Source organism: Pristiophorus japonicus, chromosome 8 (genome assembly GCF_044704955.1).
Source record: "Pristiophorus japonicus isolate sPriJap1 chromosome 8, sPriJap1.hap1, whole genome shotgun sequence".
NCBI classification, from domain to species: domain Eukaryota; kingdom Metazoa; phylum Chordata; class Chondrichthyes; family Pristiophoridae; genus Pristiophorus; species Pristiophorus japonicus.
Window position 1 is genome coordinate 170,825,016 of NC_091984.1, and position 72,089 is coordinate 170,897,104.

Below are 72,089 nucleotides of genomic sequence, written 5' to 3' on the forward strand. Positions count from 1 at the left end.
GCAACCTTGGTATCATATTTGACCCTGAAATGAGCTGCTGGTCACATATCCGTGGTATAACTCAGACCACCTATTTCCACCTACGTAACATCACCCACCTCCGCCCTTCCTCAGCTTATCAACTTAAATTGCCGTAACCTGCAGGGTTACGGACCTAGAGCTGGCAATTGGGATTCGACTTGATGACCTCTTGTTGGATGGCGCAGATATAATGGTAAGTACTGCAGGGAATCAAATACAGCCAGGGTAATCTCCTGGACTAGTTTCAATCGCCTGGATGAGTCGGAGAGGAATTTTCCCAGATTTTTTTCTCCCTAAATTGGCCTGGGTTTTTATCTGTTTTTTGCCTCTCCCAGGAGATCACATGGCTCTGGTTGGGGTTGAGTGTCGAATGTTTCAGTGTAAGGGATGTCGCAGTTTTGTGAGGCGGACTGGTTGGGCTGGGTGCTCTTTTCCTTTCTGCCATTGTTCATAGGTTTATATGTAACCTTTAGGGCTGCTGACCAAGGGCCGTGCGGCTCTTTGTCGGCCGGCGCTGTAAGGGGAGCTTGGGGCGTGGGTTCAAATCCACACTCCCCTGAGGTTCTGTACGTGCGATTTATGAGGATGGGTGAGTAATGAGGCACCAGACATAGTGGGTAAGAGTGCAAAATGGCTAATGTTGTTTATTTAGAATAGTGAACACGAAGATAGAGGGCAGCGGAAGAGGTCGTAAATAGCAGTAATGGCACAATCTCACTCAACAACACAAAAAATTCTCGCAACAGGAAAGGGGAAGATAAGAGGTTGAAACATTCCACCCACACACAACCCCACCTCCCACTTCCACCCTTCTTACCAATTCCTATCCTAAATTGAGTCTGTGAGGGGGTTTGGGCTACACTCACAATCCTATCAACTCCGGGGTTCTGGGGGCACTTATTTCAGCTCGGGGTCCCTCTGGAGTGGGTTTTACGTTGTTGGTCGGTTCGGTTTTCCTCCTCGATGTTGCGTCGGTTTCTTCTATTTGCCTCTCGGTTGGCTCCTAAGCAAAAAGCTGCTGGAGTTAAGCACATCTTCCCCAGAGTGAGGGCCCTGTGAAGACCTGACTCAACTCCCCTTTAACTCAACTCAACCACAACGAAAACTGACTCCCACCTTCTTAACTCAACTCTGCAACTCAATGCAAAAGCTGACTCCAACCTCCAACCTCTAAACTCCAAAACCTCCAACCTCCAACTCCCCCTTGTGTGTTTTTGCAGCTTTTTCTTATAGTCCGTTCATCTTCGTGCCAAAACTGCATGCCATTGTCTTGGGTCCTCCTTGACTAAAATGGGGTGTGAATGGCAGTTCGATGTGTATCGATCTGTCTGGAATGGGAGATTAGCCACACCTCCTGTATCCTGTCGCTCGCTGATGGGGTGAATTGTTCACTATCTCGACAGAGGTGCCACTCTGTCTGGGCTGGCCAAAATGATTACATCCGACCTGTGGGCCTTTGTTTAATTATTCAAACTGACACCCCTTATGTTGCCTTGTATATTACTGAGGAGATTTGGCCTGGACATGTTGTCTCTTCTGTGAGGGTTTTACACGAAAAGCTAGAGAAAGGTCCTTTTAAAATATAAAGTTGCCTTGTATCCATTTTCCTGGAAGAACCGAATGTACATTCTTCCCCCTTACGGTAGCTGGCTCATCCCCCGTCCGGTTCTGTGTCCCTGCAACATTGTCTGTTACTGTACAGGGTGGCCAGAGTCCCATCATCCTTCGCGGTTTAGTCTGTTGGCTGCAGTTTTAAACATGGCATCTTCCCATTCTCCCTGCCACATGTCTCCGTGGTGTTGCAGAACCTTACAGCGCGGGCACGATGGGGCGAAATGGCCTCCTTCTGCGCTGTAAATTTCTATGTTTCTATCTGCTGCTGAAACCCTCATCCGTGCCTTCGTTACCTCCAGACTTAACTATTCCAACGCACTCCTGGCTGGTCTCCCATATTTTACCCTCCGTAAACTAGAGGTCATCCAAAACTCGGTTGCCCGTGTCCTAACTCGCACCAAGTCCCGCTCACCCATCACCCCTGTGCTCGCTGACCTACATTGGCTCCTGGTTATGCAACGCCTCGATTTCAAAATTCTCATCCTTGTTTACAAATCCCTCCATGGCCTCACCCCTCCCTATCTCTGTCATCTGTTTCTGCATCACAACCTCACGAGATGTCTGCGCTCCTCCAATTCTGCCCTCTTGAGCATCCCTGATTACAATCGCTCAACCATCGGTGGCCGTGCCTTCTGTTGCCTAGGCCCCAAGCTCCGGAACTCCCTGTCTAAACCTCTCTGCCCCTCAACCTCTCTTTCCTCCTTTAAGACGCTCCTTAAAACCTACCTCTTTGACCAAGTTTTTGGTCACCTGCCCTCATTTCTTCTTATGTGGCTTGGTGTCAAATTTATCTGTTTTGTTTTGTAATACTGCTGTGAAACGCCTTGGGTTTTACTACATTAAAGGTGCTATATAAATATAAGTTGTTGTTGTTGTTGAAGGAACAGTCTCCGGCAATCGGGTAATTCGGGGGAGGGGGTTTTGGTAGGGCTTTGCGATCGGGAAGAGAGGGGAGCCCAGGGCAGGGGAAGCCTAAACTTTCCTTCTGGGTCCCAGAGGGGCACTCCTGCTTCTCCTGGCTGCACAAGGAAACTAAATATAGTTTTTAAAAAAAACGTACCTCTTCTGGCTCCAGTTTTAGCTGGCGGGAAAGGCACACCAGCATCCCTGTTCAAACTGCCCGTTAAAATAGTCGTCAGGTCCCGATGATGTCATAGGAGCCTAATCTGCATATTTAAAGAGGACCCCACTGGTGTCCTTGCTGCCTGCTCAGAAAAAAAAAGACTTACATTTGTATAGCTCCTTTCATGACCAGCGGACGTCTCAAAGCGCTTTACAGCCAATGAAATACTTGTTGTAATGTGGGAAACAGGTTAGAAGAGCAGATTAAAATTGAAGACTACAGGAAGGGAGCAGGATTCTGGCAGGTAATTCTCCCAGGCGATTCTAACTGCCGCTTGCCTGGTTTCCACTGGGTGTACAGGGTTATAATCCCCCTTGTAGTGCGTATGGATTTTAATTCTGGCAGGCAGAATTTAATGTGGATGTGTGTGAGGTGTAATACATTCTAGGAGGCTAAACAAGAAATGGGAATATGCATGCAATGGAAAAGCACTGAAGGTGTGGATGAACAGAGAGACCGAGGGCTATAAATATATCGTTCAAAAATCTAGGTAAATAAATATGCAGGTAGTTAAAGCTCAGCTCCGGTGGGCAGGCCACATTGTTCACAGGCCACATTGTTCACATGCCAGAAACGACACTCCCAAAGCAAGCGCTCTACTCCGAACTCCTTCATGGCAAACGAGCCAAAGGTGGACAGAGGAAACGTTACAAGGACACCCTCAAAGCCTCCCTGATAAAGTGCAAATCCCCACTGACACCTGGGAGTCCCTGGCCAAAGAACGCCCTAAGTGGAGGAAGTGCATCCGGGAGGGCGCTGAGCACCTCGGGTCTCGTCGCCGAGAGCATGCAGAAATCAAGCACGGACAGCGGAAAGAGCATGCGGCAAACCTGTCCCACCCACCCTTTCCCTCAACCACTGTCAGTCCCACCTGTGACAGGGACTGTGGCTCTCGTATTGGATTGTTCAGCCACCTAAGAACATATTAAGAGTGGAAGCAAGTCTTCCTCGATTCCGAGGGACTGCCTATGATGATGAGGTAAAGCTATAAAAAGACCAATAGAATTTTAGGTTGATAAATATGGGCATAGAGTACAACAGTAATGATTAATGTGTAGCAAACATTGGTTTGAGCACGGTCTGAGTACTGTTACACCGAGGGTTTGTGGAGTATGGAATGTTTTGGCACAGGGAGTGGTGGAGACAGAACATTTCATCTTTTACAAAATACTGTTTAATTATTTGAAGCCGAAGAAGCTACGGGGAGAGAGCGGTGAAGGGGAGATGGCTTTCGATTCATGTAGCAAAGAGCTGACCTGAGACGCGACGGGCTGAATGACCTTCTCTTGTATTGTAAACTTCTCCGTGCAAGAACGTGCCATAACATCAGAGAAAGAGTTTTTATTTCAAATGCTCTGATACTCAAGTGAACTTTGAAAACATACCATTTCAAACTAGCATATCAAATTACTAAATTAAAGTATACTAAATTATCTTGCCAACCTACTACACTAAATGATTATACCAAATTGCCATAACGCAGAACCACACCAAACTACTATCCTAATCTACTATACTAAACTACCGCACTCAACTATTATATTAAACTACTATAATAACTTGTACTAAACTATAAAACAAAACTATAAGACTGAACTGCTTTACAAAACTAAACTACTACGTTAAGGTATTAGATTAAACCACTAATTGCTGTACTATATTACCATACTGAAGAGCAGTAAACACCCACACTCAAGTATCAAAATAATCGTCTGGACTAAAGTATGATAGTAAACTACTGAACTAAATGACCGTACTGTACAACAGTGCTATACCAATCTACTAACCTACCATTCAATATCTACTGCTAAATTATCATTCTAACCTATTATACTGAATTACAATTCTAAACTACCGTGCTAAATTACCATAATAAATATAATATACTACCATACTCCACTACTGTACTAGACTGCCAAATGAAACAATAATAATTAAAAAAAAACTGACTGCAAAAGCTTCTATAAATATGTGAAGAGAAAAAGATTAGTGAAGACAAACATAGGTCCCTTGCAGTCGGATTCAGGTGAATTTATAATGGGGAATAAAGAAATGGCAGACCAATTGAACCAATACTTCAGTTCTGTCTTCACAAAGGAAGACACAAATAACCTTCCAATTGTATGAGGGGACAGTAGGTATAGTAAGAAGGAGGGACTGAAGGATATCCTTATTAGGCAGGAAATTGTGTTCGGGAAATTGATGGGATTGAAGGCTGATAAATCCCCGGGGACTGATAGTTTGCATCCCAGAGTACTTAAGGAAGAGGCCCTAGAAATAGTGGATGCATTGGCTATCATTTTCCAACAGTCTATCAACTCTGGATCAGTTCCTATGGACTGAAGGGTAGCTAATGTAACACCACTTTTTAAAAAAGGAGGGAGAGAGAAAACGGGTAATTATAGACCGGTTAGCCTGACATTAGTAGTGGGGAAAATGTTGGAATCAATCATTAAGGATGAAATAGCAGCGCATTTGGAAAGCAGTGACAGGATCAGACCAAATCAGCATTGATTTATGAAAGGGAAATCATGCTTGACGAATCTTCTGGAATTTTTTGAGGATGTAACTAGCAGAGTGGACAAGGGAAAACCAGTGGATGTGGTGTATTTGGACTTTCAAAAGGCTTTTGACAAGGTCCCGCACAAGAGATTGGTGTGCAAAATCAAAGCGTATGGTATTGGGGGTAATGTACTGACGTGGCTAGAGAACTGGTTGGCAGACAGGAAGCAGAGAGTCGGGATGAATGGGTACTTTTCAGAATGGCAGGCAGCGACTAATGGAGTGCCGTAGGGCTCAGTGCTGGGACCCCAGCTCTTTACAATATACATTAACGATTTAGATGAAGGAATTGAGTGTAATATCTCCAAGTTTGCGGATGAAACTAAACTGGGTGGCGGTGTGAGCTGTGAGGAGGATGCTAAGAGGCTGCAGGGTGACTTGGACAGGTTCGGTGAGTGGGCAAATGCATGGCAGATGCAGTATAATGTGGATAAATGTGAGGTTATCCATTTTGGGTGCAAAAACACTAAGGCAGAATATTATCTGGATGGCGGCAGATTAGGAAAAGGGGAGGTACAACGAGACCTGGGTGTCATGGTTCATCAGTCACTGAAAGTGGGCATGCAGGTACAGTCGGCGGTGAAGAAGGCAAATGGTATGTTGGCCTTCATAGCTAGGTGGTTCGAGTATAGGAGCAGGGAGTTCTTACTGCAGTTGTACAGGGCCTTAGTGAGGCCTCACCTGGAATATTGTGTACAGTTTTGGTCTCCTAATCGGAGGAAGGACATTCTTGCTATTGAGGAAGTGCAGCGAAGATTCACCAGACTGATTCCAGGGATGGCTGGGCTGTCTTTTGAGGAGAGACTGGATCAACTGGGCCTTTATTCACTGGAGTTTAGAAGGATGAGAGGGGATCTCATAGAAAATTATAAGATTCTGACAGGACTGGACAGGTTAGATGCGGGAAGAATGTTCCCGATGTTGGGGAAGTCCAGAACCAGGGAACATAGTTTTAGGATAAGGGGCAGGCCATTTAGGACTGAGATGAGGAGAAACTTCTTCACTCAGAGAGTTGTTAACCTATGGAATTCCCTGCCACAGAGAGTTGTTGATGCCAGTTCATTGGATATATTCAAGAGGGAGTTAGATATGGCCCTTACGGCTAAGGGGATCAAGGGGTATGGAGAGAAAGCAGGAAATGGGTACTGAGGGAATGATCAGCCATGAACTTATTGAATGGCGGTGCAGGCTCGAAGAGCTGAATGGGCTACTCCTGCACCGACTTTCTATGTTTCTATGGGCCCAAGTTTCGGGCCACGCCTAGAACGGCGCAGCCCCGACCTGGACACCCGTTTTTCGCGCCACAAAGTGCGCCTAAAAAAAACTTCCAGATTCTCCGGCTCCCTGTTGGTCCTCTGGCCCTCGGCGCGGCGCAGCACGAGCTGCAGGGAGCGGAGCCAGGTCCCTGCGCTGAAAACAGTGCCGGGACCTCTGCACATGTGCGGTACAGTGGGCGCGCATGTGCAGTAGCTCCAGGCGCCCAAAGCTGTGTGGGAGGGGCCCGAAGCACGCAGCCCCTAACCCTGGCCCAATGGCCTCACTAGGGCTGCGTGAATAAGGCTCCTCCCACGCCCAGATCCTGCTTCCTCCCGACCCGACTTGACTCCCGCTCCCCGCCCCCGGACCCGACCCAACCCGACCCGACTTGACTCCCGCTCCCACCCCCCCACCGGACTGCCCCCCCCGACCCGACCTCCGCTTCCCCCGCTCCCGACCTTCCCCCCCCCCCTCCCTGACCGACCTCCGCTCCCGAGCGATCTCCTGCCCCCCCCCTGACCAATCTCCGCCCCCAATCCGCGCTCCCGACCCCCCCGGACCCGACGCCACCTACCTGTCAATCCGGTAAGTCTAAGCTCGAAGTCTTGGGCCTGGCCGGGCCCGGCCCGTTCAGCCTCCCTCTCCTTTCTTTCTTTCTTTCTCTCTCTCTCTCTCTCTCCCTCTCTCTCTCCCCCTTCTCTCTCTCTTCCCCCCTTCTCTCCCCCCTTCCCCTCCCTCCCTTCTCTTCCCCCCTCCCTTCCCCTCCCTCCCTTCTCTCCCCCCTCCCCTCCCTCCTCCTACCTCTTCTCCCCCCTCCCCTCTCTCCTTTCTCACCCCCCATCCCCTCCCTCCCTTCTCATGCCCCCTCCCTACTCACCCCTCTCCCCGACTACACCCCCTCTCCCCCACTACACCCCCTCTCCCCCACTACACCCCCTCTCCCCGACTACACCCCCTCTCCCCGACTACACCCCCTCTCCCCGACTACACCCCCTCTCCCCGACTACACCCCCTCTCCCCGACTACACCCCCTCTCCCCGACTACACCCCCTCTCCCCGACTACACCCCCTCTCCCCCACTACACCCCCTCTCCCCCACTACACCCCCTCTCCCCCACTACACCCCCTCTCCCCCACTACACCCCCTCTCCCCCACTACACCCCCTCTCCCCCACTACACCCCCTCTCCCCCACTACACCCCCTCTCCCCCACTACACCCCCTCTCCCCCACTACACCCCCTCTCCCCCACTACACCCCCTCTCCCCCACTACACCCCCTCTCCCCCACTACACCCCCTCTCCCCCACTACACCCCCTCTCCCCCACTACACCCCCTCTCCCCCACTACACCCCCTCTCCCCCACTACACCCCCTCTCCCCCACTACACCCCCTCTCCCCCACTACACCCCCTCTCCCCCACTACACCCCCTCTCCCCCACTACACCCCCTCTCCCCCACTACACCCCCTCTCCCCCACTACACCCCCTCTCCCCCACTACACCCCCTCTCCCCCACTACACCCCCTCTCCCCCACTACACCCCCTCTCCCCCACTACACCCCCTCTCCCCCACTACACCCCCTCTCCCCCACTACACCCCCTCTCCCCCACTACACCCCCTCCCCCCCTCCCCATCCTCCCCCTCCCCTCCACCCCTCGCTGTCAGAAACACGGACACTAACAGACAGAGAGTGAGAGACACACAGACAGACAGACAGAGAGATAGAGACACTGACAGAGACACACTGGGGGGCAGGGGGCATCCCAGCACACTGTTGGAGGGCTCCCGTTGCTGCAGTCGGTAAGTAGAAAATGTTTTATTTATTGATTTAAAAAAAAATTATTTCTTATTAATTTTTTTTGATTTTATTGGTTGATTTATTGATGTTTTTATCATTTATTATTGATGATGGCTCTTTATTTGTAAAACTGAAGTGTTTAATGTTTGTAAACTTCCCTTTAAACCCCCCCCCCCCATTCCCTACGCCTGATTTGTAACCTACGCCTGATTTTCTAAAGTGTAGACAAGGTTTTTTCGAGCGTACAAACATCTTCACTTACTCCATTCTAAGTTAGTTTGGAGTAAGTTTTCACTGCCGAAACTTTGAAAACAGGTGTAAGTGGCCGGACACGCCCCCTTTTGAAAAAAAATCTGTTTCAAAGTGAAACTGTTCGAACTGACTAGAACTGGAGCAAACTAAATGCCGAGAATTTGAATTTCTAAGATACTCCGTTCTACACCAGTTGCTCCAAAAAATCAGGAGCAAATGAGGCCGAAACTTGGGCCCAATATTTCTATCCTATTATAATAAACTGCTAAACTAACCTACTATATTCAATTACCAAACTAAAACAAACTGAAATATTACAACAAAGTACTGTAGTGAATTACTGTACTGAGCTACCATACTAATCTACTGAACTAAACGCTTCATTAAATTATCAAATTAAACTATAGTGTGATACTGTATTGAACTAAAATACTAAACTATTATATGATACTACTAAACTATACAACTTTATTGAATTGTTCTAAACTATTATACTAAACAAAATGAATATACTAAATGACTTTTTTTCAATTATAAGGATGTTCCTATTTTCTGCCATTTCCCTGTTCTTGATCATCCAGTGTCAGATTAAAGATGAAACAGAAAATGCTGTAAATACAGAGCAGGCCCATCAGTATCTGAAAAGACGGGTTAGCGTTCGAGATGAAGACCCTTCATCTGAACTTGGAACTACAAGATTAAGCAAGCCTCAGCAAAGCAGGTAAAGCTCAAGTTACAACCGCTGACTCCTTTGGCAGAGAGAGAGATGGTCGATTTGTTTAGCAGCCGATAAGCAGGTGTTTAGAAATAGGTGATAAATTGCCGATGGTGAGATTATTCAATGAGGGACCAGTATGTAGGGTCGAACAGCCTTTTCTCATTCCAAAAAAAACCTTAACAGACTATACGTCATGGAAACAAATTTATCAGCAACTTATTGGGACAGATAAATCCGGAAACTCTGCGCCAAATGAAGCTGGCCTTTGTACAAGATCTAGTTCTAAAGTGGTTTAGAAATTGTTACTTTCTTCTCTCTGCAGCAGATAACAGTCCCTGTGAAGCCGATATCTGTGAATGTGACCGGCAGGCAGCCATGCGCTTTGCAGAAACTCCATACAATGAAAAATATAAACAGCTGGACACAGAAGCACTGCGTTTAAAAACACTGCACAATCACATGGGGAACAAATTCAAGCTCGATTATATTTTGACTTTCTATTCCACTTGTTTTAATCCAGTAAACCCATTCTCACATATGCCAACCTACAACATTCAGAAAAGTTCATTAAACAGTTTCACAAGAACACAAGAAATAGGAGCAGGAGTAGGCTATTTGACCATTCGAGCCTGCTCCGCCATTTAATAAGATCATGGCTGATCTGATCACCGACTCAGTTCCACTTCCCTGCCCGCTCCCCATAACTCTTTACTTCCTTATCGCTCAAAAATCTGTCTATCTCCGCCTTAAATATATTCAATGACCCAGCCTCCATAGCTCTCTGGGGCAGAGAATTCCACAGAAGAAATTCCTCCTCATCTCAGTTTTAAATGGGCGGCCCCTTATTTGAGATTATGCCCCCTAGTTTTAGTTTCCCCTATGAGTGGAAATATCCTCTCTGCATCCAACTTGTCGCGCCCTCTCATTATCTTGTATATTTCGATGAGATCACCTCTCATTCTTCTGAACTCCAATGTGTATCGGCCCAAACTGCTCAACCTATCTTTCAAACAAGCCAAAAACTCGAAACAACTGAGAAGCAACCCTGAATAAACCTAAGGCTACTGCTTCAAGGTGAATTACTACGTTAAATTTCTTTATATTACATTGAATTTCAGGAACTTCATTATTGCTTTGACATTACATTCCACAATTCAGTTTGATTTTATGCGAAAACTGAAATCCATTAGACACTCAGATAATATGTGAAAGGAAATACAGGTATTTCCAACGGGAGTGCAGTAGGATATGAATTGGGACTTAAGCTACAGCAATACTCAATATTCCATCGTACTGGGGCAATAAACTGAAGAACACAAAATGGCAATTTTTTCAGTGCTGGATATAAAAGGGCTGAAATTGCCGGAAAGTCGCACCCAGGGCTCGTTGCGGAATGGCCGCCGATTTTTCGTGGAATGGTCATCGTTCACGCAATTGCTTTCAAGCATTTTTACGGCGGTAACCATATCCGCCCCATTCCCCCCACTTCCGCCCCGCTGCTGCCGAAGCCTCCTAAGTGCGTCATCAGAGCACACACCGCCCATGTCCCGCCCCACAAGCGAAATTCAACTGAGAAAGTCTTCCAGCCGCCGGCCAGTGCCCCCGACAACATTTTCTGTTGGCGCACGGTGTTTGAAATAGCAGTGCGGCTGCCATTAAAGGGGAGGGTGCACTATCGCGGTCGCCATCTTATTTTGTTGTGTCGGCGCACTGCCAGGTTGGGCCGACAATAATGCCCCCAGGTTCGGCCAGGCCACCAACAGGCAGTCTGGCACCCCCTCCTGGGTGCCAGGCCACTGGCCTGGTCAAAACCCTCCCTGGTGGCCCAGTGGATGTAACTAAAATAAAGGCAGAGCTTGCAGCGTCCCTCTCCTTTAACTGAAGGGGAGAAACGTGTTGACGCACCAGCACGAGAACATCACCAGCCCATGCTGATGACTGATAGCGGCGGAGAGTCTGTCCCGCCCCCATTATGACCAACTTCGTTTATAATCTCGTTTACAATGTTAACTCCCTGGTCCATCACCATGATGGAACCAGGGGCTGCGCGCATAAATTATCTTGGTCTCCTCTTCCCCTGCCATGAAAGTCTGAGCTATCAACGTTGCCCTTTCCAAAGTCAAGACCTTGGTCTCAATAAGCTTCCTGAAAATCCTGGCATGACCAATGCCCTCAATGAAGAAACCCCTTAACATCTCCCCCCTGCAGGCGTCTGTGAACTTAGAGACTGGCCAAACGCCGAAGGTCCGCAACGAAGTCCGATATACTTTGTCCTTCCCGACGTCGGTGTGTGTAGAACCGGTGCCGGGCCATGTGTATACTGTTCGCCGGTTTGAGGTGCTCACCTATCAGAGTGTTGAGTTCTTCAAAAGACTTGTCTGCCGGCTTCTCGGGTGCAAGCAGCTCTTTCATCAGCGCATACGTCTTGAATTCACAACTGGTCAGTAGATGCGCCCTCCGCTTGCCAGCCATTTGCTCTCCCAGCCAGTCCTTCGTGACAAAGCTCTGCTGGAGCCTCTCAATGAAATCGTCCCAGTCCTCATCAACACAGTACCGTTCCTCTGTGCTACCGGTGGCCATCCTTGTGGGTCGTTGATTCCCGTTTCTCGTTGCCAAATGTGGTGTCCTTACACCTTACTATAGAATCTCACGAGGCATGTACCGCAGACAAAGTCACTACGTGACCTGAACCTTTATTCCCAGGACCAAGAAGTGCTGACCCTGCGTGGGACCTCCCTTTATATACCTGGATGACCAGGTGAGGAGTGTCTCCCACAAGTTCACCCCCTGTGGTCAAGGTTTGCATTACTCAGGTGTATACAGTGTACAGTGTTGTTACATAAGGGTTACAGTTATGTGAAGATTACAAACATGACAGCTTCTAATCAGCACTTGAGTGCTAAACCTGCAGGTGCCTGTTATAGCGCCTCCAGACAAGTTCAAATTATAGTGATCAGCAATTAGGACCGAAATTGTGTGCTAAAACTAGACTTTCAAACAGGCGTGTCTTATCAGCGTGGCACCCATTTAGTATCTGCTTTCATCAAAACAACCCCAATTGTTGATTAAATGATAAATATTGGCCAGGACACTGGGAGAACACCCCGACTGTTCTTTGAATATTGCCATGGGACCTTTTACATCCATCCAAGAGGGAAGACTGGGCCTTGATGTAACATTGCACCCGAAAGATAGCACCTCTGACAGTGAAGCACCCCCTCAGTACTGCACTAGATTTTGTGTTCATGTTTCATGGAGTGGGGTTGGAAGCTTTGCTCTTCTAACTCACAGGCAAGAGTACGGGCACGAAACCACAGCTAACACAAGAGACTTGGAGACAATAGCAATATATGTTTATGAAATCAGTTCTCCTAAAGTATATGCTGTGGAAGTCTGTGCATCAACTGAGCATAAAAGGTTGAACATAAAATAAGATTGCTTTTAGGTGCGATTTTGAAAATAAAAATAAAAATGCCTAAAGTCAACCTGTTGGGACTTAACATTTTTCCCATTTCAATTCCCACATACACAGCATATTTGTAAAAAACTAGAAATGAAACTTTCTGTTTAGCACACAGCATTCATATCTATATCCTGCAGTTATCATTTCTAATGATTTCAGAAACATTGCTCGAAGCAAATCAAATATCTTAAGCCAGGTTTGCAAATCGGTACAGCAACGAGTATCAGGAAAAGTCATTTGACTGCATTAACTTTGGAAGTATTTATTATTTAAATTGCATGTCAGAAACCAAAGGAACGCTGCAGGCCATGCTGTTCCAAGCCACTACCCACCATCGTTCCCTTACCCTGTTGCTGCTCAGGGCATTCTCGGTCTTGGATTTCCAGGCAGAAGCGACACTCTGCACATGCTCAGAATACACGTCCAGGGAATACTTGGGCAAATTAGCCTCGAGTGCTGCTGCAGGCATCTCAGAAACCCTGACCATCTGCGGTTTGTACAGCTGGTTTGCATCTGCGCCTGTTATGAGGCCAGTCAGTTTTTCCCTGAAGGAATTGGCAGCTCCTCGCCCAAGTGAGCACAAAGCTGGATGTTAGTGGGAAATTCCTATCAGGAAAGATAGAACAGGTTGGGGCTGTTTTTTCTGGAAAGGAGAAGGCTGAAGGGGTGATGAAATAGAGGTCTTTAACATAACAACACAAGAAATAGAAGCAGGAGTAGGCCATATGGCCCCTTGAGCCTGCTCCGCCATTCAATAAGACCATGGCTGATGTGATCTTGGCCTCAACTTCACTCCCCCGCCCACTCCCCATAACTCTTCACTCCCTTATTGTTCAAATATCTGTCTATCTCCACCTTAAATATATTTAATGACCCAGCTTCCACAACTCTCTGGGGTCGAGAATTCCAAAGATTCACGATCCTCTGCGAAGAAATTCTTCCTTATTTCTGTTTTAAATGGGCAACCCCTTATTCTGAAACTATGTCCCCTAGTTCTAGATTCCTCCTCGAGGGAAATTTAAGATTATGAAAGAATTTGATTAGGTAAACGTAAAGAATATAGTTCCACTTGTGGGGGACTCTAAAAATGTGGGCCATAAATATAAGATCATCACCAAGTATCTGAAGGAAAAAGCTGTGCAGGGCTACTGGAAAAGGGCAGGGGAGTGGGACTAGCTGAGAGTCGGCACGGGCTCAATGGGCCGAAAGGCCTTCCGTGCTGTAACCATTCCATGATTCTATGAAATCCAATATGGAATTCAGGAGAAACTTCTTCACCCAGAGAGTGGTTAGAATGTGCAACTTGCTACCACATTTAAGGGAAAGCTGGATAAGTACATGAGGGAGAAACGAATAGAAGGATATGCCGATAGAGTTAGCTGAAGAAGGATGGGAGGATGCTCATGTGGAGCATATACATCAGCATAGACCAGTTAGGCTGAATGGTCTGTTTCTGTGCTGTAAATTTGATGTAAATCTTTTTCATTTCCAGCAGGATGGAGGGACCGAAATTTTACTCCCGCCCTCCCTCCTCTCCCATCGCCAGTGAAAACAGACACGAATCACTAAAACAACCAGAAAAGGTCATAGGAACATAGCAATTGCTAGACAAAAAAAGGTCCACCTTGTTCACCATCATTCCTCATTGATCAATCACCAACCACCTTCATATCCCTTAATTCCTTTTTCTAGAAATGCATCTGATTGTCCCCTGAACCTGTTTATACCATGTCCTTCTCACTGGTAACTTATTCCACAACTCTATTACCCTTTGGATGAAAGATAAACACAACCACGGAGCAAATACAGTTTAGTTTCTCCCCACTTTTCACTGTCACTTCAAGCGAGTAAAAGGCATGTTGTCTTTTTATAAAGGAACATGCCTTACAAATTAAAATCAAAACTGTTTTAAATTGAACTAAATTGGAATCCTCAAATCTACTCGGACCACTTTCAAGCTGGTTCCTCCCTGAAAAACAACTGGTGTTTCAGCTTTTGCTCTCTCTCTCGATTAATGGTGGAAAATCAATGGAAATCCCTGAATGTTAGCAGATGTTAATCTCTATGTGTAAACATTTTTAAGCCTTTAAACTTTGATAAGATTCATACTCACTCCCACAGCTGATTCAGTTCCCAGAAGAAAACGTATTAATAAAATTCAGCAAAGAGCTTTCCTTGCTACCCAGATTAGTTGGTTTGGGCATGGGGGAGCTGACCTATACAGATCAGCAAGGTCCCAGGTTTCACCCATAGCTAATACTGTGTTATCTAATCACTGCTGGGACAGTGCTTGGGTCATAAGAACATAAGAACATAAGAATTAGGAGCAGGAGTAGGCCATGCGGCCCCTCGAGTCTGCTCTGTCATTCAATAAGATCACGGTTGAACTTCGACCTTAACTCCACTTACCTGTCCAATCCCCATATCCCTTAATTCCCCTACAGTCCAAAAATCTACCGATCTCAGCCTTGAATATTCTCAACGACTCAGCATCCACAGGCCTTTGGGGTCGAGAATTCCAAAGATTCACAACCCCTGTGTGAAGAAATTCTTCCTTATCTCAGTCTTAAATGGCTGACCCCTTGCCCGAGACTATGCCTCCTAGTTCTAGACTCTCCAGCATCTACCCTGTCAATCCTCCTTAGAATCTTATATGTTTCAATTAGATAACCTCTCATTCTTCTACTGTCCAGTGAGTATAGACCCATTCTACACAATCTCTCCTCATAGGACAACCTTCTGATCCCAGGAGTCAACCTAGTGAATCTTCATGGCACTGGCTCTAAGGCATGCATGTCCTTTCTCAGATATAGAGACCAAAACTGTGCACAATACTCCAGGTGTGATCTCACCAAAACCCCTGTACAAGTGTACTAAGACTTCCTTACTCTTGTACTCCAACCCCCTTGCAATAAAAGTCAACATGCCATTTACTTTCCTAAGTGCTTGCTGTGCTGAATGCTAACCTTCTCTGTTTCTTGTACGAAGACATCTAAATCTCTTGAACACTGACATTTATTGGTTCCTCATCATTTACAAAATATTCTGTTTTCTCTGCTCCCTACTGAAGTGAATAACGTCACATTTCCCCACATTATACTCCATCTGCCACCTTATTGCCCACTCACTTAACCTGTCTATATCCCTTTGCAGGCTCTTTGTATCCTCCTCACATCATTACTTTTCCACCTAGCTTTGTATCATCAGCAAACTTGGATACATTGCACTCAGTCCCTTCATCTAAGTCATTAATATAAATTGTAAATAGCTGAGGCCCCAACATTGATCCCTATGACACCCGACTCATCACAGCCTGCCAATTGGATAATGACCCATTTATCCCTACTCTCTGTTTTCTATCTGTTAACCAATCCTCTATCCATGCTAATATATTACCCCAACCCCAGGAGCTCTTATTTTGTGTAGCAACCTTTTATATGACACCTTATCAAATGCTTTTGGAAATCAAAATATACTTCATCCACTGGTTCCCCTTTATCTACTCTGATAGTTACATCTTCAAAAAGTTCAATAAATTTGTTAAACATGATTTCCCTTTCATAAAACCATGTTGACACTGTCTAATCATAGTATGATTTTCCAAGTGCCCCATTACCACTTCCTTAGTAATGGATTCGAGCATTTTCCCGCTGACTGATGCCAGGTTAATTGTCCTCTCGTTCCCTGTTTTCTCTCTGCCTCCTTTCTTGAATAGCGGGGTTACATTTGTTACCTTCCAATCCACTGGGACATTCTAGAATCTCAGGAATTTTGGAAGATCACAGGCAATGCATCCACAGTCTCTGCAGCCACCTCTTTTAGAACCCTAGATTGTAGGCCATCAGGTCCAGAGGATTTGTCGGCTTTTAGTACCATTAGTTTCTCAAATACATTTTCTCTAATATTAATTACTTTACGTTCCTCGCTCTTATTAGCCCTTTGGTTCCCCACTATTTTTGATATGCGTTTTATGTCTTCTACTGTGAAGGCAGATACAAAATATTTGTTTAAAGTCATTGCCATTTCCTTATTCCTCATTATAATTTCACCTGTCCCTTGTAGAAGGTTTTACAATCTGATTTTATATATTTTGCTAGTTTACTCACTTATTCTATTTTCTCCCTTTTTATCAATTTTTTGGTCCTCCTTTGCTGGTTTCGAAAGCTCTCCCCATCCTCAGGCTTACTACAATTAAGAACATAAGAAATAGGAGCAGGAGTAGGCCACCTGGCCCCTCGAATCTGCTCTGCCATTTAATAAGATCATGGCTGATCTGATCATGGACTCAGGTCCACTTCCCTGCCCGCTCCCATAACCCTTTTTTCCTTTATCGTTCAAAAATCTGTTTATCCCCGCATTAAATATATTCAATGACCCAGTCTCCACAGCTCACTAGTGTCGAGAATTCCACAGATTTATGACCCTCAGGGAGAAGAAATTCCTCCTCATTTCTGTTTTAAATGGGCAGCCACTTATTCTGAGACTATATCCCTTAGTTTTAGTTTCCCCTATGTGGAAATATCCATTCTGCATCCACCTTGTCGAGCCCCCTCATTTTCTTATACGTTTCGATAAGATCACCTCTCATTCTTCTGAACTCCAATGAGTATAGGCCCAACCTACTCAACCTAGCTTCATAAGTCAACTCCGTCATCTCCAGAATCAACCTAGTGAACCTTCTCTGAACAGCCTCCAATGCAAGTATATTGTTCCTTAAATACGGAGACCAAAACTGTACACAGTACTCCAGGTGTGGTCTCACCAATACCCTGTACAGTTGCAGCAGGACTTCTCTGCTTTTATACTGTATCCCCCTTGCAATAAAGGCCAACATTCCATTTGCCTTTTTGATTACTTGCTGTACCCGCATACACACTTTTTGTATTTCATGCACAAGGACCCCCAGGTCTCTCTCTACTGCAGCACTTTGCAATTTTTCTCCATTTAAATTATAATTTGCTTTACTATTTTTTCTGCCAAAGTGGATAACCTCACATTTTCCCACATCATACTCCACCTGCCAAATGTTTGCCCACTCACTAAGCCTGTCTATATCCATTTGCAGATTTTTTGTGTCCTCCTCACAATTTGCTTTCCTACCCATCTTTGTATCATCAGCAAACTTGGCTACATTACACTCATCCAAGTCATTAACATAGATTGTAAATAGTTGAGACCCCAGCACCGACCCCTGCGGCACCCCACTAGTCACTGTATGTCAACCGGAAAATGACCTATTTATCCCGTCTCTCTGTTTTCTGTTAGTTAGCCAATCCTCTATCCATGCTAATATATTACCCCCAACCCCGTGAACTTTTATCTTGTGCACCTTATCGAATGCCTTCTGGAAATCCAAATACACCACATCCACTGGTTCTCCCTTATCCACCCTGCTCGTTACATCTTCAAAGAACTCCAGCAACTTTGTCGAACATGTGATCCCGGTCGGCTTCTTCTCACTGGCGATCGGCTAAAAAAGGGAAAAAAGATGCACACTTACCTATTCCTGCTGCGCATACGAAAGATCCCAGTCCTGAGGCCTCCACTGACTGCGTGTCGCAGCACGTGCACGTCAGGATGTCCACAGGGCTAGAGCTGTAGTCACATGGCTCTGGGCAGCCAATCCAAGTACAGTATTTTCTCATTCATAATAATGGGAACTCCCCCCCAAACACACAAAAAATAAAAATTTCTGGGACATGATTTCCCTTTCATAAAACCATGCTGACTGTGCTTGATTGAATTATGCTTTTCCAAATGTCCCCTATTGCTTCCTTAATAATGGACTCCAGCATTTTCCCAACAACAGATTTTAGGCTAACTGGTCTATAGTTTCCTGCGTTCTGTCTGCCTCCTTTTTTAAATAAGGACGTTAAATTTGCAGTTTTCCAATCCGCTGGGACCACCCCAGAATCCAGGGAATTTTGGTAGATTACAACCAATGCATCCACTATCTCTGCAGCTACATCTTTTAAGACCCTAGGATATAAGTCTTCAAGTCCAGGGGACTTGTCCCTCTTTAGTCCCATTATTTTGCCGAGTACTTCTTTACTTCTTTAGTGATAGTGATTGTATTAAGTTACTTCTTTAGTGATAGTGATTGTATTAAGTTTCTCTCTCCCTATAGCCCCTTGATTATCCACTATTGGGATGTTTTTAGTGTCTTCTACCGTGAAGACAGATACAAAATATTTGTTCAATGTCGCTGCCATTTCCCTGTTCTCCATTTTTAATTCCCCAATCTCATCCTCTAGGGGACCAACATTTACTTTAGCCACTCTTTTCCTTTTTATGTACCTGTAGAAACTCTTACTATCTGTTTTTATATTCCGTGCTAGTTTACTTTCATAATCTATCTTCCCTCTCTTTATAATTTTTTTTGTCATTCTTTGCTGGTTTTTAAAAGTTTCCCAATCCTCTGGCCTCCCACTAGTTTGTCCATTTTGTATGCCCTTGTTTTCACTTTGATACCATCCCTTATTTCCTTAGCTAGCCACGGATGGTTATCCCTTCTCTTTCAGTCTTTCCTTCTCATTGGGATATATTTTTGTTGTGAGTTATGAAATATCTCCTTAAATATCTGCCACTGCTCATCAACCGTCCCATTCTGCAATCTATTTTCCCAGTCCACTTTAGCCAACTCTGTCTTCATACCTTTGTAGTATCCTTTATTTAAGCTTAGGACACTGGTTTGAGATCCAACTTACTCATCCTTCAACTAAATTTGAAATTCAACCATATTATGGTCACTCATTCCTAACATTACAGGTCTCTTGCTTTAATCTAACACTATCCTTAACCTCTTTAGTTAGCCACAGTTGGATCACTTTTCCCGTGGAGTTTTCATTTCTCAATGGAATGTATATTCATTGAGAATTTTGGAATATTTCTTTAATTGTTTGCTACTGTTTATCTACTGTAATACCTTTTAATCTAATTTCCCAATCTACCTTAGCTAACTCACCACTCATTCCAATTATTTAAGACTCTTGTTTCCGACTGAAGTATTTCAAGGAATACGTCATTGAACCAGCCAGGGAAGATGTGATTTTAGATCTTGGCTTGTGTAAGATGCAGTATAACGTGGATAAATGTGAAGTTATCTACTTTGGTATGAAAAACATAAGGACAAAGGACAAATGGTGATGGCTTGGGAAGTGTCGATGTACAGAGGGACCTGGGTGTCCTTGTACACCAGTCATTGAAAGCAAACATGCAGGTGCAGCAAGCAATTAGGAAGGCAAATGGTATGTTGGCCTTCATTGCAAGAGGATTTGAGTACAGGAACAAGGATGTCTTACTACAGTTATACAGGGCCTTGGTGAGACCGCACCTGGAGTATTGTGTGCGGTTTTGGTCTCCTTACCTAAGAAAAGATATACTTGCCATAGAGGGAGTGCAGCGAAGGTTCACCAGGCTGATTCCTGGGAATGCAGGACTGTCATATCAGGAGAGATTGGGTCGACTAGGCCTATATTTACTAGAGTTTAGAAGAATGAGAGTGAATCTCATTGAAACGTATAAAATTCTGACTGGGTTGGATGGAGAGGATGTTTCCCCTGGTTGGGAAGTCTAGAACAAGGGGTCACAGTCTCAGGATACGGGGTAGGAAATTTAGGACCGAGATGAGGAGAAATGTTTTCACTCAGAGGGTGGTGAACCTGTGGAATTCTCTACCACAGAAGGCTGTGGAGGCCAAGTCACTGAATATATTTAAGAGGGAGATAGATAGATTTCTAGAAACAAAAGGCATCAAGGAGTATGGGGAAAAAGCGGGAATATGGTGTTGAGATAGAGGGTAAGCCATGATCATATTGAATGGCGGTGCAGACTCGAAAGGCCGAATGGCCTACTACTGCTCCTATTTTCTATATTTCTATGTTTCTATGAGGCAGTGTTAATTAGTAATCTCATAGTAATGGATTCTGTGGGGAAGAGTGATCATAATATAATAAAATGTTCATGTTGAGTTTGAGAGTGACCTACTTAAATATGAAACTAGAGTATCTAAAGTAAATAAAGCCAAGTATGAAGGGCAAGTTGGCTAAGGTAGATTGGAAATTATATTGAAAGATATGATGGTAGATAAGCAATGGCAAACATTTATAGAAATATTTCAAAATTCTCAACAAATATACATTCCATTGAGAAATAAAAATTCCACGGGAAAAGTAATCCACTCGTGGCTAACTAAGGAGGTTAAGTATAGTGTTAGATTAAAAGAAGTTGCCAAGAAGCATAGTAATCCTGAGGATTGAGAGTGTTTTGGAAACCAGGAAAGGATGACCAGAAAATTGATAGAGGGAGAAAATAGTATATGGGAATAAACTAGCAAGCCATATAATAAGAGCTTCTACATGTTTGTAAAAAGAAGAGATTAGCAAAAGTAAACATGGGTCCCTTTGAGGCTGAGACAGGAATAATTATAATGGGGAATAAGGAAATGGCAAAGATGTCAATCTGTTTTCACAGTGGAAAACGCAAAAAGCATACCAAAAATAGTGGGGAACCATGGGGCTAATGAGAGTAAAGAACTTAAAGTAATTAATACCAGTAAAGAAAAGGAACTTGTGAAATTAATGGAACTAAATTAATGGACTGTGCATGTGTGTGAATGCACAAAGCGTGGTAAGTAAGGTTGGTGAGCTACCAGCGCAATTAGCCACATGGGAATATGATGTTGTGGCGATAACGGAGACCTGGCTTAAAAAAGGGCAGGATTGGGTACTAAATATTTCTGGATATAAGGACACATAGGAAAGGAAAGAAAGGAGGTGGGATGGCAGTATTCATTAAGGAGAATATTAGAGTGCTGGAGGGGTCAAAGGCAGAATCTATATGCTTACAGTTAAGAAACAATAGAAGTGCCATTACACTACTAGGTGTATTCTATAGGCCACCAACTAGTGGGATGGATATAGAGGAGCAAATTTGCAAAGAAATTACAGAGAGGTGCAAGAACTATATCATAGTGATAATGGGGGGACTTCAGCTATCCTAATATAGACTGGGATAGGAATAGTGTAAAGGGCAGAGAGGGGGAAGAAGTTCAGGAGAACTTTCTTGATGAGTACATTTCCGGCCCAATGAGGAAGGAGGCATTGCTGGATCTGGTTATGGGAATGAGGTGGGTCAAGTAGAGAAAGTATCAGTAGAGGAATATTTAGGGAACAGTGATCACAGTATTGTAAGGCTTAGCCTAGCAATGGAAAAGGACAGGGAGCAATCTCGAGTAAAAATACTTAATTGGAGGAAGGCCAATTTCAGTGGGTTGAGAATGGATCTGGCCTGGGTAAATTGGATTCAAAGATTGTCACGCAAAACTGTAATTGAACAATGGGCTGCTTTTAAAGAGAAGATGGTTCAGGTACAGTTGAGGTACATTTCTACGAGGGGGAAAGAAAGGGCAACTAAAGCCAGAGCTCCCTGGATGATGAAAGAGACAGAGAATAAGATGAATCAGAAAAAGGGGGCGAATGACCAATGTCAGGTTGAGAATACAAGTGAGAACCAGGTTGAATATAGAAAGTTCAGAGGGGAAGTGAAAAAGGAAATAAGAGAGGCAAAGAGAGAGTTTGAGAATAGATTGCCAGCTAACATAGAAGGGAATTCAAAAGTCTTCTATAGACATATAAATAGTAAACGGGTGGTAAGAGATTGGATGGGGCTGATTAGGGACTAAAATGGAGACCTACGCTGAGGTACTAAATGAGTACTGTGCATCTGTCTTTACCAAAGTCATAGTGAAAGAGGAGGTAGTTGAGATACTGGATGGGATGAAGTTGATGGAGGAGGTACTAGAAAGGCTGACTGTACTTGAAGTAGATAAGTCACCAGGACCGGATGGGCTACATCCTAGGATGCTGAGGGAAGTAAAGGTGGAAATTGCGGAGGTACAGGCCATAATCTTCTAATCCTCCTTGGATACGGGACTGGAGCCAGATGACTGGAGAATTGCAAATGTTCAAAAAAGGGTGTAAGGATAAACCCAGCAATTACTGGCAAGTCAGTTTAATCTTAGTAGTGGGGAAGCTTTTAGAAATGATAATCAGGGGCAAAATTAACAGTCACTTGGACAAGTGTGGATAAATTAAGAAAAACCAGCATGGATATTTTAAAAGCAAATTGTGTTTAACTAACTTGATTTATTTTTTTTGATGAGGTAACAGAGAGGGTTGATGAGGGCAATGCAGTTGACGTGCTGTACATGGATTTCCAAAAGGCGTCTGACAAAGTGCCATATGATAGACTTACCAGCAAGGGTGAAGCCCATGGAATAAGAGCGACAGTGGCAGCATGGATATGAAATTGGCTCAGTGACAGGAAACAGAGTAGTGATGAATGGTTGTTTTTCGTACTGGAGTAAGGTACACAGTGATGTTCCCCAGGGGTCGGTACTAGGACCACTGCTTTTCTTGATATATATTAATGACTTGGACTTGGGTGTACAGGGCACAATTTCAAAATTTGCAGATGACACAAAACTTGGAAGTATAGTCAACAGTGAGGAGGATAGTGATAGACTTCAAGAGGCCATAGACAGGCTAGTGGAATGGGCGGACATATGGCAGATGGAATTTAACGCAGAAGAGTGTGACATTTTGGTAGAAAGAATGAAGAGAGACAATATAAACTTAAGGGTACAATTCTAAATGGGTTGCAGGAACAGAGAGACCAGGGGGTATATGTGCACAAATCGTTGAAGGTGGCAGGGCAGGTTGAGAAAGCGGTTAAAAACAGCTTCATAAATACTGGGCTTCATAAATAGAGGCATATACAAAAGCAAGGGAGTTATGATGAATATTTATAAAACACTGGTTCGGCCTCAACTGGAGTATTGTGTCCAATTCTGGGCACTGCACTTTAGGAAGGATGTGAAGGCCTAAGAGAGGGTGCAGAAAAGATTTACGAGAATGATCCCAGGGATGAGGGACTTCAGTTATGTGGAGATACCGGAGAAGCTGGGGTTGTTTTCCTTAGTGCAGAGAAGGTTGAGAGGAGATTTGATAGAGGTGTTCAAAATCATGAGGGGTCTAGACAGAGTAGACAGAGAGAAACTGTTTCCATTGGCAGAAGGGTCGAGAATCAGAGGACACAGATTTAAGGTGATTGGCAGAAGAACCAAAGGCGACATGAGGAGGAGCTTTTTTACACAGCGAATGGTTAGGATCTGGAATTCACTGCCTGAGAGGGTGATGGAGGCTGATTCGATCACGGCTTTCAAAAGGGAATTGGATAAGTACCTGAAGGAAAAAAAATTGCAGGGCTACGGGGAAAGTGGAGTGGGACGAGTGAAAGTGCCCTTGCAGAGAGCCGGCACGGGCTCGACGGGCCGAATGGCCTCCTCCTGTGCTGTAACCATTGTATGATTATATGATTCTAAATGCTGAGAAATTCCTTGGTACTGATGGCCTACATTCTAGGTTTCTAAGAGAGCTGGCTGCAGAGATAGCTGAAGCGTTGGTTGTGATCTTCCAAAATTCCCGAGACGCTGGAACGGTCAAGTGGATTGGAAGATAGGAAATGTAATATTGTTATTCAAGAAAGGAAGGCGAGAGTAAACAGGGAACTACAAGCCAATTAGTCTTGCATCAGGCATTGGGAAAATGCTGGAATCCATTATTAAGGAAGTGGTCACAGGGCACTTAGAAAATCACAATATGATCAGGCAAAGTTAACATGATTTTATGAAAGGGAAATCGTGTTTGACAAATCTAATAGTTTTTTTGAGGTTTTTCGAACAGGGTAATTATAGGGGAACCAGTAGATGTAGCATATTTTGATTTTCAAAAGGCATTCGATAAGGCACCACACAAAAGGTTGTTACACAAGATGAGGGCTCATTGGGTTGGTGATAATAGATAGTAAGCATGGATAGAGGATTGGTTAAAGGACAAAAAACACAAAGTAGGTTTCTTGGATCAACAATCACCAGAATGATATCGGACCTAAAAGGGTGAATTATGAACATAAGAACATAAGAATTAGGAGCAGGAGTATGCCATATAGTCCTTTGAGCCTGTTCTGCCATTCAATAAGATCATGGCTGATCTTCGATCTCAACTCCACTTTCCCGCCTGATTTCCATATACCTTGATTCCCCTCGAGTCCAATAATTTATCTATCTCAGCTTTGAATATACTCAACAATTGAACATCCACAGAACTTTGGGGCAGAGAATTACAAAGATTCATAACATTCAGAGTAAAGAAATTCCTCCTCATCTCAGTCTTAACTGGATAGAGGATTGGCTAACTAACGGAGAACAATCAGGATGAATGGTTGGCAACCAGTAACTAGTGGAGTGCCGCAGGGATCAGTGCTAGGACCCGAACTATTTACAATCTATATTAACGACTTAGAAGAAGGGACTGAGTGTAACGTAGACACGTTTGCTGACAATACAAAGATGGGAGGAAAAGCAATGTATGAGGAGGACACAAAAAATCTGCAAAAGGTAATAGGCAGGCTAAGTGAGTGGGCAAAAATTTGGCAGATGGAGTATAATGTCGGAAAGTGTGAGGTCATGCACTTCGGCAGAAAAAAATCAAAAAGCAAGTTATTATTTAAATGGAGAAAAGTTGCAAAGTGCTGCAGTACAACAGGACCTGGGGGTACTTGTGCATGAAACACAAAAGGATAGTATGCAGATACAGTAAGTGATCAAGAAGGCCAATGGTATCTTGGCCTTTATTGCAAAGAGGATGGAGTATAAAAGCAGGGAAGTCTTGCTACAGCTATATAAGGTATTGGTGAGGCCACACCTTGAATGCTGCATGCAGTTTTGGTTTTCATATTTACGAAAGGATATGCTTGCTTTGGAGGCAGTTCAGAGAAGGTTCACTAGGTTGATTCCGGGGATGAGGGGGTTGACTTATGAGGAAAGGTTGAGTAGGTTGGGCCTCTACTCATTGGAATTCAGAAGAATGAAAGGTGATCTGAGGGGGCTTGACAAGGTGGATGCAGAGAGGATGTTTCCACTGATGGGGGAGACTAGAAATAGAGGGCATGATCTTAGAATAAGGGGCCGCCCATTTAAAACAGAGATGAGGAGAAATTTCTTCTCTGAGGGTTGTAAATCTGTGGAATTCACGGCCTCAGAGAGCTGTGGAAGCTGGGACATTGAATACATTTAAGACAGAAATAGACAGTTTCTTAAATGATAAGGGGATAAGGGGTTATGGGGAGCAGGCGGGGAAGTGGAACTGAGTCCATGATCAGATCAGCCATAGGTGGTCCCTCGAACGAGGATGACTTGCTTCCACGAGAGTTCACAGATGTTTCAATGAACGACCCGATGTTCCAGTCCTGAACTCCAATTTGAGGGGGGGGGGGGGGGGGAAGATGCCTGTGCATGAATTTTTTTAACATGTGGTGACCGTTGCACATCAGCCACCACATGGGCTTGACAGAGCTAGGCCTTTATCCAGTGGCAAGGATTAACCAGGATGACTGGAGACCTGCTCTGCTGCACGGACCTAGTGCGCACACATGTCGCAGTGTGGGCAGGTCCTTGCTCCAGCTCTATTTATTGCCCCAACCTGCGGTGGTGTTCTCACACAGGTCGGGGTGGCCTTTGATCTCATAATACTCCGGTGAATGGGATGTTTTAATATGATAAAGGCACTATATAAATACAAGTTGTTGTTGCTATTTACTCCAAGAAGACAATACTGCCATTAATTAACAACAGCAAAGTAAAAGCTGGCAACAGTATCTTCAAACTGTGCCACACCAGATAAGATTAGGAATGGGCAGGAAGGGAATTTTGCACAAGGAGGTTGAATTACCTCCTTTAGGTTTTGGCTTTATCATTCTTTGAATGAAATTCAGCCTGGCATAGCATGCTTCACAACCTTAGACAAGGAGCTGCTGTTCCCTATAATCGGGGGCCATTAGTTTATGATTAATGAAAGTCTTATTCTATTTTATTACAAGATTTCAGAATTATTGTCAATAGTTTGGGGATCATATTTGTGATTGTTTTTCCTTAATGTTAAAGAACAATTGGTGCCTGTTTGTGGACAAACACAGGCCTGCACTCCTGTCCCACCACGCTGACATGCTGTATTGCTCCACCAATCTCTTGGCCTACCAAGGCCCTGTGTCATCACACCAAAACACCCAGTAAATTATTCCTGCCCTGACGAAATGGATAGGTTACTTTTCACGTACACAGGTAATCATCGTCATAAAGTTCCCTTTCTTCAGTGTAAACTTTTCTCACTCTGTTTCTCAAACTGTATCTTCTGCTTTCAGTTCCTTTGGTTGTTTCTTCGTTTGCTGACCCCAAAATCTTTCCAGTGCAGGCAACTTTCTGGTATTCTCTTTCATGATTTTATTGAATGGCGGAGCAGGTTTGAAGGGCCGTATGGCCTACTCCTGTTCCTATTTCTTATGTTCTTATGTTCTTATGTTCTTATGTTAAATGGCCGACCCTTTATCCTTTAGACTATGCCCCCTATTTCTAGACCCTCTAGCTAAAGAGCAAACAAGCTCTCAGCATCTACCCTGTCAATCCCCTTCAGAATCTGATATGTTCAATGAGATCATCTCTCATTCTTCTAAACACCAGAGAGTATAAGTCCAATCTATTCAATCGCTTCTCACAGGACAACTCTTTCATCCCAAGAATAAATCTAGTGAATCTTTGTTGCACCGCCTCTAAAGCAAGTGTATCCTTCCTCAGATAGTGAGACGAAAACTGTGCCCAGTACTCCAGGTGTGGTCTCACCAAAGCCCTGTACAATTGTAGTAAGACTTACCTACTCTTGTACTTCAACCCCCTAGCAATAAAGGCCAACATGCTATTTGCCTTCCTAATTGCTTGCTGTACCTGCATGCTAACCCTCTGTGTTTCTTGTACAGAGTACACCTAAATCTCTTTCAACACCAACATTTAATAGTTTCTCACTATTCTTCCTACCAAAGTGAATAACCTCACATTTCCTCACATTATACTCCAACTGTCACCTTTTTGCCCACTCACGTAACCTGTCTATATCACTTTGCTGGCTCTTTGCATCCTCCTCACAGCTTTGTTTCTCACCTAACTTTATATCGTCAGCAAACTTGGATACATTACAATCGGTCCCTTTATCTCAGTCATTAATATAGATTGTAAATAGCTGATGACCCAGCACTGTTCCTTGGGGAACCCCACTAGTTACAGCCTGCCAACCTGAAAATGATCTGTTTATCCCTACTCTCTGTTTGCTGTCCTTTAACCAATCCTCTATCCATGCTAATACATTGCCCCAATCCCAGGAGCCCTAATCCTGTTTACCAACTTTTTATGACACCTTTTTGAATGCCTTTTGGAACATCAAATATACTACATCCACTAGTTCCCCTTTATTTACCCTGTTAGGTACATCTGCAAAAAGTTTGAATAAATTTGTCAAACATGATTTCCCTTTCATAAAACCACGTTGACTCTGCCTAATCTTAGTATGATTTTCTAAGTACACCATTACCACTTCCTTAATAATGGATTCCAGCATTTTCCCGACAACTGATGTCAAGCTAACTGACCTGTAGTTCTATATTTTCTCTCTCCTTCCTTTCTGGAATAGCGGGGTTGCATGTTCTACCTTCCAAAATACTGGGACAGTTCGAGGGCCCACGTTTCGAACCGCGCCTAGAACGGCGCAGTCCCGACCTGGACGCCCGTTTTTCGCGCCACAAAGTGCGCCGAAAAAAACCCTCCGTATTCTCCACCTCCCTGCAGGTCCTCTGGCCCTCGGCGCAGCGCAGCAGGAGCTGTAGGGGGCGGAGCCAGGTCCCTGCGCTGAAAATAGTGCCGGGACCTCTGCACATGCGCGCTACAGTGGGCACGCAAGTGCAGTAGCTCCAGGCGGCCAAAACTGTGTGGGAGGGGCCCGAAGCATGCAGCCCCTTGCCCTGGCCGAATGGCCTCACTGGGGCTGCATGAATAAGGCTCCTCCCACGGCCAGCTCCTGTTTCCTCCCAACCCGACTCAACTCCCGATTCCCGCCCCCGGACCGGACCCGACACCCGCTCCCCCCCCCCCCACTCCGCCCCCGGACCGGACACGACACCCGCTCCCCCCCCCCAACCCCCCGCCCCCGGACTGTATCCTACCTGACCTCCCTCCCCCCGACCTGACCTCCCTTTCCCTCCCTCCCTCCCCCTGAACCGACCTCCCTCCCACCACCGCCCCCGACCCGACCCAAAGCCACCTACCTGTAAATCTGGTGCTGGGGACGGGCCCTGCCCGAAGTCTCGGGCCTGGCCTGTTCAGCCTCCCTCCCCCTTTTCCTTCCCCCACCCCCCCCAATTTCCTTTCCCCCCAATCTCCTCCCCCCCAATCTCCTTTCCCCCATCTCCTTTCTCCTCCTTCTCCCCTTTATCCCCTTCTCCCCCCCTTCTCCCCCTCCCCCTTCTGCTCCCCTCCCCTTTCTCCCCATCCCTCTCCCTTCTCCCCCATCCCTCCCCCTTCTCCCCCATCCCTCCCCCTTCTCCCCATCCCTCCTCCTTCTCCCCATCCCTCCTCCTTCTCCCCCATCCGTCCTCCTTCTCCCCCATCCCTCCTCCTTCTCCCCATCCCTCCTCCTTCTCCCCATCCCTCCCCCTTCTCCCCATCCCTCCCCCTTCTCCCCCATCCCTCCCCCTTCTCCCCCATCCCTCCCCCTTCTCCCCCATCCCTCCCCCTTCTCCCCCATCCCTCCCCCTTCTCCCCATCCCTCCCCCTTCTCCCCATCCCTCCTCCTTCTCCCTCATCCCTCCTCCTTCTCCCCCATCCGTCCTCCTTCTCCCCCATCCCTCCTCCTTCTCCCCATCCGTCCTCCTTCTCCCCCATCCGTCCTCCTTCTCCCCCATCCGTCCTCCTTCTCCCCCATCCGTCCCCCTTCCTTCCCTCTGCTCCCCCCCCTCTCCCTCTACCCCCCTCCTCCCCCTCCCTTCGCTGTCAGAAACACAGACACTGACAGACAGAGAATGAGAGACACAGACAGACAGAGAGATAGAGACACTGACAGAGACACACTGAGGCGGGTATCCCAGCACGCTATTGGAGGGCTCCCGGTGCTGCTGTCGGTAAGTAGAAAATGTTTTATTTATTGATTTAAAAAAAAAATTATTTCTTATAAATTTTTTTTGATTGATTTATTGGTTGATTTATTGATGTATTTATCATTTATTATTGATGATGGCTCTTTATTTGTAAAACTGAAGTGTTTAACGTTTGTAAACTTCCCTTTATACACCCCCCCCCCACCATTCCCTACGCCTGATTTGTAACCTACGCCTGAATTTCTAAAGTGTAGACAAGGTTTTTTCGAGCGTACAAAAATCTTCACTTACTCCATTCTCAGTTAGTTTGGAATAAGTTTTCACTCACGAAACTTTGAAATCAGGCGTAAGTGGCCAGTAACACCCCCTTTTGAAAAAGAAATTCTGTTCCAAAGTGAAACTGTTCTAACTGACTAGAACTGGAGCAAACTAAATGACGAGAATTCCGATTTCTAAGATACTCCGTTCTACACCAGTTGCTCCTAAAAATCAGGAGCAAATCATGTGAAAACTTGGGGCCCTAGAATCTAGGGATTTTAAAATCTAGAATCTAGGGAATCAGGTCTAGGGGATTTGTCGGATTTTATTTTCTGCTTTCTGTTACCTGTTATCTGTTATAATATTTTTGAGGCCAACATTCCCAGCATCGAAGCACTGACCACACTTAATCAGCTCGGCTGGGCAACCCACATTGTTCGCATGCCAGATACGAGGCTACCAAAGCAAGCGCTCTACTCGGAATTCCTTCACAGCAAGCAAGCCAAAGGTGGGCAGAAGAAACATTACAAGGACACCCTCAAAGCCTCCCTGATAAAGTGCAACATCCCCACTGACACCTGGGAGTCCCAGGCCAAAGACCGCCCTAAGTGGAGGAAGTGCATCTGGGAGGGCGCTGAGCTCCTCGAGTCTCATCGCTGAGAGCATGCAGAAATCAAGCGCAGGCAGCGGAAAGAGCATGCGGCAAACCAGTCCCACCCACCCCTTCTCTCAACGACTATCTGTCCCACCTGTGACAGGGACTGTGATTCTCGTATTGGTCTGTACAGCCACCTAAGGACTCATTTTGAGTAAAGCAAGTCTTCCTCGATTCCGAGGGACTGCCTATGATGATGATGATTATAATATTTTTGATATTTTAGTTTAAATTTTCCACTGTTAATTTGAGAAAGGTCCATCTGTAACTTACAGCCATTCTCTTTTCAAAGTGCACACTCTCAAGGACAAATCACGGGTATAAATCTGATGGAACTGCGCAGCATGGCCTCAGTAACTGAAAGGGAATTGAAAATGAGAGCCCTGGTCCTCACCGTGCTGCTCGCAGGTATGTGCAAAAGGTGTCCATTGCAGTGAGGGGAAAGGGGAATACTGCTACTTGTTATTGCTCTTGAGAGTATAGGAAGGCATGGCGGAGGCGGGACTGTGTTTCAGACAGTCTAACACTAGAAGTAGTGGTGCTGTGCTCACCATTTCCATCTGTTGGAGCCAGAGGTTACCAGTTGCTAACACAGCTTTACCATGTCGAAAGCAGAGTTATAAAGACCAACTGAGCTCACAATTCAATTAAAGCAGGACATGTTGCCTACACTTATGTATTTTGGTGTATCCGATTATAGACACATAATGTACATTAACTGTGCGATGTACAGGCATGTATGCAACTAGATTGTATCACCATTATCATCAGCATAGGCAGTCCTCCCTCGGAATCGAGGAAGACTTGCTTCCACTCTTAGAATGAGTCCTTAGGTAGCTGACCAGTCCAATATGTGAACCACAGTCCTTGTCACAGGTGGGACAGATAGTCGTTGAGGGAAGGGGTGGGTGGGACTGGTTTGCCGTTCGTTCCGCTGCCTGCACTTGATTTCTGCATGCTCTCGGCGATGAGACTCGAGGTGCACTTTCTCCACTTTGGGCGGCCTTTGGCCAGGGACTCCCAGGTGTCAGTGGGGATAGAAACATAGAAACATAGAAAATAGGTGCAGGAGTAGGCCATTCGGCCCTTCTAGCCTGCACCGCCATTCAATGAGTTCATGGCTGAACATTCAACTTCAGTACCCCATTCCTGTTTTCTCGCCATACCCCTTGATCCCCCTAGTAGTAAGGACCTCATCTAACTCCTTTTTGAATATATTTAGTGAATTGGCCTCAACAACTTTCTGTGGTAGAGAATTCCACAGGTTCACCACTCTCTGGGTGAAGAAGTTCCTCCGCATCTCGGTCCTAAATGGCTTACCCCTTATCCTTAGACTGTGACCTCTGGTTCTGGACTTCCCCAACATTGGGAACATTCTTCCTGCATCTAACCTGTCTAACCCCGTCAGAATTTTAAATGTTTCTATGAGGTCCCCTCTCATTCTTCTGAACTCCAGTGAATACAAGCCCAGTTGATCCAGTCTTTCTTGATAGGTCAGTCCCGCCATCCCGGGAATCAGTCTGGTGAACCTTCGCTGCACTCCCTCAATAGCAAGAATGTCCTTCCTCAGGTTAGGAGACCAAAACTGTACACAATACTCCAGGTGTGGCCTCACCAATGCCCTGTACAACTGTAGCAACACCTCCCTGCCCCTGTACTCAAATCCCCTCGCTATGAAGGCCAACATGCCATTTGCTTTCTTAACCGCCTGCTGCACCTGCATGCCAACCTTCAATGACTGATGTACCATGACACCCAGGTCTCTTTGCACCTCCCCTTTTCCTAATCTGTCACCATTCAGATAATAGTCTGTCTCTCTGTTTTTACCACCAAAGTGGATAACCTCACATTTATCCACATTATACTTCATCTGCCATGCATTTGCCCACTCACCTAACCTATCCAAGTCGCTCTGCAGCCTCACAGCATCCTCCTCGCAGCTCACACTGCCACCCAACTTAGTGTCATCCGCAAATTTGGAGATACTACATTTAATCCCCTCCTCTAAATCATTAATGTACAGTGTAAACAGCTGGGGCCCCAGCACAGAACCTTGCGGTACCCCACTAGTCACTGCCTGCCATTTTGAAAAGTACCCATTTACTCCTACTCTTTGCTTCCTGTCTGACAACCAGTTCTCAATCCACGTCAGCACACTATCCCCAATCCCATGTGCTTTAACTTTGCACATCAATCTCTTGTGTGGGACCTTGTCGAACGCCTTCTGAAAGTCCAAATATACCACATCAACTGGTTCTCCTTTGTCCACTCTACTGGAAACATCCTCAAAAAATTCCAGAAGATTTGTCAAGCATGATTTCCCTTTCACAAATCCATGCTGACTTGGACCTATCATGTCACCTCTTTCCAAATGCACTGCTATGACATCCTTAATAATTGATTCCATCATTTTACCCACTACCGATGTCAGGCTGACCGGTCTGTAATTCCCTGTTTTCTCTCTCCCTCCTTTTTTAAAAAGTGGGGTTACATTGGCTACTCTCCACTCTATAGGAACTGATCCAGAGTCAATGGAATGTTGGAAAATGACTGTCAATGCATCCACTATTTCCATAGCCACCTCCTTAAGTACTCTGGGATGCAGTCCATCAGGCCCAGGGGATTTATCGGCCTTCAATCCCATCAATTTCCCCAACACAATTTCCCGGCTAATAAGGATTTCCTTCAGTTCCTCCTTCTTACTAGACCCCCCGACCCCTTTTATAACCGGAAGGTTGTTTGTGTCCTCCTTATCAGGGAGGCTTTGAGGGTGTCCCTGTAACATTTCCTCTGTCCACCTTTGGCTCGTTTGCCATGAAGGAGTGCCAAGTAGAGCGCTTGCTTTGGGAATATCGTGTCTGGCATGTGGACAATGTGGCCTGTCCAGCAGAGCTGATCACGTGTGTTCAGTGCTTCAATGCTGGGGATGTTGGCCTGGATGAGGACACTGATGTTGGTGTGTCTGTCCTCCCAGGGGATTTGTAGGATCCTGCACCTTTCAGTCACTGGACTTGGCAGACAGTCCATTCATGCTTGCTCACTACTCCTTCCCTCTTGCCAGCTACTGTCTCTGGCTGAAGCAGACTGCCTGTAACCTCAGCATTCTTTTTGACTCCAGGTTGAGCTCCAAACCCCATATCCATTCATAAGAACATAAGAAGTAGGAACAGGAGTAGACCATACGGCCCGTCTCCATCACAAAGACCACCTCCTTCCATGTCCATAATATCTCCCATTCCCATCCCTGCCCTCAAACCATCTGCTGCTGAAAGTCTCATCCATATCTTGTCCCCTCCAAATTCGATTATTCCCATGGTCTCCCGGACAACCTCCCATCTTCCACCCTCTGCAAAGTTCAGCTCTCCCCAAACTCTGCTGCATGTATTGTATCCCACGCCAAATCCTACTCACCCATCATCCTTTTCCTCACTGGCCAATATTGGCTCCTGGGCCCCCAACGCCTCCAATTCAAAATGCATATCCTCCTGTTTAAATTCCTTCATGGTTTTCCCATCCTATCTCTGTAACCTCCTCCGGCCCTACAACTCCCCGCCCGAATTTTCCGTTCCTCTGACTTTCCCTTTGGTGCATCACCTTTTCCCTTTGCCCCATTATTGAGATCCATGCCTTCAGCTGCCCAGGTCCCACACTCTGGAAATCCGTCCCTAAACTTCACCACCTCTCAAACTCCCAGTCCACCTTTAAGGCCGTCCTTAAAACCCACCACCACCCTTTTTGGTCAAGTTTTTGGTTAACCTTCCTAATATCTCCTTGATCAAACTGTTCATTTTTGTCTGATGACACCTCTGTGTTAAAGGCACTTTACAAATGCGGTTTGTTCTTACTGTTGTAAGTCCTCATTTAGCATTGTTGGTGTTACACTTGCTGTACATCTGTTGTCCATCTGCCAATTAATTTTTACTTAAAGATTTAAGCCTAGAAATTACTGCTTGCTCAGCATATTTGTAAGGCATTCTTCCGTGCGCTACGTTAAGAGAGATGTTACCCCATGCAACGTGAAGCGATTAATATCGCCATTAAAATAATGGACAAAGAAATGTCATAAACATGCATTTAGTGTTCTCTGATAATATTGCAATGGTTTCTAGGCTCTACGGGTGAAAAATAAATAAATAACTGCAGATTATGATTTGAGGAGACATGCACTTGTTTTTAAATAGCTTGGCAATAAGTTAGACATCCCACAGGCTTCCCTCCCCAGCCCAGCTTTCTGAAAGTGGGCAGGCTGCATGTTCTCACTTGAGGCCTAGCCTGCAGTTCAGTACAGCTTTTGTGGATGTTCTCACTCTTTCTGATGAGAAAATGTACTTTCTACAATTCATCTTCATTCATCCTGCAACCTCCCAGGAAAAACACTGAAATGAATTTTCAAACACTGAATTAACACCCCAGACGTGACTCTAAATTTGAAGGATTCATACTGTGCCGGGTTGCCAAAACAAACTTGAAGAGCTGCCAATGTTTCTTGAAATTAATATTTACTGTGTGTGTCTCTCCACAGCTGTTGCAAGTGCCAACATTTCACCGTACGCCATCTGGCAATTCAGGAAGATGATTCTGTGTGTGCTTCCGCACAGTGACCCCATCCTGGATTTCAATGACTATGGATGTAACTGTGGATTTGGTGGTTCCGGGGTAACAGTTGACAAATTGGACGAGTACGTCAGTTAATGCCGATGCTTGACAGTCTGTAACCCACGGGTTGCTAGCTGGTGTGATAGTCAGATCAGAAATAGAAAGTCAGATTGATGAGAAACTCTTGCATCCCAAAGCTGAGATGCAAAGCTGGGAAGTGGGGCAGTTGGATTAATTTTGGATTGCTCTACTAAATTTCCCCCGACCCTCAGAAGTTACATTTAGCTGCCTGCAAAGCTCTCTATACAGGTGACAGCTGTCGAGGCTGGGTCATTGAATATATTTAAGGTGGAGAGAGACAGATTTTTGAGCGATAAGGGAGTAAAGGGTTATGGGGAGCGGGCAGGGAAGTGGAGCTGAGTCCATGATCAGATCAGCCATGATCTTATTGAATGGCGGAGTAGGCTCGAGGGGCCGTATGGCCTACTCCTGCTCCTATTTCTTATGTTCTTAAAACTTAAAAAGATTCTTGTGACTTGTCTCAGGTTCCCAGGAAGGTCCAGCAGCTTTCTTTTAGTCAGCCAACATGCTTGGCTTTACGCTGCATCCCGAAATTGGCCCGAGGGGCAAAAACTTTGACATTTGGAGTCCCTTCCTCTAGCCATGCCTCCCTTACATCAAAAGCCCCTCAGGATCAGCCAGGAAGTTTGGGCACAAGGCCGGGGCCCAGCATGCCTGGGTCCCAGAGTTCTGCTGGACTCCTGGCCACAGCCAGGATTTTGGGGGCCTTAAAACCTGCTTCTTTGTCCAAGTTTTTGGTCATCTTCCCCAGTATCTCCTGCCTCCAAAATCCGTGCCAATCTTTCCTGGAACTCAATGGTGAATCCCTTCAATCTGGTTTCCGACCGTGCCACAGTTCTAAAACGGCTCTCATCAAAGTCACAAATGACATCCTTTGTGACTGTGACAAAGGCAAACTATCGCTCCTCGTCCTTCTGGACCTGTCTGCAGCCTTTGACACGGTTGACCACTCCATCCTCCTCCAACACCTCTCCACCATCGTCCAGCTGGGTGGGACTGCACTCTCCTGGTTCCATTCTTATCTAGCTAATCGTAGCCAGAGAATCACCTGCAACGGCTTCCCTTCCCACTCCCGCATCGTTACCTCTGGTGTCCCCCAAGGATCAATTCTTGGTCCCCTCCTATTTCTCATCTACATGTTGCCCCTTGGCAACATCATCCAAAACACGGAGTTAGTTTCCACATGTACGCTGACAACACCCAGTTCTAACTCATGACTACTTCTTTCGACCCCTCCACGGTCTCTAAATTGTCAGACTGCTTGTCCGACATCCAATACTGGATAAGCGGAAATTTTCTCCAATTAAATATTGGAAAGACCGAAGCCATTGTCTTTGGTCCCCATCACGAACTGCGTTCCCTAGCCACTGACTCCATCCCTTGCATTAGCATCTATCTGAGGCTGAACCAGACTGTTCGCTACCAAGGTGTTATATTTGACCCTGAAATGAGCTTCCGGCCACATATCTGCGGCATAACTAAAACCGTCTATTTCCACCTCCGTAACATTGCCCGTCTCCGCCCCTGCCTCAGTTCAACTGCTACTGAAACGCTTATCCATGTCTTTGTTACCTCGAGACTTGACTATTCCAACGCACTCCTGGCTGGCCTCCCACATCTTACCCTACGTAAAGTTGAGGTCATTCAAAACTCGGCTGCCCATGTCCTAACTCGCACCAAGTCCCGCTCACCCATCAGCCCTGTGCTCATGACCTACATTAGTTCCCGATTAAGCAACGCTTCGATTTCAAAATTCTCATCCTTGTTTACAAATCTCTCCATGACCTCACCCCTTCCCTATCTCTGTAATCTCCTTCAGCCTCACAATCCTCCCCGAGATGTCTACGTTTCTCTAATTCTGCCCCCTTGAGCATCCCTGATTATAACTGCTCGACCATTGGTGGCCGTGCCTTCAGCTGCCTGGGCCCCAAGCTCTGGAACTCCCTCCCTAAACTTCTCCATCTCTCTATCTCTTTCCTCCTTTAAGTTGCTTCTTAAAACCTACCTCTTTGACCAAGCTTTTGGTCATCTGCTGTAATTTCTTCTTATGTGGCTCGCTGTTAAAATTATTCGTTTTAGTACGTTAAAGGTGCTATATAAATACAAGTTGTTGTTGTTTTGTGGTTTTCTGTCAAATGTTGTTTGATAATGCTCCTGTGAAGCACCTTGGAATGTTTTACTGTGGTAAAGTCGCTATAGAAATGCAAGCTGCTGTTGTTGCCACTAATTCCGTAAACTTTAATCAACTTTAAAATTCTCAAATGGAGAATGTTATCACCTCTCCTCTGAAATCTATTCTCTCTGATTCAGTAATCTGGTTACTTCTTCAAAGGATTCTAGTCAATTTATAAGACACCACTTAATGGTTCTCAGGTCATGCTGGTTGCACTGTATGAGCTCTGTGGGAGCTCTACGAAGTCATTGGGTGCTGTTCATTAAGACCCTTAATGGAGGAACAGTTATGCAAACTGCTCAATGTAAGAGGCAGGAGAGTAGTGACAGCAGCACAAGACCTAGCACTCTGAACATAAGAGTTCATCCATGATAATCAGAGCTTCCTACCTTAACAAGAAGGAAACAGGCCTTTCATCGTATGAGGTTTAGGGAGGAAGTTCCAGAGCTTGGGGCCTAGGCAGCTCAAGGCACGGCCACCGATGATTGAGCAGTTATAAAGGCTGAAACATGCATTTCAATAGCAATTGACGCTAGTGGCCATCTCCTGTCTCCTTACTCCCTCCAACATTTCATTTCACTCCTCTACAGCCACAGCCTTTGTGACTCCCTGCACAATTTGAAAACACTCAACTCTGCATTATTATCGCATTGCCATTTCTCACTTTCAGTAACAGATTTTCAATTCAATTCACTTGACTTCTCAGCTTCTTCTTTCAACCACGTGCCTTGTTACAGTTCCAGCTGACTCCCAATACTCTCCTCTTTGTGCTCATGACCACGAGCCAATTTTAATAAGCAGACAGGGTCTCCTATGAGCTGAAATGTGTCCACTTATACCAGTGAGTGTGACAGTGTGCCAGAGATTACTAATTATTCTCTATTTGAGGTATTAACCACATCTTTCTGATTTGTTCAAAAGGTGGAAACTACCACACTGCATAAGGGCTAAACTTCATTAAATTTACCTACAGGTTAAATAATGCGCAGAAACTGTGGATCATGTACAAGAAACTGAGAATGCAATACGTAAAGCCAAAAAATAGAATCAATTCACAAAGGGTTAAAATATCCTTTTAATAAAGTTTATTAAGTGACAAGACTTTTGGATGAAGCCACCTTTCATAAGAACATAAGAAAAAGGTGCAGGAGTGTGCCATACAGCCCCTCGAGCTTGCTCCGCCATCCAATAAGATCATGGCTGATCTGATCTTGGCCTCAACTCCACTTTTCTGCCCGTTCCCCCATAGGCCTTTAAAATATGTTTGTCATGTATTTAACTATCATTGTAACCCATGTATAAGCTGACCTAAGTTGTACACCTTGAGAACATTGACCACAAGGGGCGAATTTGTGAGAGACACTCCTAACCTGGACTCTCAGGTATAAAAGGGGAAGCTCCACCCACCTTCATCACTTGAGGTCTTGGTAATAAAGGTAACTGGTCACAGAGTGACCTTCTCTCAAGTATGAGCCTCGTGTGCTTAGTAAGGACATATCAATGTTGTCATTGACGGATGGCATAAATTTCCAGTACACCCATGGGGTTTGGATCTCCAACCAGAACTGAAAAAATTGGTGGATTGCCAAAGCTTAACTAGTCCGAAGACCTCTGAACTCCGAGTTCTTTGCCCATTCATAAGCAGGTGTTTCCATGTCACTGGATTTCCGACTAACTGCCTTCAACATGGATAATTCAATGAGTGCCTACAACAAAGCCCCTGTGTATCCGGATTAATTTCCAGATCAATCAACATGGCCCGGTCCCAGAGAACTGGATATGTTATACAACAGGTGGTTATGTTACTCGACTCGTAATCTAATGACATGAGTTCAAATCCCAGCACGACAGCTGGGAAATTTAAACTCAGCTAATGAAATAATTATCAGTAATGTCCATGAAACTACTGGATTGTTGTCAAACCCATCCGGTTCCTGCTATTCCGACCTATATGTGGCTCCAAAACTGTTGCTTCTTAGCTGCCCTCTGAAATGGCCTAGCAAGCCACTCAGTTGCACCAAACCGTTAAAAAAAAAATACCTTCACCACAAGGACTGTAGTGGTTCACCACCACCTTCTCAAGGGCAATTAGGGATAGACAATAAATGCTGGCCTTGCCAGTGACAGCCACATCTTGTGAACAAAGTGTTTTTAATTCATCATTTGGGTGAGGAAAGATAGACTTCATTTCAACTCTGGGCCCTAAAACTCCGTGGGGATTTTCTTCCAATCTCCTGCAGCAGCTTGTGCAGGGGATCAGCAGAAACGCTAGAGAAACTGCATAGACAACAATTATATAGTGCTTTTAATGTAGTAAAGCATCTCAAGATACTTCACATGAGCATATTCAGACTAACACCAAGCCACATACAGACAGGTTTATTAGGACAGGTGACCAAAAGCTGGTGTGCAACGGCCACAACACATTAAAAAAATCCACGCACAGGCATCTTCCACCCCCTCAACTTGAGTTCAGCACTGGAACATCGGGTCCTTCATTGAAACACCTGTGAACTCTCATGGAAGCAAGTCATCCTCATTCAAGGGACCACCTATGATATGATGACAGAGCTAAGCCATCGACAATTACCGGACACACTGAGCCAATCAGCTTGCTGTTGTTCACTCCTCGGCCATGAACACCTCGTTCATTCACTTTTTTTTCCTTTATAGGTGCTGCTTGAATCACGATACATGCTACAAAAAAGTGAAAGCTGATCACTGCCGGTTTCTCATTGACAGCCCATACATTGAACTTTATTCCTACTCTTGCTCTGGGAAAAAGATCTCCTGCAGCAGTAAGTATCCGACCCTGTCACAGCTGTAGAACTTAGCATTACAAATCTTTATAGTGATGTACACATGTGGAAGAACGATAAAAGAAGATACAGGTATTATCAGGGTCAGAGCGTGTTAACCCACTGTTTACACAGTTTGTTCTCGGGATATGGGCAATGTCGGCAAGGTCACATTCATTATCCATCTCTGGTTGCCTTGAGAAGGTAGTGGTGGGCTTACTCCTGGAGCTGCTGCAGTCCATGTGGTGATACCGCTCCCGCAAAAATATTCTGGATACTTATACATTTTCAGGTTCTATTTTCATCAAATACAGACTCTGACATGTCATCAAACCAGAGTAAAACTATGAATAGATTAGTGTTTGGCCTATCTCATCATCATCATCATCATAGGCAGTCCCTCGGAATCGAGGAAGACTTGCTTCCACTCTAACATGAGTTCTTAGGTGACTGAACAGTCCAATACGAGAACCACGGTCTCTGTCACAGGTGGGACAGATAGTCGTTGAGGGAAGAGGTGGGTGGGACAGATTTGTCGCATGCTCCTTCCGCAGCCTGCGCTTGATTTCTGCATTGTCTCGGCGATGAGACTCGAAGTGTTAAGCGCCTTCCCGGATGCACTTCCTCCACTTAGGGCGGTCTTTGGTGGGGATGTCGCACTTTATCAGAGAGGCTTTGAGGGTGCCCCTGTAACGTTTCCTCTGCCCACCTTTGGCTCGTTAGCTGTGAAGGACTTCCGAGTAGAGCGCTTGCTTTGGGAGTCTTGTGTCTGGCATGCGAACGATGTGGCCCGCCCAGCGGAGCTGATCAAGTGTGGTCTATCTACTACTAGTATGGTGAACATTATCACTACTGTGAAGGTGCAGCCCTCGCATGTGGAGCCCAATTATACTCTTGCCCACAACATTCGGTGTCAATATTTCTGTTTTGTTCTGTCCTGATGACTAAGTTGAGGTGCCTGTCTACCATAAATTGACCATTAAAGAATTGGATAGAAAATAAATATCCCATCAAATTATTTTTATAATTTTAACATAAAAAGGAAAAACAAATCATTTGCCTTTTCCCAAACCCTCTCTCACTTGCAGGATATACGTATTTTTCAAATGTTAGTTTTTCTCTCCATTATTCTGGGGATTTTATTGGTTAAGTCTAGAAAGAGAATTAACCCTTTAAAGAATTAAAGGGGAAGTTAGGAAAACATCTTCACACAGATGATGGTTAAAATGCGGAATTCTCGGCCACAAATCATGTGGAATCAAAGTCCATACATTCTTCTAAAAGGGAATTATACAGTTGTTTGAAAATCAGGAATATTACAAGGTATGAAGTGTGAGCAGGAACATAAGTTTAGATTGGTGAATCAGATGGAGAAGGCTAGCAATTTAGACTCGATGGGCCGAATGTCCTGTTCCTGTGCCGTCACATGCTATGATTTGATGATTCAAGAAAGAGGTGATCGTATCCTTTCCAAGCAATCTCCAGGTATTTCATGCTGAGTTTTTCTACCTGCAGTCTGCAATTTACTAGCATACTTAATTAACGCTAAACAGATTGAAGTGTAGGATGGCTGATGAACAGTGGTGTGCACTTAAAGAGATATTTCACAACTCTCAAGAAAAATATATTCCAGTAAGGAGGAAAGGGTGCAAGAGAAAAGAAAGCCATCCGTGGAAAACTAAAGAAATAAAGGACGGTATCCGAATAAAAACAAGGGTATACAAAGTGGCCAAAACTAGTGGGAGGACAGAAGATTGGGAAGCTTTTAAAAGCCAGCAAAGAATGACTAAAAAAATGATTAAGAAAGGGAAGATAGACTATGAAAGTAAACTAGCACAAAATATAAAAACAGATAGCAAGAGTTTCCATAAGTATATAAAAGGAAAGAGTGGCTAAAGTAAATGTTGGTCCCTTAGAGGACGAGACCGGGGAATTAGTAATGGGGAACATGGAGATGGCAGAAACTCTAAACAAGTATTTTGTATCAGTTTTTACGGTAGAGGACACTGATAATATTCCAACAGTGGATAGTCAAGGGGCTATAGGGGGGAAGGAATTTAAGTCAATCACAATCACTAAGGAGGCGGTGCTTAGTAAGATAATGGGACTAAAGGCAGATAAATCCTTTGGACCTGATGGTTTGCATCCTAGGGTCTTAAAAGAAGTAGCGGCAGGGATTGTGGATGCATTGGTAGTAATTTACCAAAATTCCCTGGATTCTGGGGAGGTCCCAGCAGATTGGAAAACTGCAAATGTAACGCAGCTATTCAAAAAAGGAAGCAGACAAAAAGCAGGAAACTATAGACCAGTTAGCCTAACATCTGTGGTTGGGAAAATGTTGGAGTCCATTATTAATGAAGCAGTAACAGGACATTTGGAAAAGCAAAATTTGGTCAGGCAAAGTCAGCACGAATTTATGAAGGGGAAGTCACGTTTGACAAATTTGCTGGAATTCTTTGAGGATGTAACGAACAGGGTGGATAAAGGGGAACCAGTTAATGTGGTGTATTTGGACTTTCAGAAGGCATTTGACAAGGTGCCACACAAAAAGCACAAGATAAAAGTTCACGGGGTTGGGGGTAATATATTAGCATGGATAGAAGATTAGCTGACAAACAGAAAACAGAGAGTCGGGATAAATGGTTCATTCTCTGGTTGTCAATCAGTAACGAGTGGGGTGCAGAAAGGATCAGTGCTGGGACCCCAACTATTCACAATCTATATTAACGACTTGGAAGAGGGGTCTAAGTGTAACGTAGCCAAGTTTGCTGACGATACAAAAATGGGAGGAAGGGTAATCTGTGAGGAGGACATAAAGAGGCTGCAGGAGGACATAGACAGGATAAGTGAGTGGGCAAGAATTTGGCAGATGGAGTATAATGTTGGAAAATGTGAGGTCATGCACTTTGGCAGAAAAAAATCAAAGAGCAAGCTATTATTTAAATGGCGAAAGATTGCAAAGTGCTGCAGTACAGCAGGACCTGGGGGTACTTGTGGATGAAACACAAAAGGATTGTATGCAGATACAGCAAGTGATCAGGAAGGCCAATGGAATCTTGGCCTTTACTGCAAATGCGATGGAGTATAAAAGCAGGGAAATCTTGTTACAGCTGTACAGGGTATTGGTGAGGCCACACCTGGAATACTGCGTACAGTTTTGGTTTCCATATTTACGAAAGGAGACAGTTCAGAAAAGGTTCATTAGGTTGATCCTGGGGATGAGTGGGTTGACTTATGAGGAAAGATTGAGTAGGTTGGGCCTCTACTCATTGGAATTCAGAAGAATGAGAGGTGATCTCATTGAAATGTATATGATTGAGAGGGCTTGACAAGGTGGATGCAGAGAGAATGTTGCCACTGGTGGGGGAGACTAGAACTAGAGGGCATGATCTTAGGATAAGGGCCGCCCACTTAGAACTGAGATGCGGAGACATTTCTTCTCTCAGAGGGTTGTGAATCTATGGAATTCGCTGCCTCAGAGAGCTGTGGAAGCTGGGTCATTAAATAAATTTAAGACAGAAATAGACAGTTTCTTAAAAGATAAGGGAATAAGGAGTTATGGGGAGCGGGCAGGGAAGTGGAGCTGAGTCCATGATCAGATCAGCCATGATCTTATTGAATGGTGGAGCAGGCTCAAGGGGCCAAATGGCCTACTCCTGGTCCTATTTCTTATGTTCTTAATTAATTAAATTAAATAATGGGCAAGCAGGAGATGTGTTGCTGCTGCAATATATGGGAGCTTCTGGACATTTTGGTCCAGGGCGACTACATCTGCAGTAAGTGTCCTGGCTCGACGAACTTCGGCTCCGAGTTGAGGAGCTGGAGGCCAAACTACAGACATTGCTTGACATCAGGGAGGGAGAAAGTTACCTGGATCTTTTGCTCCAGGAGGTAGCCACACCCTCTAGATTAAATACTTTAGAATTGACACGTGGTCAGGAACAGGAGGATGAGACTGCGAGTGAAGCAGGTAAGGGGATCCAGGAGGTAGTATTGCAGGAGCCTCAGTCCCTGCACTTGTCCAATAGATTTGAGGTTCTTGAAACCCTTGAGGACAAGTGTACAGACTGCAGGGTGGATGAGTAGACTGATCAAGGCACCGTGGTGCAGAAAGCCACTCAAGTGGGAGGAGTAAAGAGGCAGGTAGTTGTAGTAGGGGACAGTATAGTTAGGGGGATAGATAGGGTTCTCTGCAGCCAAGAGCATGCGTCCCGAAGGCTGTGTTGCCTACCCGGTGCCAGGGCAAAGGACATCTCCTCTGGGCTGGAGAAGAACTTGGAGGGGGAGGATCCAGATGTCGTGGTACATGTAGATACCAATGACATAGATAGGACTAAAAAAGAGGTTCTGCTGAGAGAGTTTGAACAGCTAGGGACTAACTTGAAAAGCAGAACCACAAAGGTAATAATCTCTGCATTATTACCTGAGCCATGAGCAAATTGGCATTGGGTCAACAGAATCAGGACGCTGAATGCATAGCTCAGAGGTTGGTGTGGGAGAAGTGGGTTTCGATTTGTGGGGCACTGGCACCAATACTCGGGAAAGAGAGAGCTGTTCCGTGGGGACGGACTACACCTGACATATGCTGGGACCAGAGTTCTAGCGAATCGAATAACTAGGGAGGTAGACTGGGCTTTAAACTAAATAAGGGGGGGTGGGGGTTGGGTCGGGTGAGGGAGGACGGTCGCAGTGGAGAGCAATCTAGAATGCTAAAGAGAAAAGAAAAGGAAGCAATGCAGGAAAATGATTGTGGTAAGGATAACCAGATTATGTCTGGAAGGGACAGAGCATACAAACAAAAGAGTGCACTAACAAATAGAGTCCAGGTAAGAAAAAATAGCGATAAGACAAATAGGGCTATAGTATAAAATAATGTTAAGATGTCTAATAATGTTAAAAAGACAAATTTAATAGCATTGTATCTGAATGCACGATACATCTGTAATAAGGTAGACGAATTAACAGTGCAAATAGATATAAACGGATACGATATAGTTGCAAATATGGAGACATGGTTGCAGGGTGACCAGGGTTGGGAACTGAATATCCAAGGATATTCGATATTTAGGAAGGATAGGCAAAAATGAAAAGGGGGTGGTGTGGCATTGTTAGTAAAGGATGAAATCAGAGCAATAGTGAGAAAGGATATTGGCTCAGAAAATCAAGATGTAGAATCAGTCTGGATGGAGCTAAGGAGCATCAAAGGACAGAAAACATTGGTGGGAGTTGTCTATAGGCTTCCAAACAGTAGTGGTAGTGTAGGGGATGGCATCAAACAGGAAATTAGAGATGCATGTAGCAAGGGTACTACAGTAATCGTAGGTGACTTTAATCTACATATAGACTGGCCAAACCAAATTAGTAATAATACCGTGGCAGATGAATTCCTGGAGTGTGTACGAGATAGTTTTTTAGACCAGTATGTTGAGGAACCTACTAGAGAACAGGCTAGATTGGGTATTGTGTAATGAGAAGGGGTTAATTAACAGTCCTGTTTGGCGGGGTCCTTTAGGGAAGAGTGAGCATAACATGAATGAATTCTTTATGAAGATGGAAAGTGAAGTTCCGAAACTCGGGTCCTAAATCTAGACAATGGAAACTATGAAGGTATGAGGAATGAATTGGCTATGATAGATTGGAAAGATTCATTAAACGGTATGACGGTGGATAGGCAATGGCTAACATTTAAGGAACAAATGCATGAATTGCAACAGTTAGACATTCCTTTCTGGCGTCAAAACACAGAAAGAAAAGTGGTCCAATCATAGCTAACAAAAGAAATTAAGGATAGTTTTAGATCCAAAGAGGAGTTATACAAAGTTGCCAGAAAAAGTAGCAAGCCTGAGGATTGGGAGCAGTTTAGAATTCTGCAAAAAAGGACCACGTGATTGATTAAGAGGGGAAAAATAGAATATGAGAGTAAACTTGCAAGGAACATAAAAAAAATTACTGCAAAAGTTTCTACAAGTACATAAAAAGAAAAAGATTAATGAAGACAAATGTAAGTCCTTTACAGAAAGAAATGGGAGAATTTGTAACAGGGAACAAGGAAATGGCAGAACAATTAAATAAATACTTTGGTTCTGACTTCACGGAAGAGGACACAAATAATGTTACAGAAATGCTAGGGAACCAAGGGTCGAGTGAGCAAAAGGAATTAAAGGAAATGATTATTAGTAAGAAAATAGTGCTGGAGAAACTTATGAGGCTGAAGGCCAATAAATCCCCAGGGCCTGATGATCTGCATCCCAGAGTACTAAAGGAGGTAGCCATGGAAATAGTAGATAAATTGGTTATCATCTTCCAAAATTCTATAGATTATAGAACAGTTCCTGCAGATTGGAGGGTGGCAAATGTAACCCCGCTATTTAAAAAAGGAGGGAGAGAGAAAACGGGGAACTACAGACCGGTTAGCCTGACATCAGCAGTAGGGAAAATGCTGCAGTCTATTATAAAGGATGTGATAACGGCACACTTAGATAATATCAACGGGATTAAACAAAGTCAACATCTCCAAGTTTGCGGATGACACTAAGTTGGGTAGCAGTGTGAGATGCGAGGAGGATGCTATGAATCTGCAGAGTGACTTGGGTAGGTTAGGTGAATGGGCAAATGCATGGCAGATGAAGTATAATGTGAATAAATGTGAGATTATCCACTTTGGTGGTAAAAACAGAGAGACAGACTATTATCTGAATGGTGACAGATTAGGAAAAGGGGAGGTGCAACAAGACCTGGGTGTCATGGTACATCAGTCATTGAAGGTTGGCATGCAGTTACAGCAGGCGGTTAAGAAATCAAATGGCATGTTGGCCTTCATAGCGAGGGGATTTGAGTACAGGGGCAGGGAGGTGTTGCTACAGTTGTACAGGGCCTTGGTGAGGCCACACCTGGAGTATTGTGCACAGTTTTGGTCTCCTAACTTGAGGAAGGACATTCTTGCTATTGAGGGAGTGCAGCGAAGGTTCACCAGACTGATTCCCGGGATGGCGGGACTGACATATCAAGAAAGACTGGATCAACTGGGCTTGTATTCACTGGAGTTCAGAAGAATGAGAGGGGATCTCATAGAAACGTTTAAAATTCTGATGGGTTTAGACAGGTTAGATGCAGGAAGAATGTTCCCAATGTTGGGGAAGTCCAGAACCAGGGGTCACAGTCTTAGGATAAGGGGTATGCCATTTAGGACCGAGATGAGGAGAAACTTCTTCACCCAGAGAGTGGTGAACCTGTGGAATTCTCTACCACAGAAAATTGTTGAGACCAATTCACTAAATATATTCAAAAAGGAGTTAGATATAGTCCTTACTACTAGGGGGATCAAGGGTATGGCGAGAAAGCAAGAATGGGGTACTGAAGTTGCATGTTCAGCCATGAACTCATTGAATGGCGATGCAGGCTCGAAGGGCCGAATGGCCTACTCCTGCACCTATTTTCTATGTTTCTATGTTTCTATGTTTTCTATGTTTCTAACATGGATTTATGAAAGGAAAATCATGTTTGACAAACCTACTGGAGTTTTTTGAGGATGTGACTGATGGAATAGATAAGGGAGAACCAGTGGATGTAATGTATTTGGATTTTCAGAAGGCCCTTGATAAAGTCCCACATAAGAGGTTAGTGTGCAAAATTAAAGCACATAGGATTGGGGTAATGTATTAGCATGGATTGAAAATTGGTTAACTGACAGGAAACAGAGAGTGGGAATAAACGGGTCTTTTTTGGGGTGGCAGGCAGTGACTAGTGGGGTACTACAGGGATCAGTGCTTGGGCCCCAGCTATTCACAATATATTTTAATGATTTGGCTGAGGGAACCAAATGTAATATTTCCAAGTTTGCTGATGACACAAAACTAGGTGGGTTTGAGAGTTCTCAGGATGATGCAAGGACACTGCAAGGTGATTTAGATAAGTTGAGTGAGTGTGCAAACACATGGCAGATGAAGTATAACGTGGATAAATGTGAAGTTATCTACTTTTGTAGGAAAAACATAAGGACAAAGTATTATTTAAATGGTGATGGCTTGGGAAGTGTTGATGTACAGAGAGACCTGGGTGTCCTTGTACACCAGTCATTGAAAGCAAACATGCAGGTGCAGCAAGCAGTGAGGAAGACAAATGGTATGTTGGCCTTCATTGAAAGCAGATTTGAGTACAGGAGCAAGGCTGTCTTACGACAGTTGTGCAGGGCCTTGGTGAGACCGCACTGGAATACTGTGTGCAGTTTTGGTCTCCTTACCTAAGAAAGGATATACTTTTCATAGAGGGTGTGCAGCGAAGGTTCACTAGACTGATTCCTGGGATGGCAGGACTGTCGTAGGAGGAGAGATTGGGTCGACTAGGCCTATATTCACTAGAGTTTAGAAGAATGAGAGGGGATCTCATTGAAACGTATAAAATTCTGACAGGGTTGGTTGGACTGGATGCAGGGAGGATGTATTCCCTGACTGGGAAGTCTAGAAGGGGTCACAGTCTCAGGATATGGGGTAGGAAATTTAGGACCGAGATGAGAAGAAATTTTTTTAGCCAGAGGGTGGTGAACCTGTGGAATTCTCTACCACAGAAGGCTGTGGAGGCCAAGTCACTGAATATATTTAAGAGGGAGATAGATAGATAGAAACAAAAAGCATCAAGGGGTATGGGGAAAAAGCGGGAATATGGTGTTGAGATAGAGGATCAGCCATGATCATATTGAATGGTAATACAGGCTCGAATGACTGAATGGCCTACTACTGCTCCTATTTTCTATATTTCTATGTTTCTACAATTGTCCTCTCATTGGCCTTCACAGATTCGAAGCAACTACAATTACTGGGATTTTCCCATTTAGACATTTCCCAAAAACGCATCAGTAGTGTTCAGGGAGCGAATTGGTGGAATGCCTCAGTCCATAACTAAATGTGTTGGATTGTTCTTCAGCAATTATTGGATGGAAAGTTAGAGACCAGATTTTGAAAAATTTATTCAAGTAAAGTTATATAGAGCACTTTTAAATCAGATTAACTTGGTGTAAAAGACAGATAAGACAATATTACAAACTGTACTGATTACACACCTCTAGCAGCTTTTGTTGGTTTAGAATTATAAGAACTTTCTCAACAGTGGAAAGTGTATTTAGCTGAGAGACAAAGGGGCCGAAATTCAGGTGCACCAGAAAGGTGGTGCAGCTGTGAGTTTTTAGCTGTTACTCACCGCTGGAATTCCTGGTGCGCTGAGTAGACCCGTTTTCAGGACTTTTGGATCATAATGGGGGCAGGCCTTGGACTCAAAGCCAGGCTGACTGGCCGCCCGCCGCTGTCAATCAACGTGGTGATGTCACAGCACGGGTGCATCACCACGTTCTCTCCCCTCTGTTACAGGGGAGAGATTGGAGCATTTTTTAAACTTGGCCACTGGGTCAGCAGCCTGGCACCCAAGAGGGGATGCCGAACCCGGGGGGGCAGTATTTTGCCGGCCGATCAGCAAATTGGCCGGCAAAAATGTTTGCATTGCAGCCGCGGCAGTGGGTCCTCCCCTTTAATGGCGGCTGCACTCATTGCGGAGATGGTGTACCCGCAGAAACACCTCCCGGGGGTACCGCGCAGTGGGGGATCGACAGATGGAGCTGAAAATGGATAGGTATTTATTTTATTCATTTAATTTGGCGGTGCATCTACTTGGGCGGGATGGGGTCCAGGCTGAAAAATCCCCGACCTGAATTTTGATCGGGTCAGCCTGTTAACCCCAAAGTGGCGGCCATTTGATTTTTGGAAATGGCCGCCGCAAACAGACATCAACGGGTCTCTTTGCGAATTTCAGCCCATCAGTGAACCAAATCATGCATTCCATTTCCCCCATTCAGCCTCAGTTTCCCCTCCACAGTGATGTGAGACTAATTAACACCCTCTCCCCCCGCCCCCCCCCCTTTGCTGCCAACCCCCAGCATCCTCACTACCAAAGCCCAGGCCACCTCCATTGCTAACAAGTGCAGGACTGACTGCCCTTCCCCCAGTACAGCTACACTCTACCTCATACCCCAATACTGCTAAATGCCAGCTACCAACCTCCAAATGCTATGCATTCTCAGCACAAAATGGTAAAAGACAGCTGAGGAGCTCCTCCAGAGCAGCAAAGCAGCATTACAGATGGCTCAAGGCTGAGGTCCAACAAAAAACCTGGGATCTAAAGAACAGGTGGTGGATGGAGAAAGCACAGGAGAAACAGCAGCTGGCCGACAGCCATGATGTGTGAGGATTCCTCATCATCGTCAAGGCCACCAACAGTCCAAACACCCAAGGCCCCACCCTACTGTTGGCCAAGAACGGGGAAACACTCATCAAAGACATCGAGGCAGTCATGGCCCACTGGAAGGAGCACTTTGAAGATCTCCTCAACCGAGACGCTGCCTTTGACTCGAGTGTTCTCGACTCCATCATGCAGCATGCTACTCACCACCACCTCAGTAAAACCCCAACACTGCACGAGGTAGAAAAGCCATAAGACAGCTTAAAAACAACAAGGCTTTGGGTGCAGATAGAATCCCTGCTGAGGCACTGAAGTATGGCGGAGAGCATGTCGGTAGATCTCAGAGATTCAGTGATTGTGACCATCTTTAAAAAAGGGGACAAGTCCAAGTGCAGCAACTACAGAGGAATCTCCGTTATCATCCACGAGGAAAGTCGTCGCTAGAGTCCTCCTCAACCGTCTTCTCCCTGTGGCTGAGGAGCTCCTCCTGGAGTCACAGTGTGGATTTCGTCCCTATGGGGTACAACGGACATGATTTTTGCAGCGCGATAGCTGCAGGAAAAATGTAGGGAACAGCACCAGCCCTTATACTTGGCCTTCTTCGACCTTACAAAGGCCTTTTGACACTGTCAACCGTGAGGTCGATGGAGTGTCCTCCTCCGTTTCGGATGCCCCTAAAAGTTCGTCACCATCCTCTGCCTGCTCCATGGTGACATGCAGGTCGTGATCCTTACCAATGGATCCATTACAGACCCAATCCACGTCATGACCGGGGTCAAACAGGGCTGCGTCATCACCCCAACCCTCTTTTCAATCTTCCTCGCTGCCATGCTCCACCTCACAGCCAACAAGCTCCCCGCTGGAGTGGAACTAAACTACAGAACCAGTGGGAACCTGTTCAACCTTCGCCGTCTCCAGGCCAGGTCCAAGACTACCCCAACCTCTGTCGTCGAGCTCAGTACGCAGATGACACCTGCGTCTGCACACATAGAGGCTGAACTCCAGGACATAGTCAACCTATTTACTGGGCCTTACGCTAAACATTAGTAAGACAAAGCTCCTCCACCAGCCTGTCCTCACCGCACAGCACTATGCCCCAGTCATCAATGTGGACCACTTCCCATATCTTGGGAGCCTCCCATCAACAAGAGCAGACATTGACGACGAGATCCAACACCGCCAACAGAGCTGAAGTAATATCCGCCCTCCTGTATGGCTCAGAAACATGGACCAAGTACAGTAGACACCTCAAGTCGCTGAAGAAATACCACCAATGATGTCTCCGCAAGATCCTACAAATCCCCTGGGAGGACAGACGCACCAACATTAGCGTCCTCGACCAGGCTAACATCCCGAGTATCGAAGCACTGACCACACTTGATCAGCTCCGCTGGGCAGGCCACATAGTTCGCATGCCAAACACGAGACTCCCAAAGCAAGCGCTCTACTCTGAACTCCTTCACAGCAAACGAGCCAAAGGTGGGCAGCGGAAACGTTACAAGGATACCCTCAAAGCCTCCCTGATAAAGTGCAACATCCCCACTGACACTTGGGAGTCCCTGGCCAAAGACCACCCTAAGTGGAGGAAGTGCATCCGGGAGGGCGCTGAGCACCTCGAGTCTCGTCACCGAGAGCATGCAGATATCAAGCGCAGGCAGCAGAAGGAGCATGCAGCAAACCTGTCCCACCCACCCCTTCCCTCAATGACTATCTGTCCCACCTGTGACAGAGATTGTGGTTCTCGGATTGGACTGTTCAGCCACCTAAGATTTCATGTTAAGAGTGGAAGCAAGTCTTCCTCAATTCCAAGGGACTGCCTATGATGATGATGATGATGATGAATACTGCTAAATGCCAGATACCAACCTCCAAATGCTGTGCATTCTCAGCATTAAATGGTAAAAGATCAAATTTCAGCATGGATAAGAAAAACAATATCTGTAATATATTCAAACTCATTGACCCATGTACACTTCTTGCCCACAAAACCCTACTTCCTGTTGGCTGGGAACTGACGAGATAAACTTGTCACAACATACACAGTGTAATTACACTCTCCGACCCTGTAGTGCCTCATTTTTGCATTTCCAGATCCTCAGTCTCCACTGCAGAGAAGTTCCAACGAACTGCATTTCTCTGTTTCCCAAATTGGTATAAGAACATGAGAATTAGAAACAGGAGTAGGCCATCTAGCCCCTCGAGCCTGCTCCGCCATTCAATAAGATCATGGCTGATCTGGTCGTGGACTCAGCTCCACTTACCCGCCCTCTCCCCGTAACCCTTAATTCCCTTATTGCTTAAAAATCTATCTATCTTTGACTTGAAAACATTCAATGAGCCAGCCTCAACTGCTTCCTTGGGCAGAGAATTCCACAGATTCACAACCCTCTGGGAGAAGAAATTCTTTCTCAACTCGGTTTTAAATTGGCTCCTCCGTATTTTGAGGCTGTGCCCCCTAGTTCTAGTCTCCCCCACCAATGGAAACAACCTCTCTGCCTCTATCTTGTCTATCCCTTTCATGATTTTAAATGTTTCTATAAGATCACCCCTCATCCTTCTGAACTCCAAGGAGTAAAGACCCAGTCTACTCAATCTATCATCATAAGTTAACCCCCTCATTTCTCGAATCAGCCCAGTGAATCGTCTCTGTACCCCTTCCAAAGCTAGTATATCCTTCCTTAAGTAAGGTGACCAAAACTGCACGCAGTACTCCAGGTGCGGCCTTACCAATACCTTATACAGTTGCAGCAACACCTCCCTGCTTTTGTACTCCATCCCTTTCGCAATGAAGGCCAACATTCCATTTGCCTTCCTGATTACCTGCTGCACCTGCAAACTAACCTTTTGGGATTCATGCACAAGGACCCCCAGGTCCCTCTGCACCACAGCATGTTGTAATTTCTCCCCATTCAAATAATATTCCCTTTTACTGTTTTTTTTTCCCAAGGTGGATGACCTCACACTTTCCAACATTGTATTCCATCTGCCAAACCTTAGCCCATTCGCTTAACCTATCCAAATCTCCTTGTAGCTTCTCTTTGTCCTCTACACAACCCGCTTTCCCACTAATCTTAGTGTCATCTGCAAATTTTGTTGCACTACACTCTGTCCCCTCCTCTAGGTCATCTATGTATATTGTAAACAGTTGTGGTCCCAGCACTGATCCCTGTGGCACACCACTAACCACTGATTTCCAACCGGAAAAGGACCCATTTATCCCGACTCTCTGCTTTCTGTTCGCCAGCCAATTCTCTATCCATGCTAATACATTTCCTCTGACTCCGCGTACCTTTATCTTCTGCAGTAACCTTTTGTGTGGCACCTTATCGAATGCCTTTTGGAAATCTAAATACACCACATCCATCGGTACACCTCTATCCACCATGCTCGTTATATCTTCAAAGAATTCCAGTAAATTAGTTAAACATGATTTCCCTTTCATGAATCCATGCTGCGTCTGCTTGATTGCACTATTCCTATCCAGATGTCCCACTATTTCTTCCTTAATGATAGTTTCAAGCATTTTCCCCACTACAGATGTTAAACTAGCCGGCCTATAGTTACCTGCTTTTTGCCTGCCCCCTTTTTTAAACAGAGGCGTTACATTAGCTGCTCTCCAATCCGCTGGTACCTCCCCAGAGTCCAGAGAATTTTGGTAGATTATAACAACAGTATAAGTTTTGCTATTTAATTATAAATAATAATATCAAATCAAAGGGGCTGAAATTGGTTGACATATCGCCCGCGTACCACCGGCATACCGCCTAAAATTACAAAATTTGTGACTTACCACCGGAGCTGCAGACCGTCCTGGAAAAGGTGGTTTTAAGTCGATCTTCAGTGGGTGGAATGTACCCAGTCTCTCCCACACCCCACACCCCAGTCTCCCCTCCCCCCCACCTCACCTCCACACCACGGCGATCTCTTTCCCCCTCCCCCCACCATAGACAGCGATCTCCCCCTCCCCCCACCATACACATCGATCCCTCTCCCCCCCCCATACACAGCGATTTCTCCCACCCCCCCTCATACACAGAGATCTCTTTCGTCCCCCCCATACACAGCGATCTCTCTCTCTTCCCCCCCCCCCCCCCCATACACAGCGATCTCTCCCACCCACCCACAATCACAGCGATCTCTCTCCCCCACCCCCTTACACAGCGATCTCTCTTCCCCCGCCCCTCCCCCATTCACAGCAATCTCTCCCCTCCCATACACAGCGATCTCTCTCCCCGCCCCCCCCCAATATACAGCGATCTCTCTCCCCACCCCCCTCATACACAGCGATCTCGCTTCCCCCTCCCCCCCCATACACAGCGATCTCTCTTCCCCCTCCCACCCCCATACACAGCGATCTCTCTTCCACCTCCCCCCCCATACACAGCGATCTCTCTCCCCGCTCCCCTCATACACAGTGATCTCTCTTTCCCCCCCACATACACAGCGATCTCGCCCCCCATACACAGCGATCTCCCCCCCCCCCCCCATACACAGCGATCTCTCCTCCCCGCCTCCCCCATACACAGCGATCTCTCTTCCGCCCCCCCCCCCCCCCGCCCATACACAGCGATCTCTCGCCTCCATACACAGCGATCTCTTCCCCCCCCCCAATACACAGCGATCTCTTGCCCCCATACACAGCGATCTCTCATCCCCCCCCATACACAGCGATCTCTCCCCTCCGGCCCCCCCATACACAGCGATCTCCCCCCCGACCCCCATACACAGCGATCTACCCCCCCCCATACACAGCGACCTCTCGCCCCCCCCCCCCCCCGCCATACACAGCGATCTCTCCCCCCCACTCCCCCGCCATACACAGTGATCTCAGGCCGCCCCACAATGTTATGAGTAGGGGAGAGAGTAGAGAAACAGTGATGCACTGTACCTCTGACCTTCCAGCGGATTATCTGGTCAATGGGAGATATAAAATGTACACAACAAGGACCAACTATGGACGTTACGTTATACAGTATGGGATCAGACACCAACATGCTTCCTCCATGAATTGAAAGCACGTTCAGTATTAAAATAAGTAATCATTTGGCGAACTAGCGGTATTATCTAGCGATATATAAATTGTGAAATAATGACCACAATATGATACGAGGAACTGCCTAAGAGTTATGGAACATCTCATAGAAACATAGAAAATAGGTGCAGGAGTAGGTCATTCGGCCCTTCGAGCCTGCACTTCCATTCAATAATATCATGATTGATCATTCCCTCAGTATCCCTTTCCTGCTTTCTCCCCATACCCCTTGATCCCTTTAGCCGTAATGGCCATATCTAACTCTCTCTTGAATACATCTAACGAACTGGCATCAACAACTCTCTGCAGTAGAGAATTCCACAGGTTAACAACTCTCTGAGTGAAGAAGTTTCTCCTCATCTCGGTCCTAAATAGCTTACAATTTATCCTTAGACTGTGACCCCTGGTTCTGTACTTCCCCAACATCGGGAACATTCTTCCTGTATCGAACCTGTCCAGAATTTTATATGTTTCTATGAGATCCCCTCTCATTCTTCTAAACTTCAGTGAATACAGGCCCAGTCGATCCAGTCTCTGCTCATGGCAGGACTGACATATGAGGATGTTTCCCCTCGTGGGGGAATCGAGAACTAGGTGGCATAGTTTCAGAATAAGGGGTCACCCATTTAAAATGGAAATGAGGAATCTTATCTGAAGGTCGAGAATCTTTGGAATTCCCCAGAGAGCTGTGGAGGCTGGGCCATTGAATATAGTTAAGGTGGAGATAGACAGATTTTTGAACGATAAGGGAGACAAAGGTTGTGAGAAGTGGGCGGAAGTGGAGTTGAGGCCAGGATCAGATCAGCTATGATCTTATTGAATGGCGGAGCAGGCTCAAGGAGCCAAATGGCTTACTCCTGCTCCTTTTTTTTATGTTTTTATGTTTGCCATTTGCAGCACCAATCCCTGTCACCTTATCAACTTTAAATAATTCAGGAAAGCTTCAAACACTTCCACAAATTTACACAAAGCCAGTAGAAATCAAAAAGCAAGTTACCTGAAAGTTGGTGATGATCCCTTTAAATATCACTGGTGTGTGTGTGGTGGGGGGGAGGCAGGGTGTATGTGTGTGGGGGGGGGTGTGGGTGTGTGTATGGGAGGGGTGTGGGGGGATGGGGAGTGTGTGGGGAGGGTTTGTGTGTGGGGAGGGTGGTGTGTGTGTGGTGGGGGGGGTGTGGGGAGTGTGTGTGTGTGTGTGTGTGTGTGTGTGTGGGGGGGGATGTGGGGAGTGTGTGTGTGGGGAGAATGGGGAGGGTGTGTGTGTGGGGAGGGGGAGTGGTGGGGAGTGTGTGGGGAGATTGGGGGGAGTATGGGCGGGGGGAGGGTTTGTGTGTGTATATGTGTGTGGGGAGAGTGGGGGGTTGTGGGGGGCGGGGGGAGGGTGTGTGTGTGTGTGTGGGGAGGGTGTGTGCCCTCCTGCAGCTGAAAGTATGTTCAGTAGGAAAGGGCGTTGATTGGGACGGCGACATCCAAAATGGCATGTTGTGCATCAAATCAGTGTGCCTCAGTTGAACTCTACCGCCGCACACGGGCCACCGACCCGCCCAAAATTGCGACCACCATGACCAGCGCCAGAAGTGGCCGGATGTGAGGCGGCTGTCATTTTTTTCCGAAACTGGCAAATGCCGGCGCTAAGAGGAGGAATTTCACGGCCCAGGTCTCTAATTCCTGGCAAGTAGCTTTCCTGGTGGTGCAATTGGAATACCCTATAAGGGATCGAGCCCTACTGACTGTGAAGATCCCAGAGGTGATCATCAGTCTGTGCTGAGTTAGCTGATATTAAGCAGGGTAATTATCGCTGAGCTTACTATAACCGGTCTCAGTTCCAGTGGGGCTCAGGAGGTAACAACGTGACCAGATTCTTACTCCTGATTATCATCCAGTGACACCGATGACTGTGGTGCGGTGCTGTTGGTACAACCACCATATTATAACTACCAATTTTATCTTTTTCAGAGAAGAATAACCCCTGTGAGCATGATATTTGTAATTGTGATCGCACGGCAGCCATCTGCTTTTCTAAGGCTGGATATAACCCTGACAATAAAAATCTGGACAAAAATGTCCACTGCCAAAAGTCGATGTAGATTTTAGGAGCTAAATAAATATCAATAAAACTTTCTTCACTGCTTCTTTGTCTATTGATCTTCTGGTGGAAAGCAGATCACAAACACATGTAGAAAGGGAACAGAAATATTGCATTACTCAAGAAGACAACATAATGATCAATTTGGTCAAAAACCCAAATGGTCAGGATATCCAACTGATTGATCTTTCAGAAGTCAGGATTTAGCACACAACTTTGGGTCTAATTGCTGATGGCCATAATTTGAACTTGCCTGGAGGTGTTAAAGCAGACACCAGCAGATGGGAGGAAAAACAAAGTGTGAGGAGGACACAAAAAATCTGCAAAAGGACATAGACAGGCTAAGTAAGTGGGCAAAAATTTGGCAGATGGAGTATCATATTGGAAAGTATGAGGTCATGCACATTGGCAGAAAAAAATCAAAGAGCAAGTTATTATTTAAATGGAGAAAGATTGCAAAGTGCTGCAGTATAGCAGGACCTGGGGGTACTTGTGCATGAAACACAAAAGGATAGTATGCAGGTACAGCAAGTGATCAGGAAGGCCAATGGAATCTTGGCTTTTATTGCAAAGGGGATGGAGTATAAAAGCAGGGCAGTCTTGGTACAGCTATACAGGATATTGGTGAGGCCACACCTGGAACATTGCGTGCAGTTTTGGTTTCTATATTAACGAAAGGATATACTTGCTTTGGAGGCAGTTCATAGAAGGTTCACGAGGTTGATTCCGTACATGAGGGGGTTAACTTGTGAGGAATGGTTGAGTAGGTTGGGCCTCTACTTATTGGAATTCAAAAGAATGAGAGGTGATTTTATCGAAATGTATAAGATTATGAGGGGGCTTGACAAGGTGGCTGCAGAGGATGTTTCCACTGATAGGGGAGACTAGAACTAGAGGGCATAATCTTAGAATAAGGGGCCGCCCATTTAAAACTGAAATGAGAAGAAATTTCTTCTCTCAGAGGGTTGTAAATCTGTGGAATTCACGGCCTCAGAGAGCTGTGAAAGCTGGGACATTGAATACATTTAAGACAGAAACAGACAGTTTCTTAACCGATAAGGGAATAAGAGGTTATGGGGATAATTCTATGGATTTCTAAGTGCCCTGTTACCATGTCCCTAATAATAGATTCTTGCATTTTCCCTACTACTGACGTCCGACTAACTGGTCTGTAGTTCGTTGTTTTCTCTTGTCCCTCCTTTCTTGATCAGCGGGGTTACATTTACTACCCTCCAATCTGCAGGGACCGTTCCAGAATCCATGATCGGATCAGCCATGATCTTATTGAATGGCGGAGCAGGCTCGAGGGACCATATGGCTTACTCCTGCTCCTATTTCTTATGGTTTATGTTTAGCACTCAAGCACTGATTAGACACACTTTTACTGGATCGGTATATGCGGCTCCTTGCATCCACTTCCACTGAAGGTGTGGTGTGCACTGGCTGACATACAGCGGCACTTTTCCTCACTTCACTGACAATGAGGAACTTGAAGAAATTTGGTGGGAAAGTAAGATGTGAGGAGGATGCAAAGAGATAGGGACAGGTTGAGTGGGCAAGAATATGGCAAATGGAATATAATATGGAGAAATATGAAGTTATCCATTTTGGTAGGAAAAATAAAAAGAATATTTTTTAAATGGTGCAGATTGAAAAATGTTGGTAATCATGAGGGACCTGGGTGTCCTTGTACACAAATTACTGAAAATTAACGTGCAGGTACAGCAAGCAAATAGGACAGCAAATGGTATGTTGGCCTTCATTACAAAAGGATTTGAGTATAAGAGTAAAGACGCCTTACTGCAATTATATCATCGTCATAGACAGTCCCTTGTATCGAGGATGACTTGCTTCCATGCCAAAAAGGGATAATTGTGATTTTTGAGGTCGTATATTTGAATTTTCAGAAGGCATTCAATAAGGTGCCATACAAGAGATTATTAAACAAAATTAGAGCTTCTGGGATTGGTGGTAACAGGTGTTTCAATGAAGGACCTAATATTCCAGCTCTCGAACTGCATGTTGAAGGGTGGAAGATGCCTGTTGTCATGTATGTAACCACTGTATTACTGTATACACACAACCTAGATGCACACCTTGACCACAAGGGGTGAACTTGTGGGAGACACTCCTTACCTGATCTCCCAGGTATATAAAGGGAGGTCCCACGCAGGGTCATCACTTATGGAGTCCTGGAATAAAGAGTTGAGGTCACAGAGTGACCTTGTCCCCAGAATGTGCCCCGTGTAGTTTCATGCTGTCGAGTAAGGACTTTACATTGGCGACGAGAAATGGGAACTCATGACCCACGAGAATGGCCACCAGTAGTGCAGAGCAACGGTACTGTGTTGGGGAAGACTGGGACAATTTTGTCAAGAGGCGTCAGCAAAGCTTCGTTATGAAAGAATGGCTGGGGGGTGCAGCGGCCGACAAGCAAAGGGCTCACCTTTTGACCAGCTGCGGACCAAAGACTTACGCGCTCATGAAGGACTTGCTAGCACCCGAAAAGCCGTCGGACAAAACCTTTGAAGAACTTAGCAAACTGATCGGGGAGCACCTCAAACCGGCGAGTAGCATACATATGGCCCGACACAGATTCTACACCCACCGACGTCGGGAAGGACAGAGCATACCGGATTTCGTAGCAGACCTCCGGCGTTTGGCCAGCCTCTGTAAGTTCACAGACGCCTGCATGGGGGAGATGCTCAGGGACTTCTTTATCGAGGGCATCGGTCATGCGGGAATTTTCCACAAATTAATTAAGACCAAGGATTTGACCTTGGAAGCGGTGGCGTTGTTAGCTCAAACTTTCATGGCGGGGGAGGAATAGACGGAAATAATATACGTGCGCAATTCTGCCTACAACGCGGCGATGGGTCAGGATGTCAACATCATCAATGCGACTCAGAGCCCCGCAGGCTGGCAGGAGCAGTCCGACATTCCCCAGACAGCAATAGACCCCAGAGTTGGACTCCAACAGAGACAATGGCAGGCTGAACGGACATTCACGCCATCACAGCGGACAATGTGGCCCGGGATGGGGCCATTGACACCCACTAATAGGGTTCAAAGGGACAGTCACCGTGGAATGCCTGGCCATAGTCCCTTTGTCCCCAACAATGAAAACTTTAACTCATGCTGAAGGTGTGGGGGAAAACACTCAGCCAGATCTTGCAGATTTCAACAGTTTGTCTGCAGAAACTGCAATCTCAGTGGCCATTTAGCTCAAATGTGCAGCCCAAATATGAGGTGGGGGGACCAGAAGAGGGTCCTTTGAGGCAGGATGACTTTTGGGGCAAATCGATGGACGCCGAGGTTCAGCGGGTCCATGCGGCGAACAGTTCATACACCAAAATGCCACCAATGATGATGAGGGTTTTATTAAACGGCATCCCAGTACGCATGGAGCTGGACACTGGGGCCAGCCAGTCACTCATGGGCATTCAGCAATTTGAGAAGCTATGGCCACTTAAAGCCAGTAGACCCAAATTAGCACGTATTGACACACAATTACGGACTTTCATGAAATAAATCATTCCAGTGCTAGGCAGTGCAATGTTGGCTGTCACACACAACGGGTTAGTGAATCGGCTGCCGCTCTGGATTGTCCCGGGTAATGGTCCCACACTGTTGGGAAGGAGCTGGTTAGCCGAGATGAACTGGAAATGGGGGGATGTGCACAAAATGTCATCTGTGGAGCGAAGTTCATGCTCACAAGTCCTACAACAATTCGAATCACTATTCCAACCTGGCATCGGGACTTTCAAAGGCACCAAAGTAGTAATACACATCACTCCGGGCACTAGGCCAATGCACCACAAAGCCAGAGTGGTGCCGTATGTGATGCGGGAAAAGATCGAGAGCGAATTGGACCAGGTGTTGAGAGAGGGCATCATCTCGCCTGTTTAATTCAGCGACTGGGCGAGCCCCATCGTTCCCGTCCTAAAAGCGGATGGCTCTGTCAGGATCTGTGGCGACTACAAGGCCACCATCAATCGGGTGTCCCTACAAGATCAATACCCGCTCCCGAGAGCGGAGGACCTTTTCGCCATGCTGGCAGGCGGCAAGCTGTTCACCAAGTTGGACCTCACCTCAGCCGATATGACCCAGGAACTGGCCGACGAATCTAAACTACTGACCACCATCACCACGCACAAGGTACTTTTCGTTTATAATAGGTGCCCGTTTGGCATTCGATCAGCGGCCGCGATTTTTCAACTAAATGTGGAAAGCCTGCTTAAATCCATTCCTGGAATGATCGTATTCCAGGACGACATCCACATCACGGGTCGAGACACCGAGGAACACCTCCACAACCTGGAGGAGGTGCTATGCTGACTGGACCGGGTAGGCCTGTGACTCAAGAAGTCTAAATGTGTGTTTTTAGCACCTGAGGTTGAGTTTCTGGGCAGGAGGGTTGCTGCAGATGGGATTCGGCCCACCGAATCCAAAACAGAGGCGATTCGACGAGCACCCAGGCCCTGCAACACATCGGAGTTGCGTTCATTCCTGGGACTGTTGAACTATCTTGGGAACTTTCTGCCGAACTTGAGCACGTTGTTGGAGCCACTACATGTGCTCCTGCGTAAGGGTTGCGATTGGTTTTGGGGGGACTGTCAGGAACGGGCTTTTGATTGGGTGCGAAACCTACTTTGTTCAAACAAGTTGTTGACCCTGTACGACCCCTGTAAAAAATTGGTTCTGACATGTGATGCATTGTCCTATGGGGTTGGGTGCGTGTTGCAGCAGGGCAATGCTGAGGGTCAACTACAACCTGTGGCTTATGCCTCTAGGTTGCTCTCTCAAGCAGAACGGGGATATGGGATGGTCGAGAAAGAAGCGCTCGCATGTGTCTATGGTGCAAAAAAAATGCATCAGTACCTCTTTGGTAGGAAGTTTGAAATAGAGACGGACCACAAACCATCAATATTCCTGTTGTCAGACAGCAAGGCTGTCAATGCCAACGCATCAGCTCGCATACAGCGATGGGCTCTCACGCTGGCTGCTTATGACTATTCCATCCGGCACCGGCCCAGCACTGAAAATTGCGCTGACGCGCTCAGCAGGCTTCCACTGGCCACCACTGAGGGGGCAGCGGAGCAAAGCGCTGAGATGGTCATGGCTGTCAATACCTTTGACAGTGCAGGCTCCCCCATCACAGCCCACCAGATCAAAATCTGGACAAACAGAGATCCCCTCCTATCCCTGATTAAGAACTATGTCCTGACTGGGGATTGGGCGCCCGCACAAGGAGCATGCTCCGAGGAGGTCAAACCAATCCACAGACGGATGGATGAGCTCTCCATCCAAGCCGACTGTCTATTATGGGGCAGCCGGGTAGTTATGCCCCAGAAGGGCAGGGAGGCATTCATCAGGGAACTCCACAGCGAGCACCCAGGCATTGTGCTGATGAAGGCCATTGCCCGGTCACACGTTTGGTGGCCTGGAATTGAATCTGATCTGGAACACTGTGTTCACAGGTGCACGACGTGTGCCCAGCTGGGTAATGCTCCCAGGGAGGCCCCGCTCAGCCCGTGGCCCTGGCCCACCAGGCCATGGTCACGCATTCATGTTGACTACGCGGGCCCGTTCATGGGAAAGATGTTCCTTGTTGTGGCAGATGCGTACTCGAAATGGATCGAGTGCATCATTCTGAATTCATGCACGTCATCCACCACCGTAGAAAGCCTACGTGCGATCTTTGCAGCCCATGGCTTGCCGGACATCCTGGTTAGTGATAATGGCCCATGCTTCACAAGCTACGAATTCTGGGAGTTTATGTCGGGCAATGGCATTAACCACATCAGGACTGCGCCGTTCAAGCCGGCCTCCAATGGCCAGGCGGAACGTGCGGTCCAAATCATTAAGCAAGGTATACTCAGGATTCAAGGACCCTCCCTAAATGCCGGCTATCACGCCTCCTGCTGGCCTATAGATCCCGACCGCACTCGCTCACGGGGGTCCCATCCGCAGAGCTACTTATGAAACAGACACTCAAAACCCGGTTGTCCCTCATTCACCCAGTCCTAACCGAAATAGTTGAGGGCAAGCGCAAGTCACAAAACGAGTACCATGACCGCAATTCAAGGGGGAGATGTATAGAAATAAATGATCCTGTATTCGTCCTCAATCATGCCATGGGGCCCAAATGGCTTGAGGGTATTGTAATTGACAAATTGTATGTAACCACAATGTAACACCACTGTATTACTGTATACACACAACCTAGATGCACACCTTGACCACAAGGGGTGAACTTGTGGGAGACACTCCTTACCTGATCTCCAGGTATATAAAGGGAGGTCCCACGCAGGGTAATCACTTGTGGAGTGCTGTGAATAAAGAGTTGAGGTCACAGAGTGACCTTGTCCCCAGAATGTGCCTCGTGTGGTTTCATGCTGTACAGTAAGGACTTTACACCTGTGCATGCATTTTTTTAACTTGTGGTGGCCGTTGCACACCAGCCACCACACAGGCTTGACAGAGCTAGGTCTTGGTCAAGTGGCAAGTATTGTGTATGGAGAAAGAGTCTAAATGAACACTGTGAGCTCAAAGTAAAGTGTGACCTTATCCTTTTATTGCAGTTCTCCAGAGTGCCTCTCCAACCTGTGAAGCCTCCTTAAATAGCTGTGCTCCCAAGGGATTATGAGATCTGGTGGCAAGTCCACATATATAACCACACCCTCACCTCAACCCCCCCGCTACCCCCACCCCCCATCCGCAAGTCAATAGTGTTACTATTTACAATGTGAGTCAATCTGCAGCCTTTCTTGCCCTGGTTGATCATCTCGATGTGAACGCTGGTGTTGTTGAATCATTGGTTGGGCCCTTGCTGGGCAACCTGGTGTGTTGGGCCCTGTTGGGCTGCTGTGGATGATGGGTTCTGCTTCATGGTCAACCGTGGTGCTGGTTGCCACTGGTGTGTATGTTGGGGGATCAAAAAAGATAGGGTCCAAGGTGGGTTCCTCGGGGTAGTCCGTGAATCTGAGTTTGATTTGGTCCAAATGTTTCCGGTGAATGAGTCCATTTGAAAGTTTGACCCGAAACATCCTGCTCCCCTCTTTGGCCATGACAGTGCCGGGAAGCCACTTGGGACCTTGTCCATAATTTAATACAAATACAGGATCATTGATTTCAATCTCGCGACACATTTGCGCTATCATGGTATGCACTTTGTTGAAGCCGCCTGCTCTCTACCTGTTCATGTAGATCAGGGTGAACTAACGAGAGCATGAGCTCTCATGAGCAGTCCAGCAGATGGGATTCCAGTGAGTGAGTGTGGTCTCGTGCGGTAGCTAAGCAGGACTTGGGATAGGCGAGTCTGCAGTGAGCCTTCAGTTACCCTTTCAAGCCTTGCTTGATGGTTTGCACTGCTCTCTCTGCCTGACCATTGGACGCTGGTTTAAACGGGGCATTTGTGACATGTTTGATCCCGTTACGGGTCATAAATTCTTTCAACTCAGCACTGATAAAACATGGCCCGTTGTCGCTCACCAGGGCATCGGGTAAGCCATGAGTGGCAAACATGACCCGCAGGCTTTCGGCAGCGGACGTGCTAGCCGACAATATCTCACATTCAATCCACTTGGAGTACGCGTCTACAACCACAAGGAACATTTTACCCAAGAACGGGCCTGCATAGTCGACGTGTACCCTAGACCACGATTTGGAGGGCCAAGACCATAAACTTAGCAGCGCCTCCCTGGGTACATAGAAACATAGAAATTAGGTGCAGGAGTAGACCATTCGGCCCTTCGAGCCTGCACCACCATTCAATAAGATCATGGCTGATCATTCAGCCTCAGTACCCCTTTCCTGCTTTCTCTCCATATCCTGAGATCCCTTTGGCCATCAGGGTCATACATAACTCCCTTTTGAATATATCTAACGAACTGGCCTCAACAACTTTCTGCGGTAGAGAATTCCACAGATTAACCACTCGCTCAGTGAAGAAAATTCTCCTCATCTCATTCCCAAATGGCCTACTGCTTATTCTTAGACTGTGACCCCTGGTTCTGGAACTGCCCAACAACGGGAACATTCATCCTGCCTCTAACCTGTCCAATCCTGTCAGAATTTTGTATGTTTCTATGAGATCTCCTCTCATTCTTCAAAACTCCAGTGAATATAAGCCCAGTTGATCCAGTCTCTCCTCATATGTCGGTCCTGCCATCCCAGGAATCAATTTGGTGAACCTTCGCTGCACTCCCTCAACAGCAAGAACGTTCTTCCTCAGATTAGGACAACAAAACTGAACACAATATTCCAGGTGAGGCCTCACCAAGGCTCTGTACAACTGCAGTAAGACCTCCCTGCTTCTATACTCAAATCCTCTAGCTATGAAGGCCAACATGCCATTTGCCCTCTTCACCGCCTGCTTTACCTGCATGCCAAACTTCAATGACATGTACCATGACACCCAGGTCTCGTTGCACCTCCCCGTTTCTTAATCTGTCACCATTCAGATAATATTCTGTCTTCCTGTTTTTGCCACCAAAGTGGATAACCTCACATTTATCCACATTATACTGCATCTGCCATGCATTTGCCCACTCACCTAACCTGTCCAAGTCACTCTGCAGCCTCATAGCATCCTCCTCACAGTTCTCACCGCCATCCAGCTTAGTGTCATCTGCAAACTTGGAGACACTCAATTCCTTCATCTAAATCATTGATGTATATTGTAAATAGCTGCGGTCCCAGCATTGAACCCTGCGGCGCCCCACTGGTCACTGCTTGCCATTCTGAAAAGGACCCGTTTATTCTAACTCTCTGCTTCCTGTCTGCCAACCAGTTCTCTATCCACATCAGTACATTACCCCCAATACCATGTGCTTTAGTTTTGCACACCAACCTCTTGTGTGGGACCTTGTCAAAAGCCTTTTGAAAGTCCAAATGCACCACATCCACTGGTTCTCCCATGTCCACTCTACTAGTCACATCCTCAAAAAATTCTAGGAGATTTGTCAAGCATGATTTCCCTTTCATACATCCATGCTGACTAGGACCAATCCTATCACTGCCTTCCAAATGCGCTGCTATTTCATCTTTAATAATTGATTCCATCATTTTCCCCACCACCGATGTCAGACTAACCAGTCTATAATTCCCTGTTTTCTCTCTCCCTCCTTTTTAAAAAAGTGGTGTTACATTAGCTACCCTCCAGTCTATAGGAACTGATCCAGAGTCATTAGAATGTCGGAAAATGATCACCAATGCATCCACTATTTCTAAGGCCACTTCCTTAAGTACTCTGGGATGCAGCCTATCAGGCCCGGGGATTTATCGGCCTTCAATCCCATCAATTTCCCTAACACAATTTCCTGACTAATAAGGAATTCCTTCAGTTCCTCCTTTTCGCTAGACCCTTGAACCCCTAGTATTTCCGGAAGGTTATTTGTGTCTTCCTTAATGAAGACAGATCCAAAGTATTTGTTCAATTGGTCTGCCATTTCTTTGTTCCCCATTATAAATTCACCTGATTCTGACTGCAAAGAACCTACGTTGGTCTTCACTAATCTTTTTCTCTTCACATATCTATAGAAGCTTTTGCAGTCAGTTTTTATGTGCCCTGCAAGCTTACTCATACTCTATTTTCCCCCTCCTACTTAAATCCTTTGTCCTCCTCTGCTGAATTTTAAATTTCTCCCAGTCCTCAGGTTTGCTGCTTTTTCTGGCCAATTTATGTGCCTCTTCCTTGGATTTAACACTATCCCCAATTTCCTTTGTTAGCCACGGTTGATCTACCTTCCCCGTTTTATTTTTACTCCAGACCAGGATGTACGATTGTTGAAGTTCACCCATGTAATCTATAAATGTCTGCCATTGCCTATCCACCGTCAACCCTTTAAGTATCACTCGCCAGTCTATCCTAGCCAATTCACATCTCATACCATCAAAGTTACCTTTCCTTAAGTTCAGGGCCCTAGTCTCTGAATTACTACTGTCACTCTCCATTTTAATAAAGAATTCTACCATGTTATGGTCACTCTTCCCCAGGAGGCCTCGCACAACAAGATTGCTAATTAGTCCTCTCTCATTACACAACACCCAGTCTAGGATGGTCAGCTCTCTAGTTGGTTCCTCTAGTTGGACATATTGGTCTAGAAAGCCATCCCTAATACACTCCAGGAAATCCTCCTCCACCGCATTGCTACCAGCTTGGCTAGCCCAATCTACATGTAGATTCCGATGATAACTGCTGTACCTTTTTTGCAAGCATCCCTAATTTGCTGTTTGATGCCATCCCCAACCTCACTACTACTGGTTGGTGGTCTGTACACAACTCCCACTAGCGTTTTCTGCCCTTTGGTATTCCGCAGCTCTACCCTTACAGATTTCACATCATCCAAGCTAATTTCCTTTCTTACTATTGCGTTAATTTCTTCTTTAACCAGCAACGCTACCCCACCTCCTTTTTCTTTCTGTCCATCCTTCCTGAATGTTGACTACCCCTGGATGTTGAGTTCCCAGCCTTGGTCACCCTGGAGCCATGTCTTCGTAATCCCAATTATATCATAATCATTAATAGCTGCTTGCACAGTTAATTCATCCACCTTATTACGAATACTCCTCGCATTGAGGCACAAAGCCTGCAGGCTTGTCTTTTTAGCACTCTTTGTCCCTTTAGAATTTTGATGTAATGTGGTCGTTTTTGATTTTTGCCTTGGGTTTCTCTGCCCTACACTTTTACTATTCTCCTTTCTATCTTTTGCTTCTGCATCCATTTTATTTCCCTATGTCTCCCTGCATTGGTTCCCATCCCCTGCCATATTAGTTTAACCCCTCCCCAACAGCACTAGCAAACACTCCTCCTAGGACATTGGTTCCGGTCCTGCCCAGGTGGAGACCATCCGGTTTGTACTTGTCCCACCTCCCCCAGAACCGGTTCCAATGTCCCAGGAATTTGAATCCCTCCCTCTTGCACCACTCCTCAAGCCACATATTCATCTTAGCTATCCTGCAATTCCTACTCTGACTAGCACGTGGCACTGGTAGCAATCCTGAGATTACTACCTTTGAGGTCCTACTTTTTAATTTAACTCCTAGCTCCCTAACTTGAGCTTGTACGTATTACATCTAAGTCCGCATCGATACCGGGCCACTACGCATGGGATCTGGCTATCGCTTTCATCATTACGATGCCTGGGTGAGTACTGTGGAGATCATTGATGAAGGTGTCTCTGCCCTTCTTGGGGACCACTACTCGATTGCCCCACAGAAGGCAGTCTGCCTGTATAGACATTTCATCTGTGCGCCGCTGGAACGGCTTTATCTATTCCAGCATTTCCACTGGGACACTGGACCAGCTTCCGTGAATTACACAGCTTTTGACTAGAGATAATAAGGGGTGCTGGCTTGTCCAGGTTTTGATCTGCCGGGCAGTGACGGGTGATTGCTCACTCTGAAATGCTTCCATAACCATGGCTAGATCTGCAGGCTGCGCCATTTCCACCCCCGTGGTGGGCAATGGCAGCCTACTGAGAGCATCACCACGGTTTTCTGTGCCTGGCTTGTGGCGAATAGTGTAGTTGTATGCGGACAACATGAACGCCCATCTCTGGATACAGGGGATGCATTGGTATTTTCTCTTTACTCTCGGAAAACAGAGATATATGTGGCTTATGATCAGTTTCCAATTCGAATTTTAGCCCAAACAGACATTGATGCATTTTCTTTATATTGCATTCCTAACACAAATGAGACTGCACACAGGGAGGTTAAAGTAACAGTGACCTCAGTCTTTATCAAAGACACTTCAAAATGAGGTACAGGCCTTAGGGGCCGGCTTATACACAGTGCTCCCAAGGCATGCTGGGATCCCTTGGGACTTCAGGGGATGAGCTCCCTGGTGGCGGAACATGGAGTGCATGCTTCACAGATACACAACATCACTCCCCCCCCAAAGTCAAAGTGAAAACTATTTGCAAGTTGAGGTGGTCGGGAGTCTTTCTTTCCCTGGTGGACCACCTCGGTAAAATGTCTGTTCTGGTGTGTTGGTTGTGCCCTCGCTGGGCTGGCGTGTTGTGGCCCTGTAGGGCTGCTGGGTGAGCCTGGCCTTGCTGGGCTGTTGGGCGTGATGGTTTCAATTTCCTGGTCTGGGGTGGTGTCGTTGATTCTTTGGGTATGTGTTGTGGGCTCGACAAAGGTGGTGTCTGCTGTGGGTTGTTCAGGGCAGTCTGTGAACCACAGCCTCGTTTGGTCCAGGTGCTTTCTGCAAATTTGTCCATTGTCTAGTTTGACTACAAACACCCTACTCCCTTCTTTAGCTATCACCGTGCCCGCTATCCACTTGGGACCATGTCCATAGTTTAGCACATACACAGGGTCATTCAGATCAATTTCCCGTGACACAGTGGCGCGACCATCGTTTACATTTTGTTGCTGCCGCCTGCTATCTACCTGATCATGCAGGTTGGAGTGAACCAGCGAGAGTCTGGTTTTAAGTGTCCTTTTCATGAGTAGCTCAGCAGGCGGCATCCCTGTGAGCGAGTGGGGTCTCGTGCGGTAGCTGAGCAGTACTTGGGACAGGTGGGTTTGGAGTGAACCTTCTGTGACTCGTTTAAGACTCTGTTTGATGGTTTGTGCTGCCCGCTCTGCCTGCCTATTGCAGGCTGGTTTAAACGGGGCCGAGGCAACATGTTTGATCCCTTGCGGGTCATGAATTCTTAAAATTCGGCACTGGTGAAACACTGACCAGTATGTCAGACTGGCCGTGGGTAGCAAACATGGCCCTCAGGCTTTCAATGGTGGCGGTGGCGGTGCTTCCTGACATTATTTCACATTCAATCCATTTTGAAAAAGCATCCACCACCACCAGGAGCATTTTACTGAGAAACGGGCCCGCATAGTCGACATGGATCCTCCACCATGGTCTGGAGGGACAGGACCACAAGCTTAGTGGTGCCTCTCTGGGTGCGTTGCTCAACTAAGCACACACGCTGCATTGCCGTACACGGACTAAGTCAGAGTCGATACCGGGCCATCACATGTGGGATCTGGCTATCGCTTTCATCATTACTATACCCGGGTGTGTGCTGTGGAGATCCGAGATGAACGTCTCCCTGCCCTTTTTGGGTAGCACTACGCAATTACCCCACAACAGGCAGTCTGCCTGAATGGACAGCTTGTCCTTTCGCCGCTGGAACGGCTTGATTAGCTCTTGTATTTCAACAGGGATGCTGGCCCAGCTCCCATGCAGTACACAGTTTTTTACTAGGGACAGCAGAGGATCAACAAGTCTGCGGGCTGCGCCACCATCAACAAGTTTGCAGGCTGTGCCATTTCCACCCCGTGGTGGGCAATGGCAGCCGACTGAGAGCATCCACACAGTTCTCGGTGCCTGGCCTGTGGCAGATGGTATAGTTATAGGCTGATAGCGTAACTGCCCACCTTTGTATGCGGGCTGAGGCATTAGTATTTATCCCCTTGTTTTCAGCGAACAGGGATATGAGGGGCTTGTGATCGGTTTCCAGCTCAAATTTGAGGCCAAACAGGTACTGATGCATTTTCTTTATCCCGAACACACACGCTAATGCATCTTTCTCAATCATGCTGTCGGCCCTCTCGGCCTTAGACAAGTTCCTGGAGGCATAAGCAACAGATTGCAACTTCCCCGCAACGTTAGCTTGTTGTAATACACATCCGACTCCGTACGACGATGCGTCACATGCTAGCGCAAGTCTTTTACACAGGTTATACAATACAAGCAGCTTGTTGGAGCATAAAATGTTTCTGGCTTTCTCAAAAGCAATTACTTGGTTTTTTCCCCATACCCAGTTCTCACCTTTACGCAATAACACATGCAGGGGCTCTAAAAGGGTGCTTAACCCCGGTAGGAAGTTACCAAAATAGTTGAGGAGTCCCAGGAAAGACTGCAGCTCCTTGACATTCTGTGGCCTGGGCACGTTCCTGATAGCCTCTGCCCTGGCATCTGTGGGTCGAATGCCGTCCGCCGCAATCTTTCGCCCCAGAAACTCCACTTCTGTTGCCATGAAGATGTATTTCGACCTCTTAAGCCGCAGCCCTACGTGATCCAGTCGCTGGATGACCTCCTCCAGGTTTTGTAGGTGCTCGGCGGTGTCCCGACCCTTGACCAATATGTCGTCCTGAAAAACCACCATGTGTGGTACCGACTTGAGTAGGCTCTCCATATTTCTCTGGAGGATCGCTGCAGCCGACCGAATTCCAAACGGGTATCTGTTGTAGGTGAACAGTCCCTTGTGGGTGTTGATGCAGGTGAGGCCCTTCGAAGTCTCCTCCAGCTCCTGCGTCATGTAGGCCGAAGTCAGGTCGAGCTTGGTGAACATCTTGCCTCCTGCCAGCGTCGCAAATAGGTCGTC

The 72,089-nt window shown here is 46.1% G+C and overlaps 1 protein-coding gene across 2 annotated transcripts; it reads left to right on the plus strand.

Annotated features, from left to right (window-relative positions):
• The first annotated feature begins 2,834 nt into the window (after positions 1-2,834).
• On the plus strand, positions 2,835-57,781 carry LOC139268220 (phospholipase A2, minor isoenzyme-like). Of its 2 annotated transcripts, XM_070886271.1 has the most exons (6): positions 2,835-3,002; positions 9,211-9,350; positions 31,050-31,165; positions 35,280-35,436; positions 40,281-40,405; positions 57,618-57,781. In XM_070886271.1, exons 3-6 carry the CDS (start codon positions 31,087-31,089, stop codon positions 57,746-57,748), a joined length of 492 nt encoding a protein of 163 aa, XP_070742372.1. In that variant the 5' UTR covers positions 2,835-3,002; positions 9,211-9,350; positions 31,050-31,086; the 3' UTR covers positions 57,749-57,781. The 2 variants fall into 2 exon arrangements, with proteins under 2 accessions (XP_070742372.1, XP_070742373.1); XM_070886272.1 differs by lacking the exons at positions 2,835-3,002; positions 9,211-9,350 and adding an exon at positions 26,915-26,989.
• Positions 57,782-72,089: the final 14,308 nt, after the last annotated feature.

What these genes read in the sequence shown, in the direction of transcription:
- LOC139268220 (XM_070886271.1), top strand. Translation starts at nt 31,087, where the DNA reads ATGGAACTGCGCAGCATGGCCTCAGTAACTGAAAGGGAATTGAAAATG. An exon ending in ACAGTTGACAAATTGGACGA is followed by an intron (nt 35,437 to 40,280) that starts GTACGTCAGTTA and finishes TTTCCTTTATAG; the next exon opens with GTGCTGCTTGAATCACGATA. An exon ending in GAAAAAGATCTCCTGCAGCA is followed by an intron (nt 40,406 to 57,617) that starts GTAAGTATCCGA and finishes TATCTTTTTCAG; the next exon opens with AGAAGAATAACCCCTGTGAG.